This window comes from Pinus tabuliformis, chromosome 9, assembly GCF_031772625.1.
Source record: "Pinus tabuliformis cultivar Carrire ecotype Pingquan chromosome 9, CPIR1, whole genome shotgun sequence".
Taxonomy (NCBI): domain Eukaryota; kingdom Viridiplantae; phylum Streptophyta; class Pinopsida; order Pinales; family Pinaceae; genus Pinus; species Pinus tabuliformis.
The window spans coordinates 1,302,486,777-1,302,558,865 of NC_142307.1; the positions used below are offsets into that span (position 1 = coordinate 1,302,486,777).

A 72,089-nucleotide genomic window follows, 5' to 3' on the forward strand; every position below is an offset into this window, starting at 1 on the left:
AATAACATTCATACATGAATTACAATAGTATCTGATGCATAAACAAAGTTAATCTCAGGAACAAGACAACATTTCTTTTTATTGTAGAAAGCTATAACTAACATGGAGAGAATTCACCTGAGTCTTCTTCTTCCAGCTCCAAGCGAAACTGTTCTCCAGATCTGTCCAGTCCCAATCTTCAACAACCTCCTTCCATAACCAATACCATGATATCTCAAGCAAGTGGGAGAATGTCAACACTCAAGGAAACAAGGGTGAAACTTGGGGAAGTGCTTGAAGCACAGGGATACTTCAGACTCAGTCAGGGATAATCTCAATATAATAATTTTATCTCTTCTCCTCCTTAAGGCCTTCCCATAGAAGTCTATTTATACTTCTCCCAATTAGTTTTTTAGTTGGGAAATAGTTGGGCCACGAGCAGTAGGAAGTAATCAACAAGTCAAAACAGTGAAACCCGCCCATAATTAACGAAATTTAATTTTTTAAATTGTTTTAACACATATATGCAGGTTGGGTATTGACTGACCCACGTGTATATGCTTTTATCTCAGGGAAAAGTAGGGTACAAGGAATAAAACATTGTTTTTAAAATATTTGGACCATGTCTGGAAGGAGGGGTTTCCCTAGGCCATAAACCCGGCATCACAAATACCAAGGGTGGAAAATGGAGCTATAACAGATGCCCCCGTAATATATTAGGTCAGAAGGGGTACATGATGGCAGAAATGTATTAAGTATATGGAAAGGAATCATGTCGAAACTGTGAAGGACTTCACTAGAATTCAGCCTACCAAGCCATCAAAAAGAGATCAGAAAGAAACTATTGTCTGAGGCAGGCACACCCATGCTTAGAGAAAGTAAAGCATGTTCGGATATCAAGTACAAGTGGATCCACTATGTATACAAGTATAAAGGACTGAAAGTACATAATGGATCATATGATTGTGATCGAAAAGGTACATGTCTGAATATCACATATAAGAAGATGATCAATGAAGCTGAAAGATGAAGCCGATCACTGATGTCAAAAACTGATCCCAATAGTACCAAATGAACATGATGGAATAAAATGATACTACATCACAGCTCGGATGCCAGCATATAAGATGTCGCTATGAAGGACTGCAACATATAGGGTGGATGGTGTCAACTAGCAGTAATAGGAGAAACTGACAAGTGAACCAAAACACATTGATGCAACCTGAGGTCTTCACTGACTACCGTGGTACATTTCTACACAATGAGAATAAATGATCTGAAGTCGACCATGTGAGAAATCATTTGATTACTGGTAATTGATGTATATCATTAATAAACGCGAGACTACTCACCAATAATGATAATGAGAGTCAAGGTACCCAATACAATCTAACAAGTGCGAATGAATGAGCTGAAGTCGAACACCTAGAAGAATCTATCAATCAGGGGACAATGATGGTTTCCCACTGTCGATAGCGAAGGAATTTGCCACTAATGACTGCAAACCCCAAGGTACTGCCAAATGGACTCTAGATCTTTGTCCCAGAGCAATGATTCATAGTCGATAGGAAAAGATCCGCTAGAAGGAAGGCATTAAGGCATCCTTCATCAATGTAGCGCGAGTGTAACCCGTAGGCCAATAATGTGGAAGGAATCGGATGAAAATATGTAGTAACCCAAGCAAAGCACATTTTTGACGTACACAAGATGTAGCTAGTGCATGATAGAAACCCTTTGAACCAACCAATAATGAAATCTGACACAGAGGCGAGGAACCCACCAATAGGGTCAAATGGAAACCAAGGCAGTGCATGAATCCCAATGTGTGATAATGAAAGCTAATTTCAAACACAAGGGAAACCACTCAGTCAAAGACCCATGATACTGATCAATGTTGAGCACAAGGTGACCTATCAATAATGAAAATAAGGCCAGGGTGCGGCTCTAGGCCTGCCCTCAGAGCAATATGTCGTCGTCGATAAGGAAAAGACCCGCCAACAAGAAGTCAATGGAGACCTTCTCAAACTGGCACGAGCAAAGGACCAATACAACTGATGTGATCACAAACATGATACTAACAACCAGGGATGGCTGATTGAAAAATAGGTCAAGGGACACCACAGAGAGGCCGACTCAAGCTTACTTCCCTTGAACAAAAGCATGGCTCAATGATGACTATATGGCAGCATATGATAACTCTTTATAAGTTCGTCATGCAGGAGGCACGAGTGAACTCTCCATATGATTGGAAGAGGTAGCCAATCAGAGGAGAACTGACTCAATAATAAGGTTAAGGTGTACCTAAGTCAAACTAAATCTCAAACTAAATCCTGCCCAAAATGGAGGAGAGACTTTCTTTTGAGTGCTTTGTTCAAGGGAAACATGACTGACTCTAGCTACCAATAATATATGGAAATGTTGTCCCGTTCCCGCTCTTTTTGGAATATATAATATTTTTTTCTTTTTCTTTAAGCTGGAAAAAGAAAAAAAGAATGCTATAGTACAATGGAAAGAATGAGTGTCAGAGAAATAGATGATCAAGTCCTTGGGATGGGAACAATCCTATGCTCAATGCAGGGAGGTGAAACTGGTCAAGGACACTCAAAAGGATGTTCCTTCCATGGGTCAAAGGATGTGTCAAGTTGCAGAAGCTAAGTGATTGCATGGTTGATTTTGCAGAAGACATGGTCAAATAAGTGGCTTAAACACAAGTCCAAGTGAAGCCGGCTCAAGGCCAAAAGGTGTAAATAGTCAAAATGCAATGCAGTAGTACAACTCAACACGAAGGAGCCTATAGGGTATAAGGATAGAAATAAGTGTAGAAGCAAGGAGAAGGTGTCTTCAACGCACAAGTCATGGTGGGACTAAAGAGGACTCCCGAACCTACTCAGTATAACAGCATGGGCAACTAATGTCAATGAGGTTCTAACTACGATGCCCATGTAAAGGATGGCTCTACCATCGCATCATGATTTAAAAAATCGGTGAGTGAAAATGGTTTGCTAACCAAGACATGATGGGGTCGACCCTATGGCTAATGTATCGCTGAACGAATGCTAGTATGCAAGATGCAATGGAAAAAATGGTTTTCCCTAACCCATATGCCAGTGAGTGAACGATACCTGCCATGACGGGTCAGTAGTCATGGGACCAAAATAGGATCTCGAAGAAGTGTCCAAAATATCCTAAAACAATAACCCATTCTCGACAATCCAAGCCCACAAGTCAAAAAATTCATGAAAAGAAAAATCAAGTTTTGAGAAAAAAAAAAATTGAAATTTCAAAGCTATATATTGACTTTTAGACTCACAAATTTTTCATTTCTATTTGGAAAAAAGATGTGGATAAAAAAAGGAGCAAACTTGCCTTTGAAGAATTTGACCGTTCAAATCATGCCACGATTACCAGGTAACCCTCAAATCATGCTTGCAATGTTTTGTGATAGTGTTTAGAAGTTTTTATTAAGATTTGACCATAATAATTCATGCCAAAAAATCAAACTCTAAGTACACGTGAGTTGGATGTGACCAACCCACGTATACGACAGCTCTACACGCAACTGTGTGTAAAGGGAACCTGCGTGTATGCGAGTTGAATTTCAAACACAAAATATAACGGTTGAAACTCATTTTTTTCCAGGATGACCATCACATGGAGAGAGAGAGAGCATACCACAATTGACAATGAGGTAATGAACGACCAAAATGCACTAGATGCATTGAGAGGGTGCGGCTTGTTGAAATTCTTTAAAATGCCAAACATGAAAGCCAACACACGCCTGCTTGAATTACTGATCCACTACTGGAGTGTAGAGGATGATGCCTTCATGATAGATCAGATGCCTCTAAGGATTGAGGTGGAAGAAATCTATTTTATTACAGGTCTCTCCCGAAGAGGGGAGGTTATGCATTCGACCGGTAGGATGAGTAGTCTTTTAGTAGAAGACTATGTACATATATACTGTCCTGGGCATCCGAAAAAGATTGGAAGTCAGATTCCAATCAAACACATGGATAGTTTATCTCTGAGGATTATGTTGTTTACCATTGCGAGGGTAAACGGATCAGCTTCACTGCATCAAGCTTCACGAGTGTCCATGAGCCTAGCAATGGAATGCCTAACCACAATTTTTGATTGGTGCACACCTCTTCTAACCAACATGAAGAGCCAGCTGACTTCCATTCAAAAAGTTCAGACAAAGAACTTTGGATATGGGACTATTTTATGCTCTTTCTTCTTCGAGAAGGTACCTGGGCTACGTCCCAAAGTATCTGTCTCCATCACAACCCATGAGATCCATAGATGGGTAGATGGGTTGACTTGATGAAATGCCTTTGAGGTGGGGATGTGCCGAGGATGACCTTCAATGATGAGTTTTTCACCTGGTGGGACCAACAGATCATTGCAGTCAATGACTACTCGTATGCTGGTATGGATTTCCGAGGAGATCCAGACTTGGTGTTGCCACCAAACGTAGCATGGGGAGACATAGGTAACAATTTTTTAAGTTTTTGTAAAATTTTAAGATTTTTTTCTCTTTTTCAAATATGAAATGAACTTAGAATTATTTTTTATGGGACAAAATACTGACAAAATGATCATGCTCTAGATGTGGGTCCAGTGAGACCAGATGGATTTCCGAGGCACATGCATCGCGGAAGAGGTGTTGAAGAGGCAGCAGCTGAGACAGAGAGGGTCCTATATGCAGTCCAAAGAAACTTGGTGAGATTGACTCACTAAGTATCGATGATAGCCATAGAGGACCTACCTGAGGAGATGCAGCGTCGCGTGGTAGGAGTACCATGGGACTGGGTCCGCTTACTTCGGCGTGTGGCCAATGCAGTAGCTAACTTATTAGCTGCTCATATTGAGCTGGGTTGATAGACAGACTGGACATGATTATGGGCATTTAGTCCCAATTTTGTATATTATTTTTTGAACACTTTATCTATACACAGGAAGTTTTATGATATATATACAGATCCAAATTTTTGATGTTTGTTTAATTTGATGAATGATTGATATGCCAATCTAATGCTTGATTAGTGATAGAGTCTGCTAATGAATTCTCAGATTGTGGAATGTGCACATATGTAATATAAACAAATGATCGTTGCAACACTTTCACTCTCAAAAATTGGCGATATAAATAAGGATCCCAAACCCGATAAATGTTATTTAATTGTGACACTACCAGCTATGAGTCAAGATAAACTACCAATGAATCAATTCCATAAGTAATAGCTTCGGATAGTATATTAATAACAGCAATATATTCGGAAATGTTATTTGAAGCAAGACTAATACATACTCCCCTTGACACCATCAACTAGCCAAATGGATAATAAATCACCCAAGCTGCGAAAGCAAGATTTCGAGTGTTCCAACTAGCACCATCAGCGAATCTGAAATATATCAAGTCACCCATCAACACTTGCCAAAGTAGATCAAAAAATGTCGATATCACAAAATTCCCGACAAATATGTACAAAAATACAATTTATACAAACAAGCAATTGCTCGACCGAGACCTAAGCAAAATACTTCTTAAGGTAGAGCCCATCTGGGGGCTTCGCCAACTTGTTCCTAGAGATGTTTATAGGTACAGTTCTTGAGCTAATCAACATATGACCTTCGGCAAATAATTGTTCTGGAGCCAAAGGGTTTGAAACTGTACAAACATCGCTAGTAAGCAGATTGGAGAACTTGGATTTAACTTCATGCAATGGAGAAAGAAAATATGAACGATGATGTAAATCTTCCCATGGTCGATCTACAACTGTCATTGCTTCTAAAATTGCTTTTTCAGATGGTAAAATTGTATCTAAGCAATCCAGAGCAGAAGTAGAGTCAAGGGTCCAAGTTGGAGCCACATCACCATCTAACTCCTCCTCTGAAAAAGGAGTGGGATGGTTGTATGTAGATTCAATGATAAATTGATATCTAAGTTCTTTTGCAAACATAGGAAATGCCATTCCACTAACCTTCCCTCCATCTAATGTGGTCGTAGATGAAGGTAAGGTACAAGGGTCTAAAGGCCCCTTGGAGGATGAAATTGCATTGATTCTAGCTGTAGGAGGGGGGAGATCAAATACACCCATCAAGGAAGAGTACATCCCAACCCCTAAATTCTCTATAGGTTGATGGGGATTATCCACCAATGGAACAGTAGAATCCGAAGTTGTTCGAGAGTCACCCGGAGAATAATCTAACTGATCAATTTTAACAATTCTCCCCTCATGAGGAAACCAAAGGATGCGAAATAGAGATGAAACTATGGCATCCATCTCAGAAATCCAATTCCTTCCTAAGAGGTGGTTGTAATCTAGGTTGGCATCAACGATTTCTACCTCAATATTGATGACCTTTCCTCCAATACATATAGGAAAAGTCAGGATAATTTCGTGTGGCCTATGAGAATGACCATCAAATGATATTAAGAGAGTCGGTGAAGGAACAGTTGAAGGTGATCCAATGGCCTTCCAACATGACATAGACATTACGCATGTGGAAGCTCCCTCATCTATAATTGTTCGAAAAATGTTGGTTTTTTGGTAAGTAGACTTTATCAGGAAAGCCATATGGTGAGGAAGACTCTTTTTGACATTCATCATATCAAAAGTGAGCACTAAAGAATTTTTCGGATCTACTGCCCCGATTTCTGAAAGAAAAGCACTTCTTTAAGCAGGACACAACTGGAGTACCTCCAATACAGACATAGCACAAGGAATTTGAGCCAGATCTTCTACAATCAAGTAGTTATAGGCTGTCCTAGCATTATGGTTAATAATCGAGCACTTTACAAAACCTTTCAGTATCTGAGGTATAGACTTAGTAGAGGGTCGCTCAATATGAAGCGGGTATGTGGTTTCGGGAACAAATTTTGCCTTAGATGTTTCTGTTTAACCATAATCGCGTGCTCGTGTGGCAACGTCGACATGAGAGTTCATCATATAAACATTTGAGGAATTTTCCCATTCCTGGTTGCCCCCTGCAGAGGTACCAGCGTTCAAGTTCACACCAGAAAGTAATTGTTGCCCTTGGGGAAAAGGGTTAATCAGGATAGCTTGAGAGGCAGAGGACCCTTGTTGCACTAACAAATGATGAGCATCTTGAATCTGAGGGTAGAGGTGAGTCCAATGATCTCTATTTCATAACTTGCATGGAAATTTAACCGTTTTCTTAGACTCTTTTCTACCCTCACCAGCACCGTTGCCAGGCTTGTTCGCATTACCCTTCCCTTCCTAGTTCTTCTTCTTACCTCATCCCTTCTTCTTCCCATCAGATTGTTGATTTCCTTTGGGGTTAGAAGTCTGGATGGTGTTAATGGAGGTAGGATGGGAGGGTGAAGGTGTAGACAGTGCTGCCTGGTTAGAAGAAGCAGTTTGTAGAGACAACTGCTGCAATTGGTTCAAAAGGTTCACTGTATTTGTGTCAATTGATCCAACTATACCATCGGCGTGAGGGATTGGCTTTGGTTTTGCTAAATCAACCTTGGATCTAGGAGCATCAAGTAAGATTTTTTAAAGATTCCTAGACTGAGAATATATCAGTTCTAATTGCTGGGCTCAAAAAATAGCCTGCTCTTTGAATAAACACCGGAAAGATAAACATCCTTGGAGATCTCAGGTTGTAAAGATTTGAGAAACCATTCGAGATGGAACTCTGGTGGAATTTCAGCTTTGATAAGCCTCTTTCTCTGTCTCCATTCCTAGATATGATTCAAAATGTGCATTGTTGTGTCTTGATGAAAATTGTCCAGAAGCTCAGTTCCAGCTTCATAACGGACAGGCAACTGAAAATGGTTCAAGAAAATATTAGCCAAATCGGCAAAATAATTAAAGGTTCCCCTTGGAAACTCTATATACCATTTGGTCACATTCTCGATTAGCGTGCACTAAAATAACCTCAACCTGATCGAATCATCTATCAGGGAGTTGGATGAGAACCATAAGTGGAATGTGGCCACATGGTCTCTGAGGTCTTCACCATTCTCCCTTCGAATTTTGGAATATCTGATGGAAGTTTATTTGGGACCAGAGGCCAAGCCAAATTGTAGCTAATTGGATCATTCATTAATTTAGTCAAGTCTGGCAAATTAAGCATGGCCAGAAAAGGAAGTCGTGGAGGACCTTGGGAATTCCATCTAGACTAGGCGGGGTTCTTGTAGGTCTGAAAAGAATGACCTGGATTTTGGAAGGCAAGAAGTTTCCCAAAATAACTCGTAGAGCCTACTAAACCAAAGGGTGATCCTTGTGGTCCAGCAAAATTCGGAGCTTGACCAACTCTTGTCGAAAATCCTCCGTAACTAGTGAAGTTACCCCCTAACGAAGTATTGAAAGGAGCTGACAACCCCTGATAAGGGTTCCAAGCGTTAGCAAAGGGTGAAAAAATTTGAAATGAATTAACCGAGGAATACGACACATTCCCTTGTTGGCCAAAAAATTGATTCCCATCTCCTATCCCACTAATCGCAAGGTTTGTCCAACTCTAAAAGGGGCTACTACCTTGACTTGTAAAAGGAAATTACATTGACCATACTATCAGATTGGAATGTGGTATATGACCACTTCCAAATGGGAAACCCTAAAAAGAAGTCGATCCACTCATCATGGATGTAGAGGAAGTTGATGGTATATTCAAAGGAACTGAAGGAATACCTTGAGAGGGCATTCCAAAAGGGAAAAATCCAAAACTAGATGCATTGGCCTGAGAAATTCCACTCGTCGACGGAATGGAAGTAGACCCAAATAAGGATGTGTTGGGAGTGTTAGAAGGGATGGAAATAGTTCCTCCCCCTTGCACAGATATGGGAGTTTGCATGCTCACAACACTCGTCGTGGATGCCATGCTTCCAGCAATGGTCATCGAAGGAATAGATGTATGTGGAACTGGGCTCGAAGGCCTGTGAGTTGGAGTTCCAACGTATAAAAAAACATTTAGATGATTAGGAGGGAGAGGATAATTCAGAGCCGCAATCAACTCTAAAAGGTCTTCTACTTCAATACTATCTTCCAACTGGAAGAGTACTTGAGAAAGAATTGGTGTGTTCCTCTCTAACTTTGTAGTAGTACCAGGTCTATCTTGTCAACTAATGCCCCCAAGTGAAGGATCAATCTCTGATATGCTTGGTGCCACTGGTTGAAAACCACTGGCAGAATCGCTCCTACAACTTGTAGGAGAAGTCTCTGGACTCATAGGTGACAGCCCACGAAGTCTCTGAGACCGTCGAGATGGTCGGTCAGCCACTTTGAATTATTTTTATAAAATCTACTTAAAGACTCAACAAAATTAAAAGCTAGGCTAACTAGGAGCATAGAATACTCACTAAAATGTCCCTAAAGATATCAGCAATCAAACGACTTCCAATTATTTCTACTCCAGGTGATTAGGACCGGACACCAAAATATAAGAAAGTTAATACTAAGGGCCTTTCGAAAATAGACTGGGGTAATTACACCCTAGGCCTACTAGCGAAGGCATCATAGGTATTACGCTGACATCCAGACAACAGCCTTTGCCGATGCAAGCCCCTAAGCTTCGCAAGGGTGCCCTCCAAAAGTACTGCTGAATTTGATACAACATCAACCTCAGGTGCCATGGGATTCCCCTCCCGCAGCCACCTGTGTGGATTCCTAGGATAGGCAACTATGGACACCAACTTGTATCAGAAGCCGGGCAAAACAGTCGTGAGGTAGGATCCGACAAGTAAGAGAGGGGGTATCTCTCGTCCTTATCTTCACGGGCCCTTGTGCTTAACTCCCAGTCACGGAGCTTTCCCGGTCTCCCTAACGCTATTGGATTTCGCTCTTTAATTAGACTTCTATGTTTTGCAATTTAGAGCAGGCTTGGAGATTTTACTCTCCTCTCGCCTAATCCAAGGCCCTAAATAAACCTAAACTTGTTGGTGTATTATGATGACAATACAAAAAGTTCTAGTTTATTTTATTAAGCGCTTGATTTTAAATGGTTGTTATTTTAAGTCAAAGGGATAAATGGAAATGAAACCAATGGTGTTTGTATGATGCAAAAGAAATTAATGAAAAACTAACTTATATGAATGCAATCGTTTGTTCTTCGATGAAAAGAAATTTCTACTTGGGTTCTACGAAACTTCTATAAAGAAAAAACTTTTTCTTTTCTTTTCTTAAAGCACACTTCACACTCACAAAAACTAAAAAGACTATTGATGCTTTAATAATGCAAAACTACCCTAATGCAAGGTGTAAATGAAAATGCAAGATCCTAGACTACTCTAAAAACAATGAAAGCAATTGTTTATAACCTATTAATAATCCAACTTAAGTGTTTGAAAAGAATACAAATTTTGAATACAAAATCTTCTCCAAACAAGAAGGACAAATCCAAAAATATCACAATTCACTTTCAAAAAATCAAAAGAAACCAAAATCAAACTTGGAAAAAGAAGACAAAAAAAATGTTTTTTAAGAAGCTTTCTTTATCAAGAAGCAATGAAAACAACCTTTTGAAAGCACTCTAAATGCCACCAAAGACTCAAAGATCGAAATAAGATCACAAGGAAACTTTGCAAGTCACAAATTCGACAAGAATGAAAACTTTAATAGAAAGGGTTTCAACTTGTACTAAATGACCCAAAAGGTAGCAAAGAGCTTTGATAAACTAACCAAGAAGGTAGGAAAGAAACACTTTCATATTTGTCAAAAGAAACTTTCAATAAGCAAGAAAAGGTGTAAGGACATGAAATGAAAGAAAGCAAAGCAAGTAGACCAATAATCAAGCTTGACACTAAGATTGAAAACAATCTACTGTTCTAGAGGACCAGAACAATCAAGAACCTCTGTAAGAAGTCTTGTGTGCCAAAACACAAATCATAAAACTCACTCAAAATAAAACCTTGGCCAAAAATTTTCAAAGCGGAAGAGAATTCAAACAGTAAGCTCACTGAATAATAAAATTCTAAAGATAGAAATTGACCACTCAGAGACCAAACAGACCAAGAAACAAATATTTTTGGACAGTGAGATTTGAAAAACAATGCAAAAAATGGTGTACGTGACTGTGTTCAACAATAGAGGCATGTACATGCACTTCTGATAAAGGAAAATCACATATGCGTGGGTTCACTTCATAGAAACAAGCATGTGTACGCTACTATAAACATACAAAAGTGCGTATACAAAGCTTTGCAAGAAAAATAAAAAATGAAGCCAGATCAAAAAGATCAGACTTAAGGTCTGAGATTCTACTAGACCAAACTATACTATCACAGCAAGCAAACCAAGAAATGAGCCCTGATTAACACTGAATAACCCAAACTAGGAATAACAAGATTGTTATCCCCAGTGGAGTCGCCAATTTTGTTACAGGAATAAGTACCCTAGGGCTTTGAGTTGGAATCCCAACAGAGCAAGAGCAAACTATAGTAAGAAACACTCATACAACTCAGGAAACATGATTATATAAACAAACTATGTAATAGCAACCATACCTAGATGTACTTCATTTGGGTAGTTCCAGTAGGGTTCAGACCCTCTACAACTCCTGATGATCTTCGAATCTGCAAATCAATCAATTCGAACATACATAGCAGCATATAGATAAATCATTTTAATGAAACTAACTTTATATCATATAAGCAAATGATTATTTATACATCAAAATAACATTCATACATGAATTACAATAGTATCTGATGCATAAACAAAGTTAATCTCAAGAACAAGACAGCTTTTATTTTTATTGTAGAAAGCTATAACTAACATGGAGAGAATTCACCTGAGTCTTATTCTTCTGACTCCAAGTAGAACCATCCTCTAGATCCATCCAGTCCCAATCTTCAACAGCCTCCTTCCATAACCAATACCATAATATCTCAAGCAAGTGGGAGAATATCAACACTCAAGGAAACAAGGTTTTCCTTAAACTTGGGGAAGTGCTTGAAGCACAGGTACTTCAGACTCAGTCAGGGATAATCTTAGTATAATAATTCTATCTCTTTTCCTCCTTAAGGCCTTCCCATAGAAGTCTATTTATACTTCTCCCAATTAGTTTTTTATTTGGGAAATAGTTGGGCCACGGGCAATAGGAGGTAATCAACAAGTAAAAACCATGAACTCCACCCATAATTAAGGAAATTTAATTTTTTTAAGTGTTTTAACACATATACGCGGGTTGGATATTGACTAACCTGCATGTACACACTTTTATCTCAGGGAAAAGTAGCGTACAGGGAATAAAACACTATTTTTAAAATATTTGGACCAAGTTTGGAAGGAGGGGTTTCCCTAGGCCATAAACCAAGCATCACAAATACCAAGGATGGTAAATGGAGCTATAGCACTCCTAAACCTGCTTTGGGTGTCGCATTTCCACCGTGCCCCAATAACAACTTTCATCATCAGGAAGCTACTCTACCTAGTGCATGGCGGGTGTTTGTGGCTAGAGGAGCCCATCCCCATCACAGAACATTTGATTCACCATATCACCCGATTGCCATGCAAAGGAGAGAACCCTGCAAATATCTCGAAGGGGAAAAGCAATGACCTAGCCATCGCGGAGGCAAAAATATCTCGAAGGGGGAAAGCAATGACCTAGCCATCACAGAGGCCATGAAGAAGAAGTATAAACTAGAAAAGAATAAGAGGGGCTATGCCATATCTAGCATCAATGACAAAGTAGTAAGAGTGATGACCCAAATTCTGGCAGGTAAGGTTATGCGCAAGTGTCATGCAGATGAGGTACCTGCGTCGATGGTAGCACTTGCTAAGAAGTGCGTGAAGGGGGTCCAATTTAACTAGTCTAAGTTCCTCTATAAGGAATTCTTGGAGAATTGTCGCGAAGGTCAGGAATAAGGAAAAATGTTCCACTATGCATGGCTTCTGTTGTCGATAGGGCTCGTGGCAGGGGAATTGCCAGAGGACAGTCAATTCCAGAGAATTGACAGGGCTCTGTCGAAGGCCGCGAAGTACGCTTCACTCTGGGCCACAAAGGATGAAAATAGGATCTGTGATAGTAATATATTCTGGGTGTTCATGGAGACGAACCTCAGAATGGGTATCAATAGCAGGCTGCAGTTATCTCCCACTGTCTACAATAGCCTACAAAGTTTTGCAGAGTTTAAGGTGGACCTACACAACATATACATCAGATTGCGCAAGGACCCGACTAAGAAATGGAGATAACTACCCTTTCTAGCCACGGATGATGTCATCTTTAACGTACTAGAGACATGCCGCCAGAGTGGTGTGCTCTAGGCATCGCAGAAATAGAAAAGACTGTGGTGCAAAGGAAGAAAGAGGAAGCCAAACTGCACATGACGCAGTTGGCAGAAAAGAGAAGGAAGGAGGCAGCGATAGCAAAAGTGCAGGAGGTGCGGGATGCTACACAAACGACAGCTGAACAGAAAAAGGTAGCAGCAGTAGTAGTAGCATAGGAGGCAGCTGCGAAGGTGTGCTAGGGCCAAAAGTCGCCTTCGCATGGGTAAGAAGCCGAGGAAGAAAAGGGAGGTGTGGACCCATGAACTGCGTCAACACAGTTGAAGCGCTAGCACCCGACCGAGCGAACAGGGCCATGCTAGAAGGTCAAGGCATCGAAGTTGTCGATTGACCTGATCACCCTTACTGAGGGTGATCTGCATGACATCAGCAAGATAGTGTGTGATGTCACCTCTGAGGCCCTCCAAAATTTTATGTAGGAGAACCAGATTGTGTTGGGGGCCCTCAGAGCACAACTGCAGGAGTTGTAGGTGTGCACTCCTTAGGCTCGTACCCTTTCGACCATCCTCGCAGTCGAGACAACTGCGGCAGAGAAAATGTTGTGCGCTCAAGTGACAAATACCATAGTGCTTCTAGAAGGGGCACTGGTGACAACAAATGAGGTCGACATGCCTATGATTAGTGCATTGAAGGATATTGGCATCAACATGGCTGCACTCCCACGGGAGACATTCTACATTCTGCAGGATGGGATTACTGTAGAACTGCGAGCTAGGGAGAGATGCACGTTGTAAGTAATAAGTGAGTAGAAAATCAACATGGAACAGTTGAACTTGCAATGCGACGAAGTGGTGTCGCAAAATTGGTAGCTGTTACAGGTATTGGACGAATCTTTTCAAAGCGTCCCTGAGTTGGCCATCCCAGTAGACACACTAGCAGAAGCGTGCATCCATATGCTAGTAGCAGGGGTGCGTGATGCATGGGAGGAAATGAAAAACGTTCAGTTGGAGCTAAACCTTCATATCACAGAGCTGTGATTTAAGGTGCAACAATCCACCCCTTCGGAAGTAAGAGAATAGCGCGCTAGCACTATTACAGCGGGACTAGACAAGATCGGAAGTGAGGTGCGAGATTGCACCAGAATGTTAGAGGAGTTGTTTGAGGTCCTCATGAATCTGCAGGAGGACCCCAACGTCTAACGCTTAGAGACATAGGCATAAGAACTCCAGCAGTAGTATGACAGCGTGAAAGGAACTACGTAGACGGTGGCCCTCACTTAGAGGCTCGCATAGATGCAACAGGCCAAAGCACTGAAAGAACACGTGGACATGTCATGGCATAAGGAAGTAGTCCTGAAGGTGCACGTTTAGACTTGGATCGACGAGGCCTTCACAATCACAGGAGCAATAGAAGGCAAGCTTACACAAATGCAAGGGACACAGGCACAGATGGAGGGGAGCAGTTTCGACACCGCAGTCTCGGAACAACCATCCAGGAGATCCAGCAGGCAGCCGCTCAGTGCGTTGCTGACCTTGCAGCAATTCGAACAAAATTGGAGGGACTCCACATGAAGATCTTCGTGCCAACAGAGTGACTCGAGGGCAAGTCATTATGTTTGTGTTGGGGGCCTGTTGGGCATGGAATCCCCCCACGACATGTTTTGGGGCTTAAATCCCAAGTTTTGACCAAATATTTTGTAAAAGATCTGTGAATTATGAGCGTGGAACGTGAAGTCATAATAGAGTCACAGGTTTGTCTGCCCTTGCTTTTGTAATGTAATGTCAGCTTGATAGACCTACCCATGGTCTACGGACCATGAGATTGTATAAATAGAGTGAGGCTCTAAGTGAAGAAAGAGGGCAGAAAAAAGATAATAGAATGGAAGCATGATGAATCTAAGTGATTGAGTCGAAGTGTAAAGTGTGTCTTTAGGTTCTAGAGTAGGAGAAGGCTCTGCAGCTGAGTGCGCAGGGCAGGGCGAGTCTGTAACCGTGGGAAGAATTAGTAAAGAGAAGTTTACCATATTTCTATGTATCTTTTCTTGTTTTATTGTATGATTAGGTATAAATTACAAGTGTACTATTTATTTGTTGTGCGGGGTCATATGAATGTGCTATATAAATAAATATAATGTAAGACATCTATTTACACGAAGATAATTACCTAAGCATAGGAAGATAAGTAAGTTCTCACGTGTGACTTAGGGGAATAGCGCAAAGGGCTACTCCAACAGTGCAGAAGCTCCACAGCCCCAAGTTAGGACTGTGCGAAGGCAAGTATATCAGGGCGCGAGGGCCTGGGAAGTGCGCCAAGCAGCCTATGCGATGGGACTAACGGTTGTACTAGTTCAACCTCTCAGACATCTCAAGGGTGTGGAAACTTGGTTCCAGCACCCTCCCATACTATTTCAGGTGAGACTACAGTCCGCGCTCCGCGGACTATTCCCGAAACGGCCAGTAGTACAGGGATTTTTTTGGCTAATTAACTCCAAACCTGGGTCAAGCCCCAATAAGCCAAAATCTTTGCCAATTTCCTTAGCAATAAACACATCCAGTGATGCCCAATAGGATATCTTTCCCAACATTTAGCTTGGAATACGTGTCCCTTAACCATGGTCTTATTTTTCCTTTTTTAAATTTTATTACATGAACTTTTCATCAGGGCTATTAGAGATCCCTCCCCCTTTGGGAACACCACCATCAGTGTTAAACCACACCAAGCCCTCAACAAAACCGCTGAAAGAAAACATACTTCCCGTGGATCTTTATAACTTAGCTCGTTGCAATATTTACAATGAAAGACCTACTCAAAAGAAAAACATCATGACAACATCACAAGATAACAAACATACCGCTTATTGTAGATTTATAAATTAGCTCATGGTGATATTTACATCCATATACATATACCAAAGCATCAGCAAAACATATGCCAAACATATACCAAACATCAAACCAAAATTTCTTTTCCTCAACCGGAAAACAATGAAGGATACATGGCCCACATATGATCCTTCATCTCCCATGTAGCTTCTTCAGGCCCAAAGTGCTTCCACTACACTTTCACTTTATCTATGGCTATGTTCCTAAGCATTAGATGCTTCCACTGCAATATGCATTAAGGCTCTGACTAGAACTCTCCTTTGTAGAGTTGAGGCTTCTGTGATCCATAGCAAGTTTAAGATAGATTTTTCGGCGAAAATCACACGAGAAATCATTTGTCGACGCGTTTCGAACCAACCAATGTGGTTCATCGTCAGGACAAGTTGAAAACCAGATCCAGCATTAAGGCTCTGACTAGAACTCTCCTTCTTGCTCCATCTGCAATACAAACCAATCCATAACACGATCAACATCCCTTATATACCCCTTAATAAATGAAACATGGAAAACATCATGGAATTTCACTCTTGGAGGTAGTGCAAGTCGATAGGCTACTGGTCTAGTCCTCTTACGGATCTCAAAATGGCTGCAATATCATGGTGCCAACTTACCACATGATCCAATCCTCAAAGAGATATTCTTGGGATTGATGCACAAATACACATGCTCCCCAACCTGAAACTCCTTGAATACCTTGTGTTGGTCCACATAAATCTTTTGTCTATCTTGTGCTACCTTTAGATTCTTCTTTATAACCTGCATTTCACATTCCATGTCCGCCAACATATCCAGTCCAATAAGTACCCTTTTCACTGGATCACTCCAGTTGATGGGAGTATTACAACTCCACCCATACAATGCCTCAAAAGGACTCATCCTTAATGACTCCTGGTAACAATTGTTGTATGCAAACTCAACCAATGGAAGATACTCCTCCCTCTCTTCTGTTGGTGCATCACATACATCCTCAACATATCCTCCAAGATCATATTGACCCTCTCTATTTTTCCATCTGTCTGCAGATGATAAGTTGTACTGAATGCCAAATCTATACCCAAACCTGCAAATAGCTCTTCCAGAACTTGGAAAGGAACTTTGCATCCATGTCGACACGATCTTATTTGGAACACCATTTAATCACACTATGTCTCTGATGAAAACTTGTGCCACCTCACTAGATGAATATGTAATCTTCACTAGAATGAAGTGAGCTACCTTTCTCAACCTATCGACCACGAACATAATAGAATCATGTTGTCTCATTTTCCTCGGAAGACCTATACTTAAATCAATGGAAATGACCTCCCATTTCCATTCTGAAATCACAATAGGTTGTAGTAGACCACCTAGATGCTTACATTCTTCCTTTACCTATGAACAATATAAACATCTACCCATGAACTCTACCACTTCCTTCTTTAGATTCGTCCAATAGTAGAACTTATTCACCATCGTCAACATCTTCTAATATCTTGGGTGGACCAACTATGGCTTCACATGAAACTCCCTCAAGATAAGCTTCTCGAGCTCACTACAATTCGGCACATAGATCCTATCCATAAATCTCACCAAACCATCTACCGTGACATGATAGTTTTCATCTTGGTCACCTATACCTATACCTACACCTGTACTTGTACTTGTACATGTACCTATAACTTGTTGTAACCTGTGCATGATCACCATGTACTTTTCATCCCGATGTCTTTCCTGTAAGATCCTATCCTGTAATTCTATCCCATAAGATCTCATAACATCTATATGATTTACATGTACCTTCCTGCTAAGAGCATCCGCAACTTGGTTCTCCTTTCCTTTGATTTATCTGATCTCAAAGTCGAACTCACTAAGGGTGTCCAATCATCTATCTTGCCTTCCGTTTAGATTTGGCTAGTAAAAAGAATACCTCAACCCACTATGATTGGTCATCAATACAAACCTCTTGCAGAGAAGATAGCGCATCCACATCTTTAATAAATGTATGATCATTGCTAACTCAAGTTCATGTGTTGGATACTTTTGTTCATGCTCCTTCAGCTTCTGTGACTCATAACACACTACCTATCCTTCTTGCATGAGAACTCCACCAAGTCCTCTATTGCAAGCATATGTACACAATATAAACTCCTTGTCCGTATTTGCAATTTTTAGTACTGGTGCATGTGTCAACAACTATTTGAGCACCTCAAAACTAGTTGCATATTCTTCTGTCCATTCAAACTTCTTACCTTTCCTCTGCAATGATGTGATAAGATATGTGGTGCATGAGAAGTTCCTGATGAACCTCCTGTAGTAACTTGCCAATCCCATGAATTATATCACCTCATCCACATTATTAGAATCTTCTCACTCCATGATGGCCCTTATCTTTTCTAGATCTATTGCTATGCCTTCCTAGGAAAAAACATATCCCAAGTAATGCACATATGTTTGAAATAAGTTGCACTTGGTAAGCTTAGAATACAATTGATTCTCTCTTACAAATCTCAATGCTGCTGCTAAATGCTCGACACATTCTTCCTCATGTTTATAATATACCAATATGTCATCAATGAATACAATGAAAAACTTGTCTAGATAAGGACACAACACATTATTCATCAAACACATAAATGTATATGGAGCATTATTCAAACCAAATAGAACTAAAACAAATTCATAATTCCCATACTTGGTCCTAAATGCAGTCTTAAAGATATCCTCTTCCTTGATGCATACCTAATGGTATCCTCATCTCAAGTCAATCTTAGAGAATATTGTTTCTCCCTTCAACTGATCAAACAAATCATCGGTCCTCGGTAATGGGTACCTATTATTGATTGTTACCTTGTTCAATTGCCTATAATCAATTCACAATCTAAGAGTACCATCTTTATTCTTTACAAACAACATTGGTGCACCCCAAGGGGATACACTTATACTAATGTATCCCTTGTCAAGCATATCCTTTAACTGCAATTTCAACTCTACTAGCTCTGGAGTGCTCATCCTGTAAGGTGCCTTCTATCTTGGTGCTTCCCCTAGCACCAACTCAATAGAGAAATCCACTTCCATGTGAGGTGATAAATCTAGAATCTGTGCTGGAAACGAATCTTGATACTACTACAATACAGGGTACCTCTTGAAGATTTTTGTATCCTCAATATATTTTCCCTTATCACTAGAGTTATGTACTATAAACATCACGCAACCTTTTCTACAAAACTTAGCGTGCATAGCGGTAACCATCCTCACTTATGTAGGCTTCTTCTTCCCCTGCAAAGTTCTCTTTTCCCCACTATCATCCACACACTCAATGGCTTTGTCGAAGCAATCCACTTTGGTCCTGTGAAGGTACAGCCAATCCATACCCAAAACAATACTATATGATCCAAATGGTAGTACATTCAAATGTGCTACTATAGGCATACCATTTAACTCAAATGCAGAAGCTCTTACCCAATGGAGAACTCTCTTCTCTGTACCTGTATCCAATTGTACCAACCAAGATTCTGCATGCACTTCTTTTCTCTAACCACACTTATCCACTAGGTTAGGATTAATATAACTATAGTTAGATCCAGGATCAATCAAAATAGAACAACTTGATCACAAATCTTATCGTCCATATCAATGATAGATGACTAATGATCTGCCTGCATGTTGTCCGCAACTGCATAGATTTGAGGAATGCTATGACCAAAATCACCAACTGTATGTGCCTCCTGAGCACTATAGATCTCGGTCTACCGCCACTATGATACTAAGGAAAATGCCTCTTACAATTATCCTTGCCACATATCCAACATTAAAATGGTTCTCTATCACCGCCTCTAACCTGCTTCTCTCCATGTCCCTTCTCAGTTGTATTGAACCTCTTTTCAGGGACTACATTTTCTTTCTCACTTGCATCTTGTGGTCTTCCCCACTTTGGTGGCCATTTCCCTTTAGATTTCTCACTTCCTTTCAAGTCACTCTTAGGCTCAACTTTGCACTTTGACTGCTCATAACAATGTTTCAACTTTCGGATGGCCTCCTCCAATGATCTAGGATCATCGAACTCAATCTAGTCTTTGTAGGCTACTAGAATTCCACTGATGAATCTCCAAACCTTAGCCTTCTCCTCCTTGAGGTAAGGCACATATCTCAAAATCCCCAAGAACCTACTAGTATACTCATCATTTGTCATTGAAACCATCTGCAATTCGTAAAACTCCTTAGCTCTGCCTTCAAAGCATCTCTCCGAAAAATACTTCTTCTTGAAGAGCCTCTCAAACTCATGCCAAGTAAAATCATCCTCATGTACACCTTTAACATTCTTAACATCTTCCCACCAAATATATGCTTTACCTTTGAGACTAAAAGTGGTTATCTTGCTTTCATGTTTTCTAAATACTCATGCAATCTAAAGAACTTCCTCATACCAAGCAACCATGCCTCTACATCTTGTGATTTATTCATCTATCCATAAAAGGTAGGTGGATTTTATTTCCTAAAATAATCATCAAGTATCCCCTATCACCCCTCTAGTATGGATTGTAACAATGATGATCATGATGCATGTCCGAACTAGAACTAGAATAATACTTGTGTCCATCATCTCTACTATCCGGAGTGTCCAACAATCTACCATCTCTAATCATGTCATCTCTATCCGACCTGGGGCCACCATAGGACATACAACCATATGCCCCATTATTTTTTTCCTCCTACTCATGGCTGATCCGTAGTGTTCCTTTTCACTGCAATTCTTACAAACTCTGAAGTAGTATTGCATTAACCTCTTCTTGTTTCTCTTGTGCATGCATGATTTTTTCATTGTTCGCCTTACAACTCCTTATCTCTTCGTTCAAGCTTCTCAATGTATCTTCCAAATTAGAAGAGTTCCCAACACCATGTGAGTCATTTGATTCATAGGAGAGTGTTTTTAGTCTACCATATTGCTAACCAATTTGATCTCTTTCCTGCAAGACATACTATGTCAACTAAACCAAAACATAATAATTCAATGTACCTTAGTTTACTTTGGGGAGGATACCTTGTTTTCAATATCAATAAAATCAACATGATACATGTACAATATAATCATGACAACATATAAAATATAACACATAGGCATATAACCATATTTCCATCATTCTAGCTATAGTCCAATCATCAATGCATGAAAATATCAACTGCACATACCATCACCTCATGCATAAAAACACAATCATATCACATACAATGACAATACGCAAGCATAAACAACATGTAACCAATCATACACCCATGAAAACCTGTGAACCATGACCATAATAGAATCATAATGTCTTACTATCCTCGGAAGACTTGTAATGAAACCGATGGAAATGACCTCACATTTCCATTTTGGAATCACAATAGGTTGTAGTAGACCACCTGGGTGCTTAGTTTCTTCCTTTACCTGATGACAATCTAAACATCTAGCCATGAACTCTACCACTTCTTTCTTCATATTTGGCCAATAGTATAACTTGTTCACCATTTTTAATGCCTTCTGATATCCTGGTTAACCCGAGTATGGCTTCACATGAAACTCCCTCAAGATAATCTTCTTGAGCTCACTGCAATTCAGCACATAGATCCTATCCCTGAATCTCACCAAACCATCTTTTGTGAGATGATAGTCTGCATCCTAATCACTGGTACCTATACATGTACATGTACATGTATCTGTACCTACAATTGTACCTATGCCTATACATGTACCCATACCTATACCTGTACTCAGTTTTAACCTGTGCATGATCTCCATGTACTTGTGATCCCGTTGTCCTGCCTACAAGATCCTGTCCTATAACTTTGTCCCATAAGAGCTCATAGATGCTATACAATTTACCTGTACCTTCTTGCTAAGAGCATCAACAACCTGGTTCTCCTTTCCTTTGATGTATCTAATCTCGAAGTGAAGCTCACTAAGGGTGGCCAACCATCTAGATTTCCAGGCTGGCATTTAGATTTGGTTGGTCAAACAAATCCCTCAACCCACTGTGATCGCTCATTAATACAAACCTCCTGTCAAGAAGATAGTTCCTCCACATCTTCAATGCATGTATGATCACTGCTAGCTCAATATCATGTGTCGGATAGTTGATCCAAACTTAAACATGAACACAAGAAATTACAAATATAACCATAAATACAGAGATGCAATAGAAATAACACTTCATTTCATTAATATCAAATACTGAAATATTCTTACAAATAGAATGGAAATAAGACTAGCTCGGGTGATGGTAGCTTATCTCTAAGAAGAGATGTGATGGCTACATGCCTCTAAAATGTGTTACAATGAGACTTTGAGGCCTATTTATTATTGATAAATAATGGAAAACCATAAACATCCAAAAACCTATCCCTAGGAGATCAAGCGTCAAAACTATGGGTCTCGTTTGGGTAAATTGGTAAATCAACTTCCGGGGTTCGTAACTTTGGCATATGATCTATGTTTGACACACACAATACCTCATTAGAAAGATCTGTTTGAGGACTACAACTTATGAATGGCCAACATCACTTCAAAACCAATGTTGGCTGCGTTTTTCCCAAAAAACATCGTTTAGGGCCTTAAAATAAATCCAGATGTTCAAGACCCAAAAAATTGCCAAAAATAGTAAACTATGCTACAATTAAGGAAACCAAAAAACTAAAAGAGATGGTAGTGGGGGTCCAAGTGGAATAGGCAAGAGGCCACCAACATCCACCTGTATCAATAGTTGTACTCATGCTCATTCATTTTCTGTGACTCATAACACATTACCAGTCCTTCTTGCATGAGAACTCCACCAAGTCCTCTCTTGCAAGTATCTGTACACGCTACAAACTCCTTATCCAGATTTGCAATCTTTAGTATTGATGCATGTGCCAACAACTATTTGAGCTTCTCAAAACTAGTTCCACATCCTTCTGTCCATTCAAATTTCTTATCTTTCCTCTGCAATGATGTGATAGGATATGCAATGCATAAGAAGTTCTTGATGAACCTCCTGTAGCAACCTACCAATCCCGTGAATGATCTCACCTCACCTACATTCTTAGGAGGTGCCAACTCCATGATGGCCCTTACCTTTTCTTGATCTACTATTATGCCTTCCTTGGAAACGACATGTCCCAAGTAATGCACCTCTATCTAAAAGAAGTTGCACTTTCTAAGCTTAGCATATATTTGATGCTCTCATAGCAATCTCAAAATTGCTGCTAAATGCTCGGCATGTTATTCCTCATTTTTAGAATATACCAATACGTCATCAATGAATACAATAACAAACTTGTCCATATAAGGATGCAACACACTATTCATCAAACACATAAATGTAGTTGGATCACTATTCAAACTAAATGGAACTACAACAAACTCATAATGCCCATACCTAGTCCTAAACGCAATCTTCAATATATCCTCTTCCTTGATGCGTACTTGATGGTATCCCGATCTCAAGTTGATATTAGAGAACATAGATTCTCCCTTCAACTAATCAAACAAATCATCAATCCTCGGCAATGGGTACCTGTTCTTGATCATTACCTTGTTTAGCTGCCTATAACCGATGCACAATCTAAGAGTACCATCTTTCATATTTATGAACAACACTCATGCACCAGAAGGTGATACACTTGGTCTAATGTATCCCTTGTCAAGCATCTCCTTTAACTGCAATTTCAACTCTATTAGCTTTGAAGTGCTCATCTTGTAAGGTGCCTTCGATGATGGTGTTTCCCTTAGCACCAACTCAATAGAGATATCCACTTCCCTGTAATGAGGTAACTCTGGAATCTCTACTAGAAACACATTGTGATATTGTTGTAATATAGGGTACCTCTTGAACATTTCTGCACCCTCAATAAATTTTCCCTTTTCACTAGATATATGTACTATAAACATCACACAACCTTTTATACAACTACGCTTAGCCTGCATAGCGGTAACCATCCTCACTGATGTAGTATTCTTCTTCCGCTACAAAGTTCCCTTTTCCCCACTATCATCCACACACTCAATGGCCTTGTCAAAAAATTCCATTTTGGACCTGTGAAGGTACAACCAATCCATACCCAAAATCATATTATACGATCCCAATGCTAGTACATTCAAATGTGTTTCTGTAGGAATACCATTTAACTCAAATGTAGAAGCTCTTACCCAATGGTTAACTCTCTTCTTTGTACCTGTAGCCAACTCTACCAACCAAGATTTTGCATGCACTTCTTTTCTCAAACTAGAATTACCCACCAGGTCGGGATTAATATAACTATAGTTAGATCTAGGATCAATCAAAATAGAAATAACTTGATCATAAACCTTACTATCCATCTCAATGATAAATTCCTGATGATCTGCCTGCCTGTTGTCCACAGCTACATAGATTCGAGGAATGCTATGACCAACACCACCAACTGTATGCACCTCTTTAGCACTATATATCTAAGTTATACCACCACTCTGATACTGCGGACAATCCCTCTTATGATGGTCCATGCCACATATCCAACATTGTAATGGTTCTCTACCACCACCTCTAACTTTCTGCTCTCCATGTCCCTTCTCAATTGTATTGAACCTCTTGTAAGGGCTACATTTTCTTTCTTACTTGCATCTTGAGGTCTTCCTCACTTTGGTGGTCATTTCCCTTTATCTTTCTCACTTGCTTTCAAGTCAACGTTAGGCTCAACTTTACACTTTGGCTGCTCATAACAATGTTTCAACATTCGGATGGCCCCCTCCAACAATCTAGTCTCATCGAACTCAATCTGGTCTCTGGTTGTTATTGGAAATCCACTGATGAATCTTTGAACCTTAGCCTTCTCCTCCTTGAGGTAAGGCACATATGTCAACAACTCCAAGAACCTGCTAGTATACTCATCATCTGTCATGGAACCCATCTACAACTATTAAACTCCTTAGCTCTGTCATCAAAGTATCTCTACGACAAATAATTCTTATTGAAGAGCCTCTCAAACTCATGCCAAGTCGAATCATCCTAATGTATAACTTTAACATTCTTCACATATTCCCACCAAATACTTGTTTTATCTTTGATACTGAAAGTGGTTATCTTTGCTTTCATGTTTTCCGAATACTCATGCAATCTGAGGAACATCCTCATACCAAGCAACCATGCCTCTGCATCATGTGATTTTTTCACCTCTCAATCAAAGGTAGGTATATTTTATTTCTTAAACTCATCCAGCAAGTATCCCCTATCACCCCTCCTGTACGAATGATAGAAATGATGATCATGATGCTTGTCCAAACCAAAACTAGAATAATGCATGTGTCCATCACCTCTCCTATCTGAAGTGTCCAACAACCCATCATCTCTAATCGTGTCATCTCTATCTGACCTATGACAGCCATAAGACCTGCTTCCATATGCCCCATTACTTTTATCCTCCTTCTCATGACTGATCTGAAGTGGTCCCTGTCGCTGCAATTCTTACAAACTTTGAACTAGTATTTCATTAACCTCTGCTTGTTTCTCTTATGCTTGCATGATTTTGTCATTGTCTGCCTTACAACTCCTTATCTTTTCCTTTAGGATTCTCAATGTATCTGCCAAGTCAGAAGATTTCCCAACACCATGCTTCTCATCCAATTCATACGGAGAGTCTTTGTAGTCTACCATCTTGCAAGCCATTTTGATCTATTTCCTGCAATGCATACTATGTCAGCGAAGCAAAATCACAATAATTCAATGTACCTTAGTGTACTTCCGGGAGGATACCTTGTCTACAATATCAAAAAATCAACTTGATACATGTGCAATATAATCATGACAGCATATAAAATATAACACATATGCATGTAACCATATGTCCATCAATCTAGCTAGAGTCCAGTCATCAATGCATGAACATATCAACTACACATACCATGACCTCATGCATGACAACACAACCATATCACATACACTAACAATATGCAAGCATAAACAACATGTAACGAATCATACACCCATGACAACACACTTCACACAAAGATATTCTTATTCCCATGGCAACATCATTGTGACCATGACCAACACCATTCATATGGAACAAGAATATAGACCACAAGGATCATTAACACACGTGCAAGCGACATGAAAGCATGACCAATGCACAACCCATCTAGTCTGAGGGGTAAGTCGTGCTTTGATACCAATATGTAACCACGCTCCTCCCACATCTACCTAAGTAACCATCCAACTAGGGTAAACATGCGACGAGAATATACTATGATATTATTCAACCTCCTTAGTGACCTTAAGGAAATGGAATCAACGGAAACACATCAACCATACCTTCTACATTAACAACAACACCCCCAGGGGATATCCCAGCCACTCAGGCATCCTGCCCCTGGGTCCCATTAACCTTTTAGACCTAATGACCTCTACAAACTCTCATGCTATGGGCATGCTAACGTCCAGGGACCTCTGGATGCTCTCACAGGCCTGCATGCCTACATCCAAAGACTTTTCCCAATAGACTAGCGCTAGCGTCCGCAAAATTTAAGGCACCTTTCTAGCCTAGAATTCTAGCCACTGCCCAAAACTTGTTGTAACTTTCAGAATCCATCAAGCACATGATGAAAAGACTAATAAACCAAAAATAATCTTCGGGACTAGGCCTAACCATCCCCATAGAGGATTGACATTCTATCAAACAATTGGTATCAATGCAACCTACAGGTCTAGGATAAAAGACATAGCATGAATGAATGAAAACTCTTTTGAAACATGACAAGAAGGATCACCACCTTCTCTATTGAACTATTATGACATCAATTAGGTCTTGCATCCATCATTTTAACAGTTACAAGTAAATACATGAAATAACCATGACATGAACCAGTCAATTAGCCATGCTTATAACTAGCATAAAACCATGGAAATAACAAAGATATAATAGCCATTAAATTCACATGTAAACAAGTACAAAATCAAGATAACTTAGCTTTCATTAATCATAGGAAAATTCGACCACATTCGATACTTCCACGTACCACCCAGCCATAGACATGGCTGAACCAAATCTCTCTTTCATCCAATCACCCTCATGCCACATTCCAAGAATGAATGTGGGATCTCGTTAATAAACCAATCTAAAAACAACCAAGGGAATCCAGATGTTAGGCCCCTATCAAGAAGAAAAAGGTGCAAGAAGTGAAAGATCACATTGAGAAAGAAGAAATGAATCCAACCATATCTTGTAATTCATTGTTTGAAATTACCACTCCTCAAACTATCAAGATAGAAGGACGTATCAAGAAGAAAAAGTTCAAGAAGTGAAAGATCACATCGAGCATCAAGAAATGAATCCGACCATATCTTGTAAAGGATTGGAAGAAATTACCACTCCTCAAACTCTAGAGATAGAAGGACATATCAAGAAGAAAAAGGTTCAAGCAGTGGAAGATCACATCGAGCATCAACAACAAGTTCTCCAACTTTTAAAGGATAATGCCACCTTGGTGCAAAATCAAACGAAACAACACGTAGATCAACATCATAGTGAAAAATGTTTTGATGTAGATGATTTGGTATTTTTACTGCTACATCTCAAGCAAGCAATTTATGAGAAGGAAATGTTGGCAATACTACATGCACTTAAAAAATGGCGACCTTACCGAATGGGAAGACTCTTCAAGGATGAGGTTGTGGAAGCATTGTTTTGTGCTATTTATATTATCCAACCAGATTGGATAAACGAAGCAAGGGATGAATGGAAGAAGGATGAAGAAGTATGGCCACTTATTCAAAAGTTGCAAAAGATCCCAATTCAAACAATATTACTAGAAATTGAAGAGGAAGGAAAAATAATATTGGAACCAGGAGCAGTCACAGAAACAAGAACCCGACAGCTACGAAATCAATCAATTTCAAAATATCTCATCAAGTGGAAGAGCTTACCCACTGAATATTCCACAAGGGAGGACAAGAATTTTATACAGAAGCATCAAGAACTACTCAAGCGTTGAGGACAACGCTTTTTGAAGGAGAGGGGCATGTTAGGCCCCTATACTACTAGTGTAGCCCCTTATTGTTATTAGTATAACCCACTTATTATATTGATGTACCCATGTAGTGCCCATATTGTTACTATTGTGCCCCATAGAAGCCCACTATTGTTATTATTGTGCCCTTACATTATTATTGTTATGTCGGCTCTGATTATGTTATGACCCCATAGACTCCTATATATAGAAAGGAGGTCTTTTCATTTGTATCATCCAAGAATTGTTCATTTATGTAATGTAAAGGAGGTTGCCCCCTCAAAGAGGTTGAATTCTAAGGCGTTGATCTATCTTTTCTATCTTTTCTTGAGCTGGTTTCATAATGCTAGAGGTTAAACCACCTCCACCCTCACCAAACTATGATCACACCAAAACTGGTGCTCAGATCACGAAACCTAACCGAGCTTGGAATGCCATCCAGAATCCATCATTATCCTTGAGGAATTTTCCATCTCCTTGTCTCTCAGGTTTTACCATAATCTAATCCTGGATCACTAGGCCCTAAACCGAGACTAGTCTCTCATGCTTTATCGTAATCCAAACCTGGATCACTAGGTCCTAAACTGAGACTCCTCCCTTAGGCTTTATCGTGTATCCCGCCAAAACCAATGAAGGGATTCCTAGGCCTTTTGGAATGAACATTGTGACAAGCTCCACCTTGGATTCTGAAATCTATCTGACAATTCCAAAGCTCAAAACTGAGATAAACATCCCAACACACCCTGACATCCAAAAAAGGAAAGGTTAGGCTGAAAACCACTATGATAACCTGACAAAACCATGTCACTGACAACAAGAGAACCATAGACCAACATGCAAATCCATGCATGTCAAAACCAACTGGAAAATCACACATGAAATATGTTACCTACAAGTACTCATGTTGAAGCTGCTTGATCCTGCTCTTCCTTGCTTGATCTTTTCTTTCCTTCCTTTCCCTTTTCTTGTTTTTCCCTCCTTGATCTGAAGCGAGAGTGCTCCAAGAAAACTCTAAGTGACCAAGAGTGAGAGAGAGAGAGAGAATAATATGATAGCTCCAAAACTAAACTGACAAAAGGTTACCAACTAATCCTCAGAATCCTTTTTATTAATGAGGCCTCTATTTTCTTCATTTTCCATTATTTTCCTTCATTTTCCTCCTCACATGCAACCTGTGACCTTTCACCTTACGTTGATCCTAGTTTCCTTTATTTTCATAATTAAATGTGCCAAAAATGCCTTTTTTTTTCCTTTTAATGCCTTTGTCTTAGACTTTTCCAATTTTGTTAGCCAGAAACACATCCAGTGATGCTCACTAGGATATCTTTGCCCAACATTCAGCTTGGAATATGTGTCCCTTAACGGTGGCCTTATTTTTCCTTTGTTAACTTTTATTACATGAAATTTTCACCAAGGTTGTTACATAACATATGTAGAACATCCACATATACTTGTATCATCACAGCATACGGCGGCATTCAACTCAAAGATTATCACAAATACAGAATTATCATATAGCATACAGGTTCAAGTCATGATACCAAGGGTACAATTTTTTCAATTATTAAGAGTAACGGTTTGTGGAGTCTGAGCAAATGTGGGATAGAATTAAGGTGGATGCAATCATCACCACCCTCTTGCATGATGTCAAGGAAACTGAATAGAGTGAATGGAAAGGACAAGTGGTTTGGGAAATCCCTAGAGGTGATCAATGCTTTTTGGATTATCTTGCAACATCCATATCTCAATCTTGGGCCTCAAACATAGTATTTTTCCTCTTGGTTTGTAGCATTTTCCCATGGATATGGATTTATTATCGATTTGGAATATTTCCATTTAGAATGGAAATATGAGTAAGTCCTATGTTTTAGTGAAAATTTGGATTAATTGTTTGCTAGAATTTTCATTCTAGTTCCTGTTGGTGTCCAAGTATGAATCAGGCAATTCACCCAATCCACATTTAATTTTCAACACGGGGTTCTACCAGTTGTTTCAAGGCTACCACGCAATGTATGTGCAGGCCACAGTTTCCCTACCCAACAGTGAACTTAACTATAAATTCATCAATGTGTAACAACAAGCAATACTGTAACAACAATAAGAGTAACAACAAGTAATAATTGTAACAGAAATAAGAGTAACAACAATAAGGACTCACAACAATGCACTAGTAAACATTCAAAACAATAATAAACTCGTAGAAATAAACCTAACACACATCTAATCTAGCAACACGTGGTCAAGAGAATGGGCCCAACTCCCTGATCAGGGTTGTGGCGAGATCAACGAATCACGATATGCTCAGAAGATCAACTTGTCATTAATTAAAGAAATATTACAAGTGTGTTGTTAAAGACTCAAAGTTAGAGTATTTCTCCTATAATCTTAACGACTCTTAATAGTGATGGCTTTCACACCCCGCAACTCTACTTTATACAATTTGTCAATACTACAGCTCCAAGAATTATGGTATTGTCTGCCCTTAATTAAATGGTGGTTTTCAGAATGAAACAAAATGTTAAAAGATACCAGTTTGTCAATCAAAAGGTTGATTCACCGTTGCAGCCAGTATTCAAGAATAGTGTTGCCATCTTTGATAGCATCATTCAGTGAATCACTGTCCTAGTCATTCTCCCTTTAAATCTTCATAAATAAATAAATCAGCAAGCCACTTAGGTAATAATCCCCTATAACTATTCTTCATTGACCAATAATCCATAAACACATGACGAGAGGTATACTTGTGAATTTTAAGATATCGATTAATGATTATTGGCATGAAATGGATAAAAATAACAGGGTAAAAGGGTGAGTAAAAGTATGAAAATCTAGCCACAAACATCTCCCCCCAACTAGCCTTACTGCATGTCCTCATGTAGTTCGTCGCCTATGCAAGTCTGGGTTAGAGCTATGATGATCAGCGTGAAGCTGTGCAAGATCGTATTTTAAAAACATCTCTGTTCCTAGAGGCTTATACCCATCTATTTGGATGACTTCTTTCCACCAATCCTCGCTTACCTTGTAAGTTGGAGTGTACTGATCAGTTGGTAGCGAGATGATGGGAAATATAAACCTCAAACCCATCCATCGAACCCCACGAAGCCGTATGCACGCAATATACCGAGGTACCCGATTTAGAGCCCAAGAAAAATTGGGGGCCCTAAAAGGCTCACATATCTTGACAATTGATGACGAGAGCATCCATCGTTTCTGGCAGGTGTCCCATGCCTCCTTCTGACAAGTGAAGATTTTTTTTGTGCATATATCAACACACATTTTTGAGTTTCCAACATCTATTATTTCCATCCCTCGATCCCCAAGAGGGTTTCATGTCTGTTGTAAACATTCACAAACTAACAATTCTCCATCTGAATTACAAGTGACCTATTTGCCTAATTTTCTTCAAACATATCAAAAGCATTTTTCCATTTAACCTGGTTGATTGTGTAGGAGGTAAAGGCTCTCAGTTGAATGTCTCCTACATATGGCATTGGGTTAAATGATTGATCATTTCCCAGGAAGTAGTCATGCATGTACAAATCGCACATCAAATGTTGATCCAAAATATTGTGGCATCTCATGATGTGCAGAAACTGCATTGAATCTTCCATATCATGACTGAGCTCCTGGTGGACACTTTCTAAACAAAAGAATAGATATTTTTCATGGAGGAACAAGGCATAGCTATGAGTAGGGGGCGGCAAGCCATTTCCTGTTGTGCCAAGGTAAACATCTCTTCCTTATCGACCTTTAATAGCTTCACTTGTTCTTCTAGCCCCTCAATTCATTTATGTTGTTCCTCCTACTTCAACTTTTCATTTTATATCTATTCAATGTAAATAGAGACCATTTTCGCAACTTGCTCGCAATTTTTCATTATTCCTTCTTGGTGTTCCTCTAAAGGAATGGTCCCTTGTTCAAAGCGAGTTGATGTAGCTTGCCACTTCTAAATTTTTGCAAACATGACAAACTCCTTGCCTTGATCATATGCAAAAACAACTATGTTTGTGTAGTTACTAAAGTCGTTGGCTTGTCTTCAGTTTGTGTTTCCACTGAAACAGTTTTAGGCCAGGTCTTCACAACGTTTTCTTGTGCTTTCTCACTTTTATTCATAAGCACCACAATTGTTTAATCAATTTCATGATTTCTATTTTCAACTGCATATTCTCTCTAAATTGTGCCTGATATCTTTCCTTAAGAGGGGGTCTCCTTCTCACACATTGCTTGATAAACTCTTGTTTCACAACTACTTTTTCCACAGGGCTCACAGCTAATCCAAGACCTGTCAGGTTGACATTGACAAAATCATCAACTGGTTCTTGTTTTACTCTGATTTCTTCCATTTGTTCCTCGACTCGGGGAACAGTCTTGCCATCTCCTTCTTCAGGTCTCAGGACCTCTACATCTTCCCTTTTTACATCTGGATTCACCACAGGGTCTTGTGGGGTAATTTCTTTGACACCCTCCTCTTGTAGCTTCTCTGCTACCAGACCATCCTCTTCCACTTGTACATGAATGGTTCCTAGCCCTTGCAGGTTAGTTTTTCTAGTGACATCCTCTTCCATTTGCTCAGGAATAGTTTCTAACCCTTGCAGGTTAGTCTGATCAGTAGCATCCTTTCCCATATACTCAGGAATGGTTTCTAACCCTTGCGGGTTAGCCTTATCTACAACATTCTCCTCCATCTCCTTAGGAGTGGTTTCTAACCCTTGCAGGTTAGTCTGATCAGTAACATCTTCCTCCTTCTACTCAGGAACAGTTTTTAGCCCTTGTGGATTAGTCCGATCAGCTACATATTCCTCCATCTTCTCAGGAATAGTTTCTGTAGAAGTAATACCAGACAAAGCTTCTTCATTTCGTCCTTTGGTCGACATTGTTTCTTGTGTGATAGTGTCGACCTCCAACCCTTCACTTTTATCAATTCTTTCACCAATCGACATTGGATTTTGAATAACTGTGTTGATAATGGTGCCCTTAGCTTTCCCAACAAATTTCAAGATTGGAGGAGAAGATTCTTCTTTCTCCATGCATCTAGAGGAACTGGTTTTCCTTGCCCCTCTTGGAAAATATGCAAGGAAAGGAGAATGAGTAATAATTTCTTCAATTTTTGTTCTCTCAATGCTTGCTGATGTAGGTCCTCCTTCCTCTTCTTCTATATCCACCGGTTGTTCTATTCTCCCCTTTTCTCTTCCTACTTGTGCTTCTTCTGAGTTTTCCTTCTGATTAGCAACCAACATTGTCTCTTGTGAAGTGGTGTCGACTGTGGCCCCTATTTCCCCCAAAGGTTCCACATTAATTTGAACAGGTGGTGATGGTTTCTATGTGACAACACCACCTACATTTTTAATTACAAGTTCTTCAACTACATGAACAGGTGGTGTTGGTTCTTGTGTGTCAGCACCACCTACATTTCTGACCAGAAGTTCTTCAATTGCTTGGACAGGTGGTGCTAGTTCTTTTGTAATAGCACCACCTACATTCTCAACCAAGAGTTATTTAATTGTTTGAACATGTGATGTTGGTGCTTGTGTGTCAGCACCACCTATAACTGCACCCAAGGGTGGTGATTCTTCTCCTAGACTAGCAGTCGACACTAGTTCTTGTGGAGCAGTGTCGACTGCACTCTCTTCTATCTCCATTGCATCTATCTTTGTTGGGCCAATAGGCAATGCTGGAACAATGTCGTCTGTGGCCTCTTCTTCCACTGCTACATCTTCTTCCTCTTTCCCTGCAGGTAGCACACCTGCAAGTTCTTCCTCTTCCAAATTGGTGAATTACAACCATGCCACAAAGGTTTGAGACAGAGCATGTACCACTAATAGTCTATCCAACCCATGATTTGTGAGAACCACTAATGGTTGTTGTGACCGTTAGGAAGATTGCGCCATTAAGTGGAGGCTGCTCCATAGGAAGTATGGCATGTCTAAAGCATGAACCTGTGCATGCCGAAACCGAAGGCATGCAAGGAGTTTTAAATGATACTTAAACAATGTAGAGAAATGACCTTCGCAGGTAACATACCTCATAACAAAATACACCACCTCACCCCATGGATATGGCAGTGATTTACGATCATACCCTCTTCCTTTCTATACTGCTCTCTTCCCCGCCTACAAAAACAATTCTAGAAACTCTGGCAGAGGAGACTTCTGAGAGAACCATTTCTAACCTCCTCGCTCTATTCCACTAGCAATTGAAATAGCTTCCTCCATGATAGAAATATCTAGCCCACGGACTCTAAAATTATTTCCTTATAAGTTTAATGCAAATTCAACTGTGATGGCTTCACCAAATCCTTGTAGCCTCTCAAAATACACATGCCACCCTGCATCCAAGAAGACTTGCCAAATGTCTACATTGCATTGAACCTTCTCTCTACTCTTTGGTTCATGTCTCATAGCTTGTCCACCCATTTTACAATGGCTCTGTAACAACACTTTGGAGTAACAACAGATCGTTGAGAAGGAGTGTTGACAGGTAGATTTGCAGTGAGAGTTGTGATAGCAATGGGGTGCAGTGAGAGTGAAACCGAAAAGATAACGATGAAATATGGAAAAATCAAGCCAGATAATGGATGATAATTGACAATAATAATGGTAATTACTTCACAGCATTGGAAAGGACCGTTCATTAGTACAATAGTACTAACTTCAAGTCCCGATGCATATGGGTATCATGCGAAGTATGGTGGAAAATCGTGGAGTGAATGCGCTTAGCATAAGGTTTAATAAAAATAATAATAAGTCATTATTATAGTACCTCCCCCCAACTAAGGGATGACTATCCGTGGTCATATCGAGTCATGTCACATGAATTATTAATCAAATCCACAAATTCGATCAGGGATGTACCTGGTGACTTACCTTGACGGAGTAACAACAGCAGGGGAGTAACAGCATCGAGGGAGTAACAACACCCGAGGAGTAACAACACCACTTGAACACTTAGTCGAAATCATGACTAAGTAACAACGCCGAAGGAGTAACAGCAACGAGGAGTAACAACACCGGAATACTTAGACGAAATTGTGATGGAGTTGCAACACCAGAGGAGTAACAACACCGGAGGAGTAACATCATCAGAATACTAGACGAAATTGTGATGGAGTAACATCACCAGAGGAGTAACATCACCGCAATACTCAGACGAAATTATGATGGAGTAATAGCACAAGCGGAGTAACAACACCAGAGGAGTAAAAACACTAGTGAAGTACTCAGACAAAATGTCCATCATTAGAGCAACAACACCGGAGAAGTAACAACACTAGTGAAGTACTTAAACAAAATTTTTATTATCAGAGTAACAACATTTAAGGAGTAACAATGCCAGTGAGGTACCTACAAAAAAAAGATTAATAGAGTAGTAACAACATTACATACATATTTTTATTTGTTTATTATATAGATAGAGAGATAGATAGATAGATAGATAGATAGATATTAAATTAGGGATGAAGAGGAGGAATTCCATGCACTAATAACTTCAAAACCACAGTTATCAGAGAGATATTTAATAAAGAAGTCCCTTGAAGTTGGATGGTGATATAATCTGAGGCGATGCCCATTCACGATTAAAGGTGCATGTGCCTTATCAATTGTGATAAGTCTAACAACCCAATTATCAAACATTATCTACTTCATATGGTCCCATCCACCTGGAACAGAGTTTTCCCTTAAAATCCTTGAACCAAGAATCATAGAGTAATGCCCAAGTCCTTTGAAAAACCTTTTTCTTAATGAATTTATCATGCCATTTAGTTCGTTGCTACTGGATTGCAACAGTATTCTGGATAGCTATCAAATGAATTTCATCCAACTCATTCAACTGTTCTAGTCAATGTTTCTGGGCTTTTGAAAGATCTAAACCTACTTCAAGGGTTGTCCTGAGTGTCTTAATTTTGAATTCCACTGGAAACAAAGGGGATTTCCCATAGACAAGCTCATATGGTGAAAACCCTATTCTGTTCCACCATGTTGTTATATACACCCACAGTGCCTCAGGAAGTTTTTCATCCCAATTCTGTCAATGGTTCACTACAGTCTTTGTAAGAATATTCTCTAGTACCTTGGTTGTGCTTTCAACTTGACCATTCGCCTAAGGGTGATATGGAGATGTTAGCCTATGCTTAATTCCATATTTATTCATGAGTCTTACTATCAGATGTGATGTAAATTGTGCCCCTCCATCTGAAACTATCTCTCTAGTAGCTTCGTACCGTGCAAGAATTTCTTCAAATAAAAAGTTCAAGACAACCTATTCCATTGCTTTCACAACAACCTTGGCCTCTACCCACTTTGTTACGTAATCTATGAAAACCAAAATGTGAACTTTCTTCTCTGAAGGTGGATTAAATGGCCCAACGAAATCAATAGCCCATTTTTCAAAGGGCTCAAGAGCTAGTTGAGGTTGTAACAACATTTCATCTGCCCGACCAAGCTAATCCATCCACTGGAAACTATCGCACCCTCTAACATATTTCCTTGCATCACAAAAAATAGAAGGCCAATAGTATCCCATTTGTAACACCTTATGACATGTTCGCTTATCTGCAAAATGTCCTCCACAGGGGCCATCATGAGCGACTTTCAAAACATCATAAATGTCATCTCCACTTATGCAGCACAAAATTTGCTGATCAGATCCTGTGTAAAAGAGATATCCCTCTATCGATGAATAACGAGCATTGTGATGGATAATCCTTCGTTGTTCTATGTAAGACAAGTGTTGAGGCACCTTTCATGTAGCAAGAAAGTTAGCAATATATTCATACCACGGAGTGTGAGTAGAAATTGCAAAAAGATGTTCATTTGGAAAATTATCCTCTACACGTGTACCTTCATCACTAATATCCATCCTAGACAAGAAATCTAAAACTACGTTATCTTTCTTTGGTTTGTCTACAATGGTAATATCAAACTCCTGAATTAACAACAACCATCTTGTAACGCGGCCAAGGGTTATTTTTTTGTTCATCAGGTACCTGATAGTTGTATGATCAGTGTGCACGAAAGTAGGATACCTTGTGATATAATAACGAAATTTATTAACAGTGTAAATGACAGTCAATAACTCATTTTCAATTACCATAAAATTTAATTCAACAGGGGTCAAATTTTGGCTAACATAGTAAATTGCATGTGGCTTCTTGCCCTCCTGTTGCCCCAAAATCACCCCTACTATTGTTTGAGAAGCATCAATAGAGATGTGAAACAGGAGTTTCCAGTTAGGACCACATAATATCGGATCCTTGCAGACTAGTTCTTTGATTTCTACAAAAGTTGCTTCACATTCATCTATCCACACAAATTCTGCATCTTTAGGTAACAATTGAAAAAGTGGGAATGCTATTTTAGAAAAAAATTCTATGAAACACCTATAATAGCCAGCATAACCAATAAAGATGCGTACTTGTGTCAGTGTCTTAGGCGTAGGAAATTTTAAGATTACCTCTACCTTTGCAAGATCAACCTGAATTCCTCCAGCTGAAAGAAAGTGTCAAACACTATCCCTTATTTCATCATCATATGACATTTGATTGTACTTAGAGAAAAATGTGTTTTCTTGCATATTTCAAGTACTTTCTCTAAGTTTTTCAAAGCTTCTGTAAAGGAATCCCCATATGGGGTAAAGTTGTCCATGTAAATCTCAACACTATCATTAACTAGATCAGAGAAAATTCCTAATATTTCCCTTTGAAAGGTAGCAGGTTCATTTCTTAGGCCAAATGGAAGGACACGGTAAAGGTTCCCCAAGGGCATGTGAAGGTAGTTTTGTCCTGATCCTTAGGAGCTATTTTTATCTGATTGTATCTGCTAAATCCTTCTAGAAAGGAGAAAAAATCCTTCCCAACTAATGTTTTAAGGACTTGGTCAATAAAGGGTAAGGGAAAATTTTCTTTCTGAGTTGCTTTGTTTAGTTCCCTGTAATCAACACAGATCCGCCACTTGCCATTCTTCTTAGGAACAATGACCAGCAGGGAAACCCATTGATTGTCCGATATCGGATAAATAAAACCCATATCTAATAGCTTCTGCAATTCATCTTTAACAATATTGTTTAAGGTAGGATTCATTCTTCTTTGTGGCTACCTAATAGGTCAACATTCCTCGTTAATGTATATATGATGAGTACATAAATCAGCAGGGATGCATTTCATATCGGTATACTTCCAAGCAAAGGCTTCTTTATGTTCCTGAAGGACTTTTAGCAGTTGTTCGGATTGGGAGTGTGAAAGGTCAAGATTAATATTCAATTTTTTCCCTGGTTCAATTTCTATAGGAACACTATTACGAGGTACAATTTTAGGAATGTTTTCTATTTCTGTTTCTGGTTCAATATCTTCCTGAACATTGCAGCTCATGATAGTTTCTAACAACTGATGGGTTGAATCAGAAACAGAGTCAGGATTTTTGAGAAATGTGCTAATGGCATCGTCCTCCATTTCATATTTAAAATAGAGAACCTCGGTGATGGTAAGGATGGGTCTAATTTCTTCATCTTCATATTCAGGCTCTTTAATAGGTAGAGATTTTTGAATCAAGGTAAATTTGGTTTATTTGATGAACTCGATTCTGCAAGGGGGGTAAAGGATAAGGTTCTTTGTAACTTCCCCATTGTATATTACCATGTTTCTAGACCGACACCCAATGTAAACATCTACGGCTATGAGCCAAGGTATTCCTAAAATCAAAGGGTGCCCACCGACTGGGGATTGGGTATGTAAAACCAGAAGGTCAACGGGGTATTTCCATGAGTCTACCGAAATAGTGATATCTTCCAGTTTCCCTACCATTGTAATAGTAGATTGATCTGCCAATTGTAGGATAGTGGGAATTGGTTTAAGGTTCCGCAGACCCAAGGTAATCACAGTTGCAGAGGTTATAACGTTAATTGCTACCCCGAAATCTACTAGTACGTTTGGGATATCCACCCCCTTAATCTTCAATGTCGGAATTAGATTCCCAGGATCCCCGTATTTGACAGGTATAGATTTCCCTAGCATTATATCTAATAATTTACCCATGACATGAATAGTAAGTGGGTCCTTTGGTTTTCTACCGGGTTTCATAAAAAAATATTCTTTGATTATCTTAGCATAAATTGGTATGTCCTTCATAGCCTGAAGTAATGGAATTTTAACGAATAAATTTTGCAATTCTCCCAAAAAGTAAAATTCAGAATGAGGACTCTGTTTGCTCAAAGATAATATTTCAGGATAGGGTGGACCAGTTTGACGCTCTCTAGTAATAATAGTTTGTGAAGGGGTTTGTTTCTTTATAGGAATCTATAATGGTTCATCCGCTATCATTCTTTGTTTTGGTTCTGAGACTTCATCATTAGTATGCTCAACAATTATAGGTGAAGTTTGAGTATTGACCACCCGACCAGATTGAATATTTAATTCATTACATTCCATAGTGGCAATACCATATGCTAGGAGGTTGAGTGTCTCAATCTGTTGAGCCCCTTTGTTATGTGTATTCAAATTGGGTTGGATATACAATTGGGGACGAAGAGGAGGATTACTAGTGGGCGCGTTAATAGGTAGTTGTAGTTGTTTTTGTGGCATAGGTTGGGAGAATTGTCCTGAAGGAGGAGGAGGAGGTCCACACCAATTCTGGGACCATGAAGAATTCAGACAAGATTGAGGATGCCAAGGTTTGCCACAACATCGAATATGGGTAAGATTGCAGCTAAGAAGGTGAAAAAGGTACAGACTACTGACCAAAATTCATATTATTAAAATAATGAGATGGGTCTTGAGGCATACCTTGATTCATATTCGGTGGTTGTGGTTGCTATGGTTTCCTTGATCCCATAAAATAAAGTTGTTCTACTTCTTCATTTGTCCCCTGAAGGACTTCCTTTAATCCAGGAAGAGACAGGCAAGTGCTTGTGGAATGACTCTATTCACATATCGCACAAGTCTCCACATAATTTAATGGACATTCCTTCAACGAGTGCTTCTTCCTGCATTGAGGGCTTAAAATAAGCATGGCCTTCTCTGCTTCCATCTACTTTTGATTCGTCTGCAACACGTCTAGCTACGATGATAATGTGCTCAGGATATCGGTTCTCATCTTGTCCAGAAGATTCCCAATTTCAGCCTTTGTAACTCCACCACTAGATGTTTTGAGAATTTGGATTCCCTACCTCTGTCTTGCATCCCTTCATGAACACTTGATGTATAATTCACAGATGGTATCAAATTTCTCCTTTGGTATATCTCCTTTCCCAACTATGTTCAATAGCTCTAGAGATTCCTCCCTCAGTGCCTTGAGAAAAATGATCTTCAAGATATTCTTATCCAAGTCACTATGGCCAGATCTCTGCAAACTATATTGAAAACGTTCCACAAAATCTTCCATATTCTCATCCTCTTTTTGCATAATCTTAACTATTTCTTCCTTTACATCCCGAGAATTGCAGTAGCCCTGATATTTCTTGAGGAAAATCGTCTTCATATCATCCCATGTAGCAATAAATTTTCCTCCCAAACCCATAAACCATCTTAGATTTGTGTCTTTCAAAGTAGCGGGAAATATCTTCAATTTATTAGCATCATAAATGTAATCATACCCTCGACAAACAATGTCGAATTCAAAAAGGAATGTGTCTGGATCCTCGGAAGTAAGACCATGGAAGTTGGGTAGTGTTGTCAAAGGAATGGGCTTCATAGGTGCATCACCTCTGATATCTCCAATTGGAAATTCAATTGAAGAAGTTGCAGGAGCCATGAATATCTGCCAATACCCACTTGGAATTTCAACAGGTTTTGGCTCTGGTTGTTTTATAACAGGTGATGGAAGTTGTTTAACAACACTCCCTTGATCAAATGGTGCCAATAATTCCTTAAAATCTTCTTCCTCTGAACTTGCAATATGTAGTTCCTCAAATCCTCTACTTGCTACTTCTTCTTCCCCGAATTGCACTTCTGCTATTGGAGGAGGTTCTGGTTGTGAAATTGATTTCCCTCCAGATCTCGTATGAGATCTTACCCTAGTAGCAGCTCATGACAATGCTCCAGACTCAGCCCTTGAGATGATCTCTTAGATGTAAGTTTTTCTACCCAAATCAACCCCTTTTCTTTTCGGGGGTCTTCCTTTGCCGCTTTTATTGGTGTCTATGTTCCTACAATCAAGAAATAAAAGGGAAACATTCAAACAAATTAAAAGCTCAAGACCTAGAGTAGGATAAGAATTTCCTTCCCTAGGACGAGAGAGTGGCCCCTAAAGAAAACAAAAGAAATAAAATAATCAAATCACAAAAATCAAGCTCAGGACCTGAAACAGGGTGAAAAATAAAACTTCCCTTCCTAGGACGAGAGAACAATACTTATGAAAGCAAAACAAAGCAATATAAATCTCCAGACCTGGAGCAAGGTGATAAAAACTTCCTTCCCCAGGACAAGAGAATAATCCTACAAAAACAAGAAAAGCAAGGAACCAAACAACCAAACGATCTAATACTCAGGACCTGGAGAAAGGTGTAAGCTTCCTTCCCCAGGATGAGAGATCAGTCCTATGGTCAATGCTGGTTGTACTTTTGTGCCTTTGATAGCCTCCCTGGAAACGACGCCAAAATGTTGGTGTCCAAGTATGAATCATGCAATTCACCCAATCCACATTTAATTGTCAACCCAGGGTTCTACCAGTTGTTTCAAGGCTATCGTGCATTGTATGTGCAGGCCACAGTTTCCCTACCCAGTAGTGAACATTAACTATAAATTCATCAATGTGTAACAACGAGCAATACTATAACAACAATAAGAGTAACATTAATAAGGAATGACATCAATGCACCGATAAACATTCACAACAATAGTAAACTCACAGATATAAACCTAACACACATCTAATCTAGCAGCACCTGGTCAGGAGAGTGGGCCCAACTCCCTGATCAGGGCTGTGGTGAGATCAACGAATCACGATATGCTCAAAAGATCAATTTGTCATTAATAAAAGAAATATTACAAGTGTGTTGTTATAGACTCAAAGTTAGAGTATTTCTCCTGTAACCTTAACAACTCTTAACAGTGATGGCTTTCACAGCCTGCAACTCTACTTTATACAATTTGTCAATAATACAACTCCTAGAATTACGGCACTATCTGCCCTTAATTACATGGTGGTTTTCAGAACGAAACATAATGTTAAAAGATAGCAGTGTGTCAATCAAAAGGTTGATTCACCGTTGTAGCCAGTATTCAAGAATAGTGCTACCAGTTTTGATAGCATCATTCAGTGAATCACAGTCCTGGTCATTCTCCCTTTAAATCTACAGAAATAATTGAATTAGCAAGCCACTTAGGTAATAATCCCCTACGACTATGCTTCATTGACCAATAATCCATAAAGACATGACGAGAGGTATACCTGTGCATTTTAAGATATCGATTAACCACTACTAGAGTGAAATGGATAAAAAGAACAGGGTAAAAGCGTTAGTAAAAGTATGCAAATCTAACCACCAACAGTTCCTATGCAAGATATGTTTGTGATTAGATAATTGAACCTCTCAAGGGCCCTATCATCCATTAGGGTGATAGATTTTCTAATAATATTTGTGAAATGAACAACTCAAGAAGAGGAACAATATCCTTAGTGAAGAAGTCAATGCAAGCTCTAAGCCAACAACAAAATAATTGTATTTCAATTAATCCCCTCAAGATGATGATAGTCTCAAATAAGGCAAGGATTATGTATTAAAATAGTATCGATGTTTTTCAAATGTTGTCTTTTGATGGGATTTTTTTCTAAGGTTTAAACCTATAAAAATCCCAATAATTTAGATTAGTGGCATGTTCTAAAAGTAAATTTTGGCTAACTCTTAATCATCAGACACAAGATTGCAAATATGAAGATGAAAATATGCAATTCCTAATGTATTTTCCATGATCAGGTTGAGATTTATAATACAAATACTCTTTCTTGTTTTAAAAAAAGGAAAACATAAAGAATGTCATAATATTTAAATTAACTCCTCTACTTTTATTTGTATAATAATAATTTGGTATTTTATTTACTTAGGGGTTGTTCTTAGTTCACTAAAGGGTTTAGAATTTTAATTTAGTTATCAATAATTACTAGATAAAGAGTAGGATTTAACCTCTATAATATATTTTAGAACATTCTTAATAATATTAACAAATTAAAGTTGAGATTTATCTTAAAAGTAGTTATGATTTTTCTATACTTATAATTAAATTGATTAATTTAAAAAAAAAAATGTCGTGTAAAGTGAGTTATGAATTTTTGGACATGTAGTATTGATAAGCATTGATATTGGCCTATGATATTGTAACAAAGGCTATATAATCAGTAATAATCTCCACAAAATGTTGATTAATTAAAAAAAATGTCATGTAAAGTGAGTTAGGATTTTTTGGACATGTAGTATTGATAAGCATTGATATTGACCTATGATATTGTAACAAAGACTATATAATCATTAATAATCTCCATAAAATGAACACTTTTTTTTCAAAGGTGGGAAAACCTATCATAACTTAGTTGTCAAACTAATAGTGAAGACAACTATCTGCTATCCGCGAATGCAAGTTGACTCATCACCCTTATTCAAGGAAACCCATGTTGGTGGTTCATAAGGGGGCAGCCTTTCACTCTTGCCAAATACCTTTGAGTCTTGGGCTATTAACCTATTTCCTTATATTAGAGGAAGAATGAATTGATCTATAAACTCATTTTATATAATTATGGTTTAATTTTTATTTTTTTATTTATAAAACCTCCATTACCATAAATATTTAAAATATAATTATTTTAATAATTAAACTCTATCGCATGTAAAAAAAATTACTATATATACCCCATAACTATTATAACATATTTCAATAAATGGTTTGAATATAAGTGGAGGCAATGTGTTAAACATTTCATTTATTGTAATCATTTTTCCTTTTTCATTCCACTGTCGAATGTTGCGGATTCCATGGGTTAAATATTTCTTTCATTATAATACTTTACCCTCCAAGTATCCCCGGCACCTGATTGACTTTGAATATGTGGTTTCAACAACGATTTCACCTTAACAATGGAGAAGCCTCGGTACCTGGGCGATATCCCGCGTGGCTGGGAAGGCATGCTATTAGCCTCACTGGGGTTCGACCCAAGGTTATACATGTTGCGGTGCGCAGCTATTGTAATCATAGGACAGACTATGTAAATATTGTTTCTGGGTTAATATAATACTTCTGTAGAGAGATTTACCTCCTCATTTTCAAAAAAACAATGGAGAAGCCTGACAGGATCTCGTACTCACGAAATTATTCCAAATACCAACGGGTTCCCAAGAACTCCGGGCTAGTTATATTTATATCATTTCCTACTAAACTGTATTCCAAATACCAACGAGTTCCCAAGAACTCCGGGCTAGTTATATTTATATCATTTCCTACTATACGGTGCTAACAAAGTACTGATGACTACATAAGAGCATACGCATGCCAAATAAGATAATAATGTCCACAATAATCAGTTAGACCTATGTGTAGCAGCTCTAGTATCGGACAATCGGCATTCATGAAATGTGAACTGACTATATCCCTTCTGTCTCTAATAAAAAATAAGCAGGAGGTCCACCCAGAGTTGGGCCAGCTTTCATGAAATACGCCTTCAGGTCTTCGAAGGTAACTCCTTTGTACTTTCGTGGGTGCTTCTCATCGATCAGTTCTTCAGGGGCACGAATCTCCGCTTTGTCTGTAAAATCCAAAAAGAATGCCATGGACAACCTTTCCGATCCTCCATACACCACACGATGCTCTGCACTGCGGTATCTTCCATTACTCCACATCTGCCAACCATCACCATCACTCGTTTTAGTTACAATTTCTAAATTTAGCTTTAAAGAAAGAGAAGTCGAAAGATTCACCTGTAAACAGTCGCCGATGTTAACAACAAACGATCCCGGCAAGGGCTTCGTATTAATCCACTCTCCTTCCTTTGTTCGGATCTGAAGGCCACCCACATCGTCTTGGTACAGAATAGTAAGGCACCCGATATCTGTATGAGCTTTCGAGTAACGCTGCTGCTGATTATCATGATTGTTTTTGTTGTGATAGAAATTCATGCGGAGCCACCCTTGAGATTTGTCAAACAGAGGTGATGAATAGTGCTCCGTCACATCAACACCCAGACTGCAAAGAACCACTTTCAGTATCCCATGTGACACCTCCCTCATCTCCGCGTTGTATTTCTGCATCGTCTCACTGGAACAGTACATAAATTTAGATATCACTCCAACCATGAATATTGCTTATTCTATTTCACAGAATTCATTTATTTATTTTTGGTTTATTATGTTGTGTTTAAGTTTATCTTGGGACAGAAAATCTCTTTTTATGTATTCAAAAATGCATTTTAAACAATAAAAAATCACAATTTTATTGTAATCAACAAACCATTTCATCTATTAATCACATTATACATTATAAATATCTTTTTAAACATAAAAATTTTGATAAGAAACTAACAATTTCTCTAAATATATGCAACAGCTAACAAACCAGATATATCAACAACTCATAATTTAACCTAAAAACTAAACCTCAGCTAGACCGCAAGAGACCACCTACTGATTGGAACCTGGATCTCAGACCTACTGATTGGAACCTGGATCCCAGACTCCACAGGAACCCTATCCTTCCGACCTTACTATAACGAACTGTCTCCAAAAACTTAAACCTAAATAAATACCACCATCCTGCTACTCATTAAATAGACATTATAAATATTACGAAAACTAAAAGTTGAAGATGCTGAAACAAACCGGAATTTGTGGTTTCCTTGGGGCCAAAGTTTGGAAGAGATGTCATCTACTGAATTGTCGTCGGGAAAGACCATGCCCTCAGGCAGCGAATCTTTACCCTCAGGACCCGTCTTGGGTACTACATAACCAGTGTTGAAAATGGGAGAAATGGCTCTTTCTTTTATATCAGCGGGCAACTTAAACATGTGTCGGGCCATGGAGTCCACTGTTTGAACGAGAGTTGAGTCGACTCCATGGTTGATAGCACGGAAGAAGCCCAGTTCCTGGCATGCCTCTCTCAGCTTCTCAAGCTCCAGCGGGTCATGATGATGGCCATCTCCTCCATATTTCCATGGGAGGAGAGAGAAATCAACGACCGGGAGATCGACGAATTCGCAGGTGGAGGCCATGGCTTTCATTCGATGGAGAGGCTTCTTGCTCACACTCTTCTACTTGAAACAGGACATGGCCATTCTTATCGAAGGTTTTTAGTTAAAAAGATTATAATAAACTAAATATATTGTGAAAGTTTCACCGACTCTCCGCATCAGTCGGCTGTGTGCTTTTCGAGCACTGCAGGGCTGGACACTTATCGTCAAATCTCTGGTGGGTTGGTGTGCTGTTCGAGCACTGCAGAGCTGGACACTTATCGTCAAATCTCTGGTGGGTTGGTGTGGAAAAAGGGTGGTTTTTTTGGGCATGCCATAAAATACACGCCTTCTGCATTTTCTCAAGCTTTATGATTATTTTTCTACAATTTCTATGTATAGGTTGAAGGCCCGCAGAATACTAAAGGGCCGAGCGAAAGTGGAACCCACGGGGATAACTTTTCAGATAACCCACGTGAAGACATCTGATTTAGCTTTCGCATTTCTAGAAGCTTGGCGCTACGGGTGGTTCACTTAGTTATCTTGGGCATTGCCTTTCGAACAATATGGTAACTTTACTTTACTAGGAAACCCACAGTAATAAATTTTATGTATCGATTCTTTCATGCCATCAAAGTCATGAAAAAACGTTTGACAAAGAAACCCTCCTTTAATAAATTTTATTTACGGATTCACTTATGAAAACGAAGTCAAAAAAAGCGTGTCAGTGACGAATATCTTAGACTTTTTCTAAGCTAAGCTTCCGTAACAAGTTAGGCACACCAACACGCCGTATTCTGACCATTATGTTTTGAAAAAATTTCGTAGGAAATTTTGTAAATTTAAATAAAAATTGTCAAAATTTATAATTATAGATGCTTTAAAATTTTTTGATAGTGTTGAATCTATTTCTACCATAAAAATATGATGCAACTCTTGTTTTTACAATATTTTTAAATTTTTAATCCAAATTCTAACCACTTTTGAACGTCTCGCAATTCCTCTAATTTCATAAATTACTCCCACAAACACAAACATCTTACATCTTACATTTTATTGGACCTAATTCTCAAGTTTCCAACTTTCAATATTCCCCTTCGTTAAATTTTAAATCCCCTCACTGTCTGTCGCTTTTTTCTGCATTACCATTTTAGCTCTCAGCGATGGATGATGGGTGAAGTGTTGCTTTCGTTTTACAAGAAAATACAATAATTTCGAAGCATTTTAAGCTATGATTTTTATTTTCTGCATTACCATTTTAGCTCTCAGCGATGGATGATGGGTGAAGTGTTGCTTTCGTTCTACACGAAAATACAATAATTTCGAAGCATTTTAAGTTATGATTCTTATTTGTGAAAAATTCATTTACATATTTAAAAATAAATTATAAATAATAAGAAATTATAATTGTGTCAAAAATTATATAACTAAATTTTATTTAAAAAAATAACAAAAACTTTAAATTTTATTATTACAAAAATCATTAAAAACATAACATAACATTAACAATTTTTAATAAACAATGTTGGTTTTTTAACTTAACGCTTAAATAAATTATATATATAAGAATAAATAATTTATATATAGATTTATGAATACATATTTATTTATATATTTAAAAACCTATTATAAATAATATGAAATTACAATCATGATAACTAAATTAATGTTTAAAAAATAAAAAAATTGAATTATAAATAATAAGAAAAAGGCAATCATGCCAAAATTTGTATCACTAAATTCATATTAAAAAAACAAAAATTTGAATTACTACCATCATAAAATTTGTTGAGAGCATAATTTTAAATTTTTTTGACTAAGTGATGCCTCCCAGTTTAATGGTTAAATAATTTATACATACAAATATAAGTGTAAGTGTATTTCAACTATTAACATCAAAATTAGGTGTTAAATTGTGAAGATTTAAAAATATAGTGTACTTGGTGTTTTAGATGTATACTAATTGGAAATGAAAATATTATGAAACTTATTAAGTTTATATTATTGAAACTAAATTTTTTAAAATTCATAAGAGTAGAAATAAAATTAGGTGTTAAATTGTGAAGATTTAAAAAATATAGTGTACTTGGTGTTTTAGATATATACTAATTGGAAATGAAAATATTATGAAATTTATTAAGTTTATATTATTGAAACTAAATTTTTTATAAATTCATAAGAGTAGAAACTTTGGTGATTTTTACTAATTTCTAAAATGATAGCCATAAAATGTTTTAGAATGTTTTTTATATTTTTTAAGAATTTATATCATTTATAGAAAAAATTAATCATTATAAGAATAAAATTATTTTATCTTTTAGAATCTGGACAATCATTTTTTAGAAATGATAATTGGGAAATACCTTTTTGGAAAAAATATAAATTAGCTCATAGGTGAAATCCAACCCTTAAATGTTTCCATGACAACAAGTGTCAAAACGTTATATTAATACACCATTTAGAAAGGTTTTATACCGTTACAACAAAATATGGCATCCACAAACTATAAAGTCCCAAGCACAAATGTAATAGCTTTGTGTAACTCGTGGACACTGCTTACTATCACCTTAATAGCTCTTCCCCACACTTTATTTTAGCTAGTCTCCAACACAAGGAGGGATTCCCTAACCTACAACTATTAAGGCTATGGAATCGAGCCTCAAGGTGAAGTTTGAAGAATATGCCTTAACAAAAAAAAAAGGTTTTAGAATAATGTAGGGAAATCGAAATGAGGAAACATATATGAGAATCAAAGGAAAGGAGGAGGAGGGGAACAAGGAAATGGGAAGAAAAGAGGAAAAGGGGAACAAGGAAATGGGAAGATATAGTTGGTGCATATTAATCTATGAGCTAATGAAGTCATGAAATATTATACGAAAAGAAAAGACTAGTTTGTCACATTCATTAAGTTTGGTGGGTTTTGACGTAGGTTTTAATCACCCTAGTTAACAAGGAGGAAGTGACCCGGACTGAGGCTCTTTAATATCCAAAGCTCTTTGGAATAGTCACCCCTGGTGGGTTTAGAGTCTTCGTTGGCATTTTGCCTCTTCCTCTTTTGAAAGAGAAGATAAGAAAAACCTAGAACTATATATATATATATATATATATATATATATATATATATATATATATATGGAATGCAATTAAAAATAAATAATAAACCACCTTCTATTTACTATGAAATAACACCATAAAACCAAAGTGATTGAGGAAGATGGTAAAGTATACATATGATTAACTTGATGGAATTCGGAACAAAATGTTTAAAATATAAGCAAATGTTATTTCTAAATTTTGAATGTAACTATAGATTAGCATATTGAAATATCCTTGATGTGATATATGTAGGAGGATGAAGATGCAACTCTTCAACCCCTTTAAACAAGCATTAAGGATAACTTGAATGTTGCTTATCATCACACATTATATATATATATATATATAATTGATGATTAAAATTTAAAAATAAATAACTGTAAGAACTAAGTGAGAGAAGTAACATTTCAAGCTTTTATTCACAAAGTAGTTTAATGAACTAATGATTGAAATACTATATATAATGCAAAGATTGTTATAATACAAGTATAGTATTGTGCATGTGCAGGAAACATCCTCAAAACATCTAAATTATATAAAAACCCAAACTTGAGAAATGTCTAGACTGCCAATATTCTTCCCGATATAAATCTCAAAGGATTGACTGGATCAATCGATTATATAGGACATAAATAACACAAAAAGGAAAAGGGACAACTAAGCCATTATATGTTCATTGATTCCAATCATGTAAACAACAATGATTCTTCAAAACTTTTTAAAAAAATATAAAAGGCATATCATCGGCACCGATGGAAATGTATAAATGATTTCAACCGAAATAATTCAAATTAAAACTTCTTACAATATAGCCACAGTTATATAGTCACCATAGCTCCATTAACCAACATTATCCTCATATGCTACAACCTCAGAGAGCTCTCCTATTGCTAGAGATTGATCCTTATTCGACCATGGTACCTCCCATTTACCAAAAAAAAAAAAAAAATCATTTGAAATATTAGACAGAGGCCTCTCTATCAATCACAAATTGATAATCATCTTCCATGATAACAAAGATGGAAATTTAAGTTTGTTTCTCTCAAATCAGATACAGATTGATACATCACTAAGGAGACAGGTACCATTGAGGATCTGTTATCCAATTCGGGATGGGAAAATCCAAATCAAAAAACTTGATTCGATCTTTGTCTCCTCTGATGTTCACTATAGATTCTAGCCAAGGCCAAATCCTACAACTAAAAACTCGAAATTAGTTATTAAAAACCAAGGTATTGAATAATAAAATCAACTTGAAGTTGTTAATAGAGCTGCACAATATCAAATCAGTAAGAAAATAACATCATTATCCTCTTATGTCCTTTGCAGGTTCGATGGCGAGATTAACTCGATGAAAACAGAGTGCTCCAAGCCTGCAATCAGATCTCGACCAAAAGTCAAAATCCCCTACAAATCATTTCCAACCCTTGAATTGAGATTATAGCTGCACAAATGGTCGATCAGATCAAAAATATCTTGAGAAAAAGGTGTTTTTCTTCGTGGGCGTCACTGGCCAAATCCTAATGATTTTTCTCTGAAAGAACCAATATTATCCACCAAATCGTGCTTTAATTTGCAAGAATCCTTGCGCGTCATGTGGTTGGATCTGTTATGAAGAAAACCCATCTAGATTTTTTAGATTTATCCTGGTTTGATCATAAACTGATTCATAAATCAATGTGTTAACTATAATTCCGCCCTTATCAATTTTGCCATCTAGGGATAAAATCCCACATTCATAGACTCTTATGAATTTTCGTTGTTGACACTTGCTATTGACTCAATGCAATGATGAAATGGTGGTTGGCTCCTTGTAGACATGTTATTTGATAACATATGTTTGGAGCATGGCTTTGTTTGAATATGCCCATAGCTGCTTAGGAGCTCAAATTTGGATATGGTTTCGACACACTTCTTTTAATATACAATATATTATATATATATATATTTATATATATATATATTCATATATACGTATATTCATTCATATATATATTAAGAGGAAAAAATATATTCATCAAATACCAAGATACTCGTCGAATAAATCAAAGCAATAAATGGTTAGGTGAGGCATTCAAAAAGTGATCAAACATCAAAAATACCTGAGGAATGCCAAAATCCTAGAAATCGTCAAAATAGGCTCAATAAATGGTTCTCTATATATATATATATATTAAAAGGAAAAAATACCAAGACAAATCTGGACCCATCGAATAAATCAAAGCAAGAAATGGTCAAATAAGGCATCCAAGCAAGAAATGGTTAAGTGAGGCATTCAAAAAGTGATCAAACATCAAAAATACTTGAGGAAATGCCAAAATCCCAGAAATCGTCAAAATAGGCTCAATAAATGGTTCTCTCTCTCTATATATATATATTAAAAGGAAAAAATACCTAGACAAATCTAGACCCATCGAATAAATCAAAGCAAGAAATGGTCAAGTGAGGCATCCAAGCAAGAAATGGTTAAGTGAGGCATTCAAAAAGTGATCAAACATCAAAAATACTTGAGGAATCGTCAAAATAGGCTCAATAAATGGTTCTCTCTCTCTCTCTCTCTATATATATATATATATTAAAAGGAAAAAATACCTAGACAAATCTAGACCCATCGAATAAATCAAAGCAAGAAATGGTCAAGTGAGGCATCCAAGCAAAAATGGTTCTCTCTCTCTATATATATATATTAAAAGGAAAAAATACCAAGACAAATCTAGACCCATCGAATAAATCAAAGCAAGAAATGGTCAAGTGAGGCATCCAAAAAGTGATCAAACATCAAAAATACTTGAGGAAATGCCAAAATCCCATAAATCATCAAAATAGGCTCAATAATGGTTCAAAATAAACTGAGTTTGATGCGAACAAAAGGGGCATGGAAGAGGTGAATCAAACACCTAAATCCAAAAATATGAATTAGAAAACCACCCTCGATCAAGTGCAATAAAAAGGAAAATTTTCCAAGATTTCTAATGAGGGCCCCTTCATTTTGGCTAAAATGAAGGGGATTTGTTTGGGGACCAACAAATGGTGACTCAATTGACAAACCAACTATCTCTGGTTAAAGGTACGAAACTTGTAAAAGTAAAGGTACGAAAAATAGATGTTACAAAATATTAAACTTCAAATATTCTAAAAGTTTCGTCCCTAACTTTTACATTTAAGATTTGGAATTTACTAAAAGATCTAAATCAAATCCATCGTTATCAAGGATTTATTGAAATATTACCTCATAAATATTAATTATAGCAAATTTTGTATATAAATAGTAAACTTTATTGGTAATTAGTCTTGGGAAAGATAAGTTAATCAAGTCCATCATAGCATTAAATTAATTTCAATGCCATAGGCATGGCCACTACTACTCACGGGTGTTTATAGCCTTGACATGAATACCTTTTAATCCATTGAGGTGTCGATGTCACATCTATTAGATATAGATATAGATTTTTTTGAGAATGATTACGTTACTTTTGAAATTTATTTGGAAATTAACTGAAGGTCATTTTCCTGGCGTGGTAACTAGCTAACGATAGTGCCATTCACAAGAACTAACAATAGTGAACAAGTCGGATCATCACGATACTTCTTGTGTTTTATTCTTGGAACCAAAATCCATTACCCTAGCTTAGTGACGAGTAGCTATAATGTCACTAATGTTAAGACCCATGATCATGGTAGGTCGACTCATAATGAGACCTCATATCCCTAAGTTAAAATATACTATGATTATTATTAACCCTTGATGGATTCCTTAATAGACGGGGAGAAAATTCTTCTCCTTAAGAGCAAGGGATGGCATGAAAACATTTTTGGTAGCTAATCTCTTCTTGGCTAGTATTACTTCCCAAGAGTTAACTACCTTAAAAGAAACTCTTAAAATGCTTTTCTTTCTTAGGATTGGGGTTAAAAAATAGTTCTTTAAATTAAGTAAATATTTGTTGTAGTCCAAATATAATTTTACCAAACCAGGGACTTGACTTATTAGGAGAGTTGAAGGTCAGCATAATGAAGTCATCTCCTTAAAGAATAATTCCTAAAGTATAAGATTTCATATATATATATATATATATATATATATATATATATATATATATCAAAAAGTATACTAGTTCCCAAATGATCATGTTAAAGAAAAACCCAAACAAGATCAATCCAAACCAAAAAGGAAGATCATGGAACCAGTAAATGTGAAAAGAAACACAATTACACTGGGTCATGAAAACCATAACAATGCAATAATTCTATGATAAGTCCAGAATGACAAGGAAATCCACCTCTAGTGATAAGAAATATTTTAAAATGTATATACTTGATCTCTAAAGCTAATCCAAGTGGATGGTGGATCAAAAGCCTTTTAATGATATAATCATATACTTGTCTTTAACATTCAAATTTGACATTGTGCAAGATGTCACATGTTTGAACTTTTATTAGAGAAAGAAGAAATAAAAAAGATAAAACTAACATAACACCAAAATACATGAGAAATTATGACAATATATTTCTAAGACTCGAGAGGGATATATTGAATAAAAAGGGAAGCTAATACAATTTTCTTAGAATTAAAGAACTTCATGTGTTGATTAAGTTAAACATTTCCTAAGTCATAAAAAATAAAGTAATGAAATTCGAACTTTATAACCCATAAAAATGTTATTATGAATATGAAAGAGAGAGTTAGAATGAGCTTCCCTAAAGGTGTTGAGATAGTGACTCATCTGAAGTTGGCATAACATACTTTCATAACCACTTTATTGGAAAGAAGAAAGTTAATTGGAAAAAAAAAACTATCTATCCTATTCTAAACTACCTAGAAAATTTAGACAACTAGGTAAATGAAACTTCTAGTGCAACCAGTCCAGTTGTTTTAAACCTACAAGAGCGTGTACACCAACAACTACAAATATTAGTACTTGCAATATTAAAAAATGGGGAAAACTAAAATCCTTCAAACCACAGGCATGTAAAAAAATAAAACACTTACTTACAAGGAATATTTTGCTATATGATTCTTCTAACGAGAAACCAATTCTATCATAATACTTCAAAATCAAAAGGAAAGCATGGAATAATATACTTAGAAGAGTTATCAATATTATGGGGAGCGAACATAACCATCGGCCTAAGCTGGGGTGCCCCATCCTCTTGAAAATACTTCATAGAATCAAATATATCTTCACATGGAAAATCACCCAAAAAAGAAGTATTTACAACAATAGTGCAATCAAAAGAAAGAGGAGGTTTCAATGGGACTTGATTATGAGGAACATATGAGGGAAAACTACAATGAGCATCTTGCATATTATAGGGAAATCCCGAGGTGAAATAAAACCATCAGAGGAACACAAGATTTAGACTTCAAGGAGTTGTGTGTCATATATATATCATCATCATACGTGTCATAATCAATCACATGTGGATTATATTTAACCTCGGTTTCCTATATTATATTTAATTCTTCTTCATTACGATTTAATTCTAAACCAATAAAAATGAGTGTTTGAATAGGAAGATTAACAGAATCATCATCACGTGTATGAAGATAAGAAAGCATATCAAGATACATATTATAATGAGCCCGAGAGAAAAAATGGTTTTCATGAAATGAAACATCCTTCATGAAATTATTAGTCAAAATATGTTTACTGGATGAATCTTCTACTATAGTAAGAAAGACTATCTCTAGAGTAACTTCCAAGGGAGAAACATCATACACATGATCATTAGTTCAATCCTTATTTTCTATGAGGTTAAGATTTGCTAAGTTTTCCTCCTTACATCCTACATCCAAAGGGGTTTTAGGAATAATTTCCAATTGGGACTTACAATCTAAATTAATTTCAGATTGTTGAAAATGTGGAAGATCAATTCTTGTAGAAATTGGTTGTAAAGGGATTTGAGATTCATCAATAGGCTTTGAGAATTCCAAATTAAGATCAATATTAACCATTGGCTTAATGTCTTGCTCAACCAGGGAAAAATCTAAGTTATTTTCATTCTTATGTTTATTTCCAGCGAGAGCAAATTTAGGAAACCATAGGGTTAACTTGTTCCTAGAGGACAAATATTCTAAATGGAATCTACAACAAAGTACAAGAAATCTAGAAGAGAACTCTTCCAATGATTCATTTTCATGCATTGGAAGATTATTGATTTCTAAGCATAACATGTCTGTTGACGGTGCTAGACCTGCCAACATGTAAGGGGATCTCCTCGGTAAGAAGTCCCAATTAGACCTCAGACCATTTGATGTATGAGTCCCAATAGTGGATCGTATAGAAATGCCTTGACCGCGATTTCGCACAGAGGCAAGTAAGATAAATCTGTTGGTAGCAAGGGTGTGACAGCTGCAGTGATTCAAGGAAGGTGCATGAGAGGTTCTAACACATCTGGGTTGAGATGAGAGCGCCCTTTGACAACCTGTAATAGTACTCGGATGGGAAGGGAACACACGAGCGAAGATACATCACAAGCTGGAAAGAAAGTCAGCTAGAAATCCAAAGTGATGGTTAAACCAATCAACACGTTTCAGAAAGGTTCATACATACTCATACAGAATAGTCCTTGCATGCGTTCGTAAGAAAGAAAATACATATGCCATTTAGAGTAAACAAGACAACTGGAATACAATACAACATATGCATGAAATGTGTTGGATATTATTATATAAACAAGTGTAAGTTTCAGTCATACAATACATCAATGTACACTAGCCCCAATAGTGGAACGTTAGAGCCACATTCGCCTACTCCTCCAAAGAGATGAAGTAGCTCTGTGCAGTGGAGAAGCCAAGGCGCATTACAATATTGTCCAACCTCTCTCTAAGATAGTCTTATCGAAAGCTTGGCTGACCAAAAGCCTATACAATGAGTTATGAGGGACTATTTATAGCAAAGGGTGGGGTGACACTTGACATTCCCCTTTGTGACAGCTCAACTACCCTCATGACTCTTCATCTACTCTATGAATGTTACATCCAACTATTGACACTTGAACTTCCACTTGACACGACATTACATTACAATGCACATGTGTTCATGTGAGATGAAATGGCTTGAGCAAGCCATGCGAGACATCAATAACACTCGGTTTGTTGGGATGAGACCAACTCTTTGACATGCTTGTGATGGCAAAGGTGGTGAGCTGATGCCAAGCTTGGTCATTTGTGATGGTGTGCATGCACCCCTTGGTGACATCTTGCTGAAGCAAATTCTTACCTCCGTTTCATCGAGTGCATTGGTATGGCTCCTTTATCCAACTCGTCTGATAGCATGCACATGGTATTATTAGGTGTGGCTGAACCGACAACACACTAATGCATAGTGTCTATGTTAATCTTCAAGTGTGTGCTGGTGGTCATGTGCATCAACTTGTCGAAGTACATGTTCAACTCTAGTTGGACTTGCTTCTTGTCTTCCCCTTGGTGAGTGTGTTGAATGGGTTGGATCACATGTGTGCGCACAATGACATGAATGTTGTTGAATTCCTTGCATGCGATCAACAACACTACTCACCATGTCTACTCCGTGCCAGCTGCTGGGATACATATATAACTTGTACAGGTGTAGTTTCATCCGTGAGTGTAGGTTGTGCCCACTATTTTTCCTGTTCCTGTTTCAGCTCATTTGTCTGTCTGTGTAGCTTCATGTTCTTCCTTGAGTTTGCTTCAACACATGCAACTCCTTTTTTGTTCCATTCTTTGTCTTCGCGCGATCTTCATGTTGCATCGTCATCTCATAGACAAAGTCTCCAAAGTCGCTTTCATCATCAATGGATCTACTTGAGCATGCAACTTTGTTCTTCCTCTGTGTTATCAACAACCTTCCTGTTGCATTCATTGCATTCGATATGCTTCTGTCAGTTGTTGTTCATGATGATGCTCATTGTGATGTTGCTGTTTTCATATCTTGATGTTCTTGTCTACAAACAACTTGATATCTTCGTGAGTAGGAAAGCTCGTAGACATTTGATCGACTGCATATCCAGGTGTGCTCTGAATGATGTCTTCGACTCTGCTCTCTTGGAAACCATTGTACCTACACTGCTAAGAGGCAGATGAACACCTGCAATACCTGGAGACATGGAAACACTCATGGCAAGAAATATGTCAGTCAAAAATCAAAATGAACTTGAGAATTGACTTGCAGCGTACCTATGTGACTGATCATGAAGGTTGCGCAATTTCGGCCGGGAGGTCGGGAGACTGACTGCTAGGACTATGCAAGGCACAGTCTGGGCTGCTGGGACACTGACTGACTACTGGAACTATGCAATGCACAATCCAGTCTGGCTGTTGACTGCTAGAATTGCGCAATGCGCAAATCAGCTGGCAATGGCTGCAAGCTCAGTGACTGCATTGCGTAATTTTCTGGGCTAAGAGTCACTATCCATTAGAAATGCGCAAAGTAGTCCTGGAAGACAGTGCCTGGGTAGAAATGCACATTTATGGAGAGGAAGATAGAGCCTTCCTTCCTTGGATTGTGCAATGTTGTCTCAGTGAAGGCAGAATCCAGGCTGAGGTTACCCAGACTCGTCGACGGGCAACTGAATGCGAATGTTAGTGTGAATGCATGGTGATAATGAGTGTAACCATAAGTGAATGATCATGCATGCAAACAGTGAATGACAGATTCAGAAAATAGAACAACATGCATGTGGGTGAGGCGAGTTGCCGAATCAGAGACCGTTCATGAAAAATAGTTTCATGCATGCGACAATAATGAGATAGCAACTAAAAATGAAATGGTGCTAGTACAAGCTAATATGTATCAAAATGACAGCAAGCGCTCACTGAAATCAAGTAGACAACGTTCATACGAAGCGAAACACCAAAAGTGCCAGAAATGCAACACAAGACATGGAAGGCGAGCTTACCCCAAGACAGCTGAGCTGAATGAGCCGATAGCTCCTAGATGTGATGTGGGATGGAAAATATGCAAAGTTGATGTGAGGAATGAGCTCTGCAGTGTCTGGATGATGAGTTTTGATAAAATCGAGGCTGTGACGTGCATGCCACAAATCTAGGGAAAGCGACACTTGGTGGGAGGTTTCTGAAGTGATCCTTGCATGTAACCTCCAACTGCCCAAAAACAGATCCCTGAAACAAAGGATGCCTTTGCATGCTACCTTGGGAGAAGTAGCCCATGCATGCAAGTCTATTTTCTCGGTCCCAGAGGGAACCGGTCAACTCAGTTGCACATACAAGAGGCTGTTGGACTGCTGGGAGAAAATGCACATTTCTGGCTGGGAGCTAGGCTAGTTTCCCAGGATATTTGCGCAATTTCTGGGCAGAGTAGTTGACTTCTACCCAGATTTGTGCAAATTCTGGGCTGAGCAACCCTGCTGGGGAAAATTACGCAATTTTCACTATGAGTGTTGACTGCCAAAATTGCACAATTTTGGAGCCCAGTAGGCTACCAGTCAGGATTGTGCAATTTCTAGAGGGAAGGTTGGTTACCCTCTAGAATTACGTAATTTCTTGGGGGAGTTGCTTAGCTTGCAGCAAGACCAAGGCCAGGTGATCATCCTCTGAGGGGAATGCATTGAGCTGTGATCGACATGCTACCTTTGTGCAAGCAAAACACTGAAACTTGTGAACTTGACGAAGAAAGACAAGTTGTTGCGAAAATTTTGTGGGGAGGCTCCAAAACGAAGCTAAGGAAAAGTTTTGGAGGGTGGTTGTATCTTCTACAACAACGTCATAATCATAATCTTGATGAGTGTTGAGAAATACTTTAATGAACTAGTTCCATAAAAGAATAGATTTGGGTAGAAGCTCTTTGAACTAGTTAAGTATCCTTTTTGAAAAATTCTAGTCGGACAACCTGCATAACACATTGTCAGTAAATTATCCAAAATATTTACATTGAAATATAAAACAATGAAGATGTACAAGAGCTTTCAAAGAAAGATCCTCACCATCAAATCTAAACTTGGACAAACATTTTTAAATCTTTGGAGGGACATATGATAATATAAAGTTAAAAACATCCTCATATACAGAAGTTGGGGAAGGATCCTATTGTCACTTACTGCAAAATGTGTTTTTAGTTGTCCAAAGAGTAAATGAGCAGAGAAGTTTGTAGTCATTTTTCAAGTAGTAGAAGTACTCAAAGTCTAAATCGAACCCTCTCCATTAGAAAGTGCTCTAAACAAGATTTCCAACGAAATGTGGAAGTCCAACAATAGACTCCTGGGTCAAAATATATGGTCTGATGAAGTTCAAGGATTGAAGCCTTAAGAAGGAATATCAGAGGTTCGATATATCGAGATCGCATATCTGAGGTCCAGAGATATCGGAGATCACAACATCAGATCATCATCCATATTAGTGATCACAACATTAGAGCATCAGGCATATCGGTGCATCGTATATTAGAGGTCCAGAGATATTGACGATCGCATATCGGAGGTCCAGAGATATAGACACATCGTAACATCACAATCAGGCATATTAGTGATCGGAGAATTTCAACTTTTGAACATGAGAACCTTTTTAAAAAGTTGAGATATGGGTGAAGCACCGACAGTGTTAAAAACAATCAGGAACACTGATAAAGGATTAACAAAGGATTTTATCGCAAAACCAAAGGTGGAAGGGCCTTTTCTCTCTCATCTAGCTGGACATGTGGCAACACATGATTGGTTCCGATAAATCTACAGTGGCATTCAACATCAGCATGATGTGGTAGTACGACAGGAAACGTGGCTGACAGTTTTGTCCTTTTGAGGGGTCTAAGGGGAAAAATCTGGGTGACACGTGTCACTACTCACGAGGTGCCACGTGGAGTGATGACATCATATCGTACATCGCATATCAAAGGTTGAGGATGAAAACACTTTATAAAATTTTGCAGTTGGAAAATTCTTATATGGGGGCTCCAATATTGGGTTGGCACACAGTCATTAAGACTTAAAGAACCAAGGGAACTAAGCACTTAATAAAGAAAAATGCCCCCCAATAGGAGAAAAATTCCCTATCACCTTTAGGGTAAGGGGTAGCTCAAAACCCTCAGTCCTATGATGAGAAATGTAGAAAGGGGCTAAACAAAAGGAGCCTGGTGGCATCAGAACTTTACGATTTCAGAAGGATTTTGCAAATGAAGTTCTGATGAGTTGCAACTCTAACATATTGGGCTCCGATAGTGTAACGAAGAAGTGTTAAAAGATGGATGAGTTAGAAGCTATGATACCGAACACCACTAAGGCCATAACATAGCCCCAGAAAGTGTGGAATTCAAGAAGTTAAGGTGAAAATGACAGGTGAATCGACTAAGTAGCCAAATAAGAACATCATGGAAAAGATGTGGCCTGATCAGAGGCAATCACAAGCATGACATGGAGATATTTTCTCGGCATCATTCGGTTGTTCCGTTTTGATATTTTTGTGATTTTGTGTATTTTAAAGAAAGGAATCAAATCTGTTGCAATGATTTGGGCAGCTAAGACTTCACATGCCGAGACGACTAGTCAATCAGACAACTGGAGCTTGACTAAGATATTTTTCTAAGTCATAATTCAATTGTTCCATTTTGTTATTTTTGTGACTTTTTGGATTTTTAAATAAAGGAATCAAATCTGTTGCAATGATTTTGGTAGCTGAGACTTTGTATGCCTAGACGACCAGTTGATTAGATAGCTGGAGCTCCAATAAGATATTTTGTAACGGTTATTCAATATCTCCCTCTCCTTATAAAAATAGGGCAGAAACACTTAAATAAGGTTCATAAGTTTTGGAATGAACTCTTGGAAAGGGTCTTTTCCTGTTTTCATGAAGGCAGTGTTATGAATCTTGATGTATGCACATTTCTTAGAAAATTAATGTGAGATTTATGGTGATTCCAACTTATTGGATTGCAGTATGTTCATCTCCCCTTATGTTTTCATATATGTTAAATATTCTTCTCAGATTTCATGTCACATAGTTGCTAAACATATTTCTCATTAGATGTAGATTCATTTAGATCAAGTTATTAATGGAAAATTCATGTATTGATGTGGAAATAAAGTCTTTAAAAAGTGCTCCATGTGTCTTATCATTCCATAAGCATTTCCTTACTCCAATTTCTCTCTAAATCTAGATACATAGAATTCTTAACGTTTAAGCTTTGTATGATGGATTTATCCTCTACTGTCTTCTACAATTATATCCCTCTTAACAACTAATTTGCTACAAAATCTCAATCTTATTTAGCCACCACTAACTGAGGATCTTTTCTTATGTATTCCAACGGATGTGTTGGTTCATACATTGTATCTTTATGAATTTTTCTAAATCAATCTTATTTGATTTATATGTAAAAACTATGGTGCTACAAGTCCTTAAGATAAATTTGACAACACTAATTAAGATGTCCTAGGCACTGGTCTCCTATCAACCCAAAGGTTTTCCCTAGGAGTGATGACATATTTTTGGCACCGTTGTCGGGGAATGAATCATAATATTTTCCCCTGGGTACGATAATTTTTACATTCCCTTTGTCGGTTGAGCAAGGGAAGTGTGGGTTGAAGATCTCTCACCTTGGTGACTCCACTGTTTGAATCTTATTGTAAACACCTTGGTGACTCCACTATTTGAATCTTATTGTAAAAACCCTGGCGAATCTATTGTCTATATATTTATTTTGTCATTTTGAATTTCAAGGAGCCTCATACTCACTTTGATGCTAAAACAATCGAAAATTCCCCCTACCTTTGAACTTGAGATCACTCACCTAAAGGGGTTTTCAAAATGGCCCTTCCTGCATTCTTGGCCAACAAATTTTCCCCACTGGATTTTTCTTCTTTTGCTGGTTATCCCCATCATGTACCTTCAGTTCATGAATGGTATACATATTTTCCTAGATTCAGTGGAAACACAGATAGAAGGTTGGACCAACACCTCAAGGATTTTCATGAATACATGGAACAACAGGGTATTGTTCTTGAAGACGTGAAAATGAAATTATTAATGTATTCTTTAGATGTAGATGTTAGAGCTTGGTACAAAAAAAATACCTCATGGAAACATGTCATCCTTAAAGATCTTTCACATAGCATTTAATCATTTTTACAAAATATTATATCCACTGAGTCCTCTGTTTGAAGATTTTTGTGCACATTTTAATGTTGAAAATATTTATGAGGTTAATGATCCTGCTGAAGATGTTTGTGGGGCTCAAATTCAAGAAGACATATACTGGCATCAATAAGCATCACCCAACAATCAAGAAAGGGAAGAAGGAGACATCATCAAGCTGCAAGAAAACCCTCATAGATCTTATTTTGCCGAATTTTATGATTCTACTTCTTATGTTTTGTATGAATTCGATGGGAAGTGGAGAATTGCATAACCACAATAGTCCCAGTCATGGGAAGCTACACAAAGAGAGAAGGCCCACCAGGAGGTTAACAAAGAGGATCCAGTTTATGATTCACATCCTTCAAATGGAGAAAAAGTTCAAGAAGCTAGTATTAAAGTCAATGAAGATTCTCCAATATATGGTTTAGATGATTCAGAGGAGGATGTGATTTTTGTAGAATTTCAAAGGGATTTTCTTACTAGCAAGTGGGAAGAAGACTTTGAGCAACAACTTCTTCAAGAGGAGCCCAAATTTGTAGAGCCAAGCAATGTCAGTGGCTTCCTGTTGTGGAAAGATTCTTACCGGGAAATTGTTCAAGAGAGGGAGACATCCATAAACTTCTCTCATCAGTTCTATGATCCAGTGGATGACTATATGGCATATTTCTTTAGTTAGCATCTGATCTCAATTATGGGGTACGTATTAAATGTTTTACCTCAAGATTTAAAATGGTGCAGACATGTTTTAGTTGTTGACTTTCAAGAGAACAATGGTATAAGGTCTAGTACTCAGATGCCAGGTTGGTATCATTAGAAGGTTGACCTCACTTGGGTGAATTGAGACCTATGCATAAGCAGGAGTTGTATATAAATAAGCTCAGTATGCGAGTGTTTAGTTTCTAGTTTTTAGAGTTTGTAGTTCTGCATTTTATTTTTATGAGGAAATAACTACCAACAAATAAAGTTCCATGGAGATTTTTTGGTTTTATAGGTTCATTATATTTTTTACTCCATGGCCAATGGTGAAGGCTACTAGTCTGTAGGTTCTCAAAACCTTGCCAGCAAGGCACTATCCCCAATTGGATCCAATGTTGTCACTTACTGCAAAATATGTTTTCAGTCGTCTAAAGAGTAAATTAGGAGAGAAGTTTCAAGTCATTTTCCAAGTAGCAGGAGGACTCAAAGACTAAATCATACCCTCTCCATTGGAAAGCGATCTAAACAAGCTTTCCAATGATATGTGGAAGTCCAACAATGGACTCCTGGATCAAAAGATATGGTCCACTGAAGTTCAAGGATTGAAGCCTTAGGAAGGAATATTGGAGGTCCGATATATCATAGGTCGCATATAGGAGGTCCAGAGATACCGACGATCGCAACACCAGAGCATCAACCATATCGACGATCACAACATTAGATCATCAACCATATCAGTAATCACAACATCAGAGCATTAGGCATATCATCGCGTCGCTTATCGACGGTCCAGAGATATCGATGATCAGATATCAGAGGTCCAAAGATATCGACACAACAAAACATCGCAGTTAGGCATATCAGTGATCAGAGAATTGAAACTTATAAACATGAGAACCTTTTAAAAAATTTGTGACATGGGTAGCGCAACGATAGTGTTAAAAACCATCAGGAATGCCGATAAAGGATTAACAAAGGATTTCATCGAAAAAACAAAGGTGGACGGGCCCTTTTCTCTCTCCTCGAGTGGGACAAATGGCAGCACATGATTGGTTCCGATAAAGCTGGAATGACATATGATGTTAGCATGACATGGCGGTACGACAAGACATGTGGCAGGAATTTTTGGCATTTTGAGGGGCCTAAGGGGACAAATCTGGGTGAAACGTGTCACCACTCACGAGGTGCCACGTGGAGTGTGACATCATATTGGAGGTTGAGGATGTCAGCACTTTATAACAATTTGCAATTGAAAACTTCTGATAAGGGGGCTCTGATATTGCACTGGCACACAATCGTTAAGACTTAAGGAACTAAAGGTGCTAAGCACTTAACAAAGGAAAATGGCCCCGACAAGAGAAAAATGCCCTAGCACTTTGAGGCTAAGAGGTAGGCCACAACCCTTGGTCCTATGATGAGAAATGGAGAAAGGGTTTAAAAAAGGGAGCCTAGTGGCATCAAAACTTTATGATTTTATAAGTCTTTTGCAAATGAAGTTCCGATAAGTTTCAGCTCCGATATATTGGGCTTTCATATTGTAATGCATAAGTGTGAAAATATGGATGAGTTTGTAGCTATGTTACAGAACACCACTAAGGCCATCACAAGTGATCGCTCCCAGCTCCAAAAAGCGGGGAATTCAAGAACTTAAGGCGAAAATGACAGGTGAAACGACTGAGTAGCTGAAGATGAACACCATGGAAAATATGTGGCCTGATCATAGGCAATCCCAGGCACGACATGGAGATATTTTCTCGACCATCATTCTATTGTTCCATTTTGATATGTTTTTGATTTTGTGTATTTTAAAGAAAGGAATCAAATCTATTTCAATGATTTGGGCAGCTGAGCCTTCACACACCGAGACGGCTAGTTAATCAGACAACTCGAGCTCGGCTAAGATATTTTTCTCGATCATCATTCAGTTGTTTCGTTTTTTTATTTTTGTGATTTTGTTTATTTTAAAGAAAGGAATCAAATTTGTTGCAATGATTTGGGCAGCTAAGCCTTCACACGCCGAGACGGCCAGTCGATCAGACATCTAGAGCTTGGATAAGATATTTTGTAACCGTTGTTCAATCTCTCACTGTCCTTATAAGAAGAGGGAGGAAACACTTAAAGAAGGTTCAAAATTTTTGGAAAGAACTATTGGAAAAACATTTTCCTATTTTCATGAAGGCAGTGTTATGAATCTTGATGTATGCATATTTCTTAGAAAATTAATGCGAGTTCTAGTGATTCAAACTTATTGGATTGAAGTATGTTCATCTCCCCTTGTGTTTTCATATATGTTAAATATTCTTCTCAAATTTCATGTCACATAGCTGCTATACATATTTCTCATTAGATGCATATTCATTTAGGTCAAGCTATTAATGGAAAATGCATGTATTGATGTGGAAATAAAGTATTTAAAAATTGCTCCATGTATCTTAGCATTCTATAAGCATTTCCTTACTCCCGTTTCTCTCTAAATCTAGATACACATAATTTTTAACATTTAAGCTTTGTATGATGGATTTGTCCTCTACTATATTCTACAATTATATCTATCTTAACAATCGATTTCTTGGAAACTCTCAATCTGATTTGGCCACCACTAATCGAGGATCTTTTCCTGTGTATTCCTGTGTGTGTGTTGGTTCATACATTGTATTTTTATGAATGGTTCTGAATCAATCTTAATTGATTTATAGGTAAAAACTATGGTGCTGCGAGTCCTAAAGATAAATTTGACAAAACTAATTAATATGTCCTAGGCACTAGTCTCCTATCAACCCAAAGGTTGTTCCTAGGAGTGACAACAAATCCATTAATCAATGAAAAAAATTAAAAAGTGACTCCCTATAGGTTAGTTTGTCTTCTAAATTACCTTCAAGAAAATGTGAGATGAAGCAAGAAGAATAAAAATTTTGTAATTATAGAGGCTAAAGGTTTAATGATCTGCTTGATTAACTTTAGGCCCTCATTCTAACATTCTTTTGTTGGTGTGAGCTTTAAGCACCCTAGTCAACAAGGAGGAAGAGACCCGGACTGAGGCTCTTTAATATCCCAAGCCATTTGGAGTAATAACGCCTAATAGGTTTAGAGGATCCATTGTCTTTTTGCCTCTTCCTCTTTCGAAGGATCCTTAATGTGATATATGTAGGAGGATGAAGATGTAGCTCTTCAACCCCTTTAAACAAGCATAGGATAACCTAAAAATTGCTTATCATCACACCAAAAATATATATCTAATATTATTGATGGCTGAAGCATAAAGATTGATTACTATAACAACCTTGGTGAGAGAAGTAACCTTTCAATATTTCATGCACAAAGTAGTTTAATGAACTAATGATTGAAAGATTATATATATATATATATATAATGTAAGGATTGTTATAATATAAGTATTATTTTTGTGCATATGTAAGAAACATTCTCAGAACACCTAAATTTATAAAAAACTAGATTTGAGAAATGTTTATAATGACCATATCCTTCAAGATATAAATCTCAAAGGATTGAATGGATCAAGCCACTATATATGATCGAAATAACAAAAGAAGGAAAAGGCACAACTAAGTCATCGTATGTTCACCGATTCCAATAATGAAAACACCAACAATGATTCTTCAGAAAACATCGGAAAATTATTAAATTTAAAAAAAAAATCAGTTGTGAAAATCATTTTTCCTAGTTTGGTGATATACTCTCATGACACCCAGTGCTAAAATCGTATAAGGATGCCCCAATGCATAAACAATATGATGAAATGTTGTGGGGTTTTTAATTCAAAAGTGGCGGTGCCCTAATTATATTATATGCACCAGTGCTGTTAATTGAACTGAAGGCCCTGGTGCTTAATACAAGACGGTGCAACGTTGCAGGTTTATTTTTTATACAAATATAAAAAATGATGAGCTACTTAGATAAGGCGCACTAGTACAAATATGATTCGATAGCACCGAACAAGGGTTAAATTTAAAAAAAATGTCGATCGTAAAATTCATTTTCATAATTTCGGTGCCATACTCACATACATCATTGATTCTTTCCCTTTTTACAAAAGCCTTGTTGTGTAAAATCATGTTCCACCATGGCAAGGTTTTTAATTTAAAAAGCACTAGTGCGCTACTCATATAATAAGCATCGGTTCCATTAATAGAACTGTACATCCTGATGCTCCATACACAATGGTGTACCATTTGAGAGTTATATTTTTTTAATAAAAAATAATAGTGCGCTAAGTAACTCTGGAGCACTAGTGCATATACTACTCAATAGCACTAGAATAGTGTAAATTTAAAATAATGTCGGCTATAAAATTCATTTTCACCATTTCGGTGCCATACTCCCATGAGGCCTCGACGCTTTGACCTTTTCTGAATACCCTGGTGCGTATATGAAATGGTGCACCATTGTAAGATTTTTAATTTAAAAATATCGGTGCTCTAGGTGAAACCAGAGCACTCATGCATATACTACTCGATAGCACTAGACAAAGGTTAAATTTTAAAAATGTCAGTCGTAAAATTCATTTTCACCATTTCGATTGTATACTCCCACGAAGCACCAGTGCTATTCCTATTTTGACGTGACCCAATGCGTAAATAATGTGGTTCATCAGGGTAGGGTTTTTAATTTTAAAAAAGTGTAGTGCACTTCATAAATAATATGCACCAGTGTGGGTACTCGAGCACATTGGAACAGGCTAAATTAAAAAATAAAAATAAATACTAACCGTAAAATTCATTTTTACCATTTACAGTGTTGTAGAGCTTTCAAACGGTGATGCAAATGTTTCCTCTGTGAAGTGCCCTACCATCAGTGCTTCCCTTGCTTGCATCCTTCTGCTCGTTTCTCACTGCGTGCATTTCAAATTTTGTCAAATGGTCGTCATTTTTTTTCGTTTACATGGAAACCATGCCTTCTCGATGAACAAATGTCCAGTTAATGTCTATGTTTCTCCCTAACTTAATTTTTTTGCAGATTAGAATTGAAAATTAAGTAAAAATATGCATTTTTTCTAATTGTTTCTTTTTCGTGTGTGGTGCATTTGAGATGTTTGGCTTGCATCATTCATGATGCACCCTATAAATTTATATGATGCACTACAAGTTGGTGTGTAGCTTTAAGGAACTGTTAGTGGTTCAGTGTGTTTGGTAAAAAAAAATGCATCGGGCCGTGAAGTTCCATGACACACCACTTTAAAAAATATAATTTTTACTACGACGCATCTCGTAAAAGTAACTTCTCGGTGTGTTTATTATTTCCAAATGCATCACTTAATATTAAAAAATTATAGCTCAACACATTCGTTAAATTGAACATTCTTGTGTGGCTTATCGATATAAAATTAACACACCGGTGTGAAATGTTATTCCGACACACCACATTAACAAATAAAAATAACTAATGCTATGTATGTATGCGAACCGAAAGCAGTGCGTTAAGTCAATGTTTGCACCGTTTTCAGTGCATTCCTATTTTTGTGGCACACCGTGTCTAGTGTGTTCATGTTTTTTGGAGCACCACGATTGAAAAATTGAAAGTTATATGTCCATATTTATGAACACAATTTTCATTTAAAAAAATTATGTTTTGTGCATGAAGCGAATGTATTTTATAAGTCAATCATGTAGAGATGTCAGAGGACAGAGGAGCAACAATAACAAGAAAAAAGAGTTTACTAGTACAATGTGGTATGAGGGTGGGAGGCATGAGAGAGGGATAGGTAGTTGTACCCTTTCCCTATTACCATAGTCACCCAAGGCCTCTTGAGGAATGTAGGCCTCCTTAAGTACTATGAGGAGACTACATCGCTGAAGGGGCACTCTTGGTTGTTGGCATAATTGATCTCTTGGTGGGATTTCCACCGAAAAGATTTCCATGTTGGTGTTGACATGTGGTTTCAGCCCACTGAGGTGGAAATTTATTTTATCATTGGCCTATCTGGGAGAGGGGAGGATTTTACCCAGTTCCCTAATGTCGCCCACAGTGTTGAAACAAAGAGTCAACTTATCTAATCTCATAGATATGTTAAGGATCACATAGTTTCCCCAACATATTTTTAGGTGTCTGTTGGACAACTGTGGATTGCTTCTTTTGGTGCAAAGGAGGTTAGGTGCCTCTCACTATTAGTGAGTACCATTGCACACTATAATAGTGATGGGTAAAAAATTAGTTACCCTATTTTTTTTATGTTGATTCTTTGGTACAAAGGCAATGATGTATAAGATGGTCCACAATTTTTTTGCAGCAGTTTTGTATAGCTTTAGATAGATGTCATGCTATGATACATGGGAGGGCGAAATTCCATTTTTGCTTCATATTTGTTTTGTTTATTTTTCAAGAGGTTTCCGGAGGTGAGGCCTATTTTTTACCGTCACCCTCCTAGGCCGATGATGGAGGTGTGGATGCACATGTGGGGTGATGTGATGCCAATGAGGGGCCAATTAGAGTATCTGGCCAAAATTTTTGCTAATGCACTGGGGCTACTTGGCAGTGAGGTCAACCACATGTTTGTCCTAGAGTTTTTTCCTTACACAGGGATGGATTGGCGACAGTGTCCCAACATCCTCTTCACACAATATGAACCAATAGATGATAGAGGAAATATTAGTGTTTTCATTAAATTAATCTAGTTTCATTTTATTGTCTTAATTAATTAAAATAAAATTTATTCTAGCACATTCTTTAACGTATTTTATTAATTTGTTTAATGAAATTATCTAATTATTATTGTGTACTATATATATTATAGACATCAACACATTCGTTGTGAACATGCCTCCTCCCCCACCAGATGGAGATGCAGAAATGGCTGAGGTCGTGGAGTGTAACACCCTCCTCCCACATCCACCCAATTAACCATGCCAACCAGGGTAAACATGAGATGAGAGGCTACTATGATCAGATTCAACCTCCTATGTGACCTTAAGGAAGTGGAACCGATGGAACATCATACATAAGTCATCCAACATCATCAACAGAACCCTCAGGAGACAAGTCAACCACTAAGATAGCCTATCCCTGGTTCCCACTGTTGTTTTGGATCTCTTAGGCCATAGTCTTTCTCATGCTATGGGCAAGGGAGCGATTAGAAACCTAAAATTTCTCTCATAGGCTTGCCTGCTAATGACCAGGGACCAAAATTACCAATTTTATGCTAGCGACCTCGGGATTTAAGCCACTTTTTTAGGCCCAAATCCCAAGCCACTGCCCAAAATGGAGTGGTAGCTTGAAATCACTAAAAATACAGGGAAACAATGATGCAAAAGAAATAAGTTCGACAAGACCATAACCAGACCCCTACTAGCCATGCCAGGAATTTTGCCAAACATATCATCAACATGTAACCTACAGGTGTAAACAACAAAATTAAGTGTACGGATCTCATACTTATCTGATAATCATCATGAACTATTTTTCCCTGATGTCATTTGATACATTATCATATATTAGTCCATAGATACATTATCCACTCATCTACAAGTAAAAACATGTTGTGAGCCATACATAGTTGTTGTCATAAAATATGCATATAACTAGCATAATAGGAATAGAATTACCATAAACATATCAGCCATCAAAATCCACATATACATCAATACATTTGCACATGGAAATAAAGGGAATGAATTTCTCATTAATGAATGCATTAAACCAACTAGAGATGGGACTACCACATTCCACTTGACCATAAAATGGTTGAGCCAAATCTCTCTTCATCAATTCACCCTTGTGCCATATTCCAAGCATGAATGTGGGACTCAAACCAAAAGAAACAACTAGGGCATATCGAGGCTACATCACCTCAACCTCATCAATAGAAATTGGCGTTTACTGTAATCCATCCTGGATCACTAGGCCAACACAATGAACACATCATAACAGGCTTTACCATGATCTCCACCCGATCACTAGGTTAAACAAGCATGGATGCCACCAATTTATCCACCTACATCATGAGGAATTTTCCTGTCTCTCATGGTTTACTGCAATCCAAACTCGGATAACTAGGCCCTAAACCGAGACCCACTCTCTAGGCTTTACCGCATATCCCAAACTTGGGATTACTAGGCCCAATGGAGATAAAACCACCTATTTCCTTTACCATATATCCTACCATGCACCAACAAGGATTCCTGGGCGCACCGAGGAAACACAATCCTGGTTTTACCGCAACACACAGTCAGGCTTAGGGGTTACTAGGCCAGTGGCTTTACCATGATCCAAAGTTTGGTTCAGGGACCACTAGGCCATGTGCTCTATCATTCGGAGATCTACCCTACTCAGCTTCAAATCCATTCAGAAATCCAACTCAAACAAAACATGAGAACCCCATCACACCATGGCTATTTGGAAATGGCAAGGCTAGGCTAAAAAACACTATTACACTTGGAAAAAACCATGCCATGATAGAAAAGAACCACATGCAATGCCATGCATGCCAAATCTAGCAAGGAAAATACACATGCAAGTTGATACCTACAATGAAGCCTGTTGTAGCTGCTTAATCATGCCTTTCCCTGCTTGATATTTACTTCCTCTTGCTTTCTTTTCCTTTCTTGATCCAATGCCAAAATTTCTCTAAGAAAGCTCTAAGTGTCCAAAAGTATGAGAGAGAGAGAGAATAATGAGAGAGCTCTAAAACTCAATTGAAAAAAGGTTACCACTAGTCCTCATAATCCTTTTTATGAATGAGGCCTCTATTTTATTCATTTTCCATTATTTTCCTTTGTTTTCCTCCTCACATGAATCACTTCAATTTTTTTTTTCAAACATAATTTATGCAAATTAAAAAATACACCTTTTAAGAGATTGATTTTGAGCTTGTTGATAAGGTTGAGCTTAAAATTGTTGTATCTCTATGATTTTGGCCTAATAAGACCTAAAATCACGCCCTTTGGTAGCCCTCTATATCTTTCTTCCCACCTAACTAGTTAGACCAAGATTGGATTCTTCAAGGTAAAGTTATGCCAAATCTCCCACGATGGCTTGATTATGGACTGATTCGATAGAGTGAACTTGTACGTGATGCCACATGTCACGTTTTTAACCTTTAGCATTGGAACTCAT

At 37.9% G+C, this 72,089-nt stretch overlaps 1 protein-coding gene across 1 annotated transcript; it reads right to left on the reverse strand.

The window, feature by feature from the left end:
• Positions 1-44,339: 44,339 nt before the first annotated feature.
• On the reverse strand, positions 44,340-46,332 carry LOC149153335 (C4-beta,C20-epoxidase-like). The gene is made up of 3 exons (XM_089439057.1): positions 45,822-46,332; positions 44,925-45,261; positions 44,340-44,846 (listed from the first exon to the last, which is right to left on the reverse strand). Exons 1-3 carry the CDS (start codon positions 46,217-46,219, stop codon positions 44,592-44,594), a joined length of 990 nt encoding a protein of 329 aa, XP_089295183.1. The 5' UTR covers positions 46,220-46,332; the 3' UTR covers positions 44,340-44,591.
• Between the last annotated feature and the right edge of the window lie 25,757 nt (positions 46,333-72,089).

Excerpts from the sequence above, each read along its gene's own strand:
- LOC149153335 (XM_089439057.1), bottom strand. The coding sequence starts at position 46,219 with ATGAAAGCCATGGCCTCCACCTGCGAATTCGTCGATCTCCCGGTCGTT. Across the intron at positions 45,262-45,821 it reads CAAGGAAACCACAAATTCCG|TGAGACGATGCAGAAATACA; the intron begins GTTTGTTTCAGC and ends GTACTGTTCCAG. Across the intron at positions 44,847-44,924 it reads ACATCGGCGACTGTTTACAG|ATGTGGAGTAATGGAAGATA; the intron begins GTGAATCTTTCG and ends GATGGTTGGCAG.